Source organism: Pleurodeles waltl, chromosome 9, assembly GCF_031143425.1.
Source record: "Pleurodeles waltl isolate 20211129_DDA chromosome 9, aPleWal1.hap1.20221129, whole genome shotgun sequence".
Classification (NCBI taxonomy): Eukaryota; Metazoa; Chordata; class Amphibia; order Caudata; family Salamandridae; genus Pleurodeles; species Pleurodeles waltl.
In genome coordinates this window covers 409,874,755-409,926,113 of record NC_090448.1, presented here as the reverse complement: position 1 = coordinate 409,926,113, position 51,359 = coordinate 409,874,755, and the positions used below count along the sequence as shown (strand labels likewise).

Here is a 51,359-nt window from a genome sequence, read left to right as displayed (position 1 = left end):
GCTTGTTTCTCTTGGAACTATGGGTTTTGTACTTTAATTCAATTTTAGTGCCTGCTTCAGTGGCCAATGAGTGGTTCCCTTTTTTCGAATTGTATTTTTTTTTTAAATAACCGTACAGTAAAGATTTGATTTACCATTTGCCTATATATATTGTTACACGGTGTATTTGTTATCTAATTGAACATTATCCAACTTCCTATTCTCGAATCTCCAGTAAGCGCTCATAATTAAAACCCATTTAGTTATTCTTTAGATATTGGTTGCACTTATTGTGAGGGTCCGGGGTCTTTTTAAAGCTGTGCCAATTTTGGATAAAGTAAATCTATAAGGAAAGAAGTAGCAATAACCACAGCAAGTACCCGAAGCGGCAGAGTAGTAATGGAGTCAGCGTCGGGGGAACAGTGTCTACAGCAGTAGAGATGATTATTGATATATCATCAGATATGAGTGCGATAACGGAACCAAGATTTAACGATTAAGGAATCAGCCCATTTTCACAAGCAGTTTCCCTTTGCATTAAATTGGCAGAGAGTGTTTTGTAAAATGCAAGCTGCACATGCGCTCTACAAAGCATTACCCCCGTGGCGGATATGACGTAACCAAACAGGAAGCGCTTCTGACCTGGATCCAGCCGTACCGTGAAGGCGAATAGGATGGCTGACCCGGCGCGATGGAACCACGTGTGGGTAGGAACCGAGACTGGCATCTTAAAGGGTAAGAGGAGCAGAAGTTAGGTCCACCGTTAGCGATGTATGTTGTGGCTGCGACCATTCTCCTACGCTTGGAAAGTCACAGCTGGTGTATACGCAGTTCAGCTTGTGTAGTTGCATTTGTATGAAGCTTACTCCAACTGACAAGTGTTTGAAGCATCTTTTTCGGCGAACTCTCTGTTTTTGTTACTCTGTTATTTCATGAACGCCATCACACGTGGTTGATAGTTCTGCGATTAGTGAGAGTTGTTGCATAGGTCGCTGGTGCTTTAAAGGTGTACTTGAGCGTAGGTTACAGATAAACTGTGTGTAGTGAAGTAGTGTATATGATGCAGCATGAGCAAGTTCTAGAATGTCGCGTGTGGATGCTGTTGGAACATGACGATTCATGGCACCTGCGTTCTGAGGGATGTCTGAAAGTTGATTCCAGTTGGAGCGAGAATGTATTCTTTACTGGACCGTTCGTGCTCTAACTATCCTACTATCCTAGCACGACACCAGACTTGTGTGAAGACCCTGCCGAAAAGTACACACTTTTGGTGACGTTGTTAAAAGTTCCCACGCTGGTTTGCAGTAGGACTTTGGCAATAGTTGGGTGCTGGTCCTCACAGAGGAGGAGGGCTGTATAGTGGCGGAGAGATACCCCGTGAGCGTGGAGGAGTCATGTGGGATCGCCCACTCCCAGATCCGCCCCAAGTGGGTGTCAATGCTGGCTACTGGGTAGGATGAGTCCAGTGAGGAAGGTGAGCACAACAGGATATCGGCTTAACAAAGTGATCACAGAGGTTCAGTGTGCAGAGGATAGCGAGCACGTGTTAAGAACTAGGAGCAAAAGACATGCTCTGTCAGCACAGTGTCTTCATCAGCACACAGCCCTCATAGAAGCAATTGTAGCGAGAAAAGAAGCCACGAACTTGTTTTGACAATCGGCATTGAAGCAAAAGGAAGGGGCTACCGGTCTGTATTTCAATTAATTTTAACTTATAGCGGAAATATGTATGTGCCAGTGAAGTAAGCGTTCATATTTGGATGCCTCAGCTGTGGTGGAACAGCATTTGATTCTATATGTGGGAATCATGTCTGCCCTGCATGTTAGGGGCGGTATATAATGAGCCGAGCAGTTATTGTTTGGGGAACATGAAAGGCACAGTAAGGTTTTACACGAGAAACCAACGCCCTTATTTACAGTGGGCCAAACAAGGTTAGTATTGCCCTGATATATATTATTATAATTTTATTATATTTGCAACGATTTCTGGGCAATTGTTATCCTTCACAATAAGAATGCCATTTGCCCTGTGTTTTCTGCTGCAGTGAATTGTACTAATAACTAGTCTGTATTAAGCGCATCCCTTCCCTAATGTCGGGGAGTTTCGTGACAATTGGGGCGGGTCAGATATTCTACTAAAAGGCAGCAGCGCTTTGTGTATATGTATCGAGCGACGTCTCTCCAAACAAATGTGCATTTTACCATGTAAAGAAAACGTTACAATCTCTGTTGTTTAATTTGCCAGTGGTAAAGTTAAGTATCACTGTTCGAGATCCATCCAGGCTCATATCTCAGTATTTTAGAAGCAGAGAAGCCAACTGCGGATGTGCCTCCCTGCTGTCTTACTCCTAATTATATACAGTTTTTTGTTCTAGGTAAGTTGTACTTTCGATGCACGTGCTGTTGCATCAGGCTAACAAACCAGAGTATAAATACTTTTCAACCAAAATGGCAACATACAAGCCTAAAACTAGTATTTTTACTGGGTAGTGATGATGTGATGTGAACTTATAAACAAGCATCTTGTTAGCTGACATTCACCTGTAATGTCACTACCGAAAGACCAGCAAAATGTGGCTCCTACCCAGGCCCAGAAGTTTCTTAGCTGAATCAACTCCGCTCGTGCTCTGTGTGCTTTACAAATAAGGAAAAAAAAACAATATGACGTGGCCAACGTTGACCGCTTCATAGCCATTTTCTTTTTTAAAACTCATGTTGGACAGTTAAAAATAATAATACAAAAAACAAAGCAGTAGGATTCAAGAATAATAGTACCTCCATTTTATGAGCCCAGCTTTCCCTCCACTCTAATACAGCCCAGTGAGCAAGAGTCCAAGAAGGCCACATACTTTGTGTATTCTGATATATATTTTTTTTTTTTAAAGTGTTTTCGCCTACCCGTGCCTGTTTACATTAGGCTCCCTGTGTTTCTGCAAACTTGGACCCATATTTATACTTTTTTTGCGCTGCATTTGTGTAGTTGTTTTGACGCAAAAGCGGTGCAAACTCACAAAATACAATTATATTTTGTAAGTTTGACCCGTGTTTGCATCAAAAAATTAAGTAAATGTGGCGATAAAAAACTATAAATATGGGCCTTGGTGCTTCTAAACTGCTGTGTTTTTTGTTTTTTAACCCGTGACTGTTTGGATTTTCCCTCCAAGTTTTTCATCTAGACTGCATAAAAGCTGCACCCCCCCCACCCCCTTTTTTGTTTTAACCAAAGGCTACCTACTCCTCAGTGGCTAACCAGTGTATTTAGGAGACTGCTTACTCTGCTCTGTGTTTGGAAAGTGTATGCACCACTTGTTTTTGCTTTGAAATTGCCATATATTTAAGTATGTGACAAGCAGTATTTCAGTGGTTTCAATTATGTCCCTTACCTGAAAAGTAGAATCTGCTAGTTTGGAAGTATGTATTGTGCCTATCTATATCCAAGGATATTCTGAATAGAGGAGCACCTCCCTTCCACAGGGGCTTGGGTGTAAGGCAACATGACCTTTATATAAGTTTCTATTGGTTGTTGCAAGTGGTTGTGGGGCTAGTATTTCTGGCTTAAGGGTCAGGGTTTGTGTTCTGATTGGCTTTAGGGCCAGGATTTCCTATTGGAGTAATAGTCTAGGGTTTGTATTCCGATTAGTACTAGGGCTAGGGTTCCTGTTGGTCTAAAGGTCTAGGGTTAGTGTTCTGATTGGCAGCTACGGTTACTGTTTTGACTAGCTGTCAGGGTTAGAGTTCTGATTGGTACGAGGGCTAAGGTTCCTATGGGTCTAGGGTTAATATTTTGCTTGGCTGCCAGGGCTAGGGTTCTGATTGGTTAATAGGGCCAGGTCTCCCATTGGCTCTTGAGTTTAGGGATAGGCATCTGATTGGCTAAGGTTCCATTGGGAAATAGAGCTCTTTAAGCCTAGGGCTCAGGGTTTCTCAGCCTTGAGCATCAAGGCCCCGGGTGGAGAGGACAAGTTCAGCTGCCTGTTTAGGACTGGTCGAGTCTAGGGCCAGAAATACTGCACATCTGTACATCTGTAAGCAACCAGCTCAATCCCACCACATCCTCCAACATCAAAACATAATATCAGCAAAGGATCCAACTCATACACAACAAACCTCATACAGACTTCCATACCTCTACAAAAACCACAAAACCCCACATACCACACCTATACACACATCCACTACAACATTGTGACACCTTAATTCGCACATCAAGCACAACTCTGTCCGTTACTACTAACACATCCGCACAACACAAAACCACATTATACCTAACTTTATTCTATCCAGACACAGACTCACTTTTCATACAAAACCGATACTCGGCCTTCCATCCACCAACACCATCCTCATCTTTTTACCAATTACACACAACAACACTTTCCTTACATTCCGCTTCACCACACACACATTAACTTTACCAGCGATCAAATTTAACACATTCACTCTTAACTCTTGTCCGTCCTTCACTGAAAACCACTACGTCAATATCTCCTCTCACTACTCCACAAAAACAAAACAAACCACACACACCAGCACAACAAAATAACACAAACTTTTATAATACTTTCCATCACACCCACACCCACCCTCATGACTGACAAAAAATGTAAATCCTGACTAAACTTTACTCCAATTCTCACTCTTCACAAACATTTACCTCATAAACCCCAAAGCAGCAACATTCATTCACTCTCCTCTCAGCTATTGCACAATTTAGAGCCTTCGATTTTGATCCACATGCTCCTCCACCACCCCTCACCCATGCTCCTCCCACCCTAAATATACAAAAACAAAATAAACCACATGCCACTCTTGACAACTTTGCATTCCCCTGTCTGTTACACAAGGCTACTCTACAAAAAGAACAAAACGTACTATGTCACGCTCAGCCACGAAGTCCAACACACACAGATCCAGCAAAATTCCTCCTATGCCTGCTGGACGAGGAACCAAAATATAGAAAAACAACACTATTTTGATCCTTGTACTGTTATCACTTCTAATAACACACCTGCTACAAGCTCCCGAAATACTCCTCACCATTCTCCAAAACAAAATAACACCACCACCAAAACACAAGTTCTAAACTGCTTATTCATAAATGCTCGATCACTCTCTCTCAAAAAAACAAGCACCACATCCACAACCTACTCACCGACGCACAACCTGACTTACTATTCATAACAGACTCATGGTTGGGAGACGACATTGTCCAGTGTTGCATGAAGCCGTCCTTCCAGGATATCAAACCATCACACAAAACCATGTGGGCAAAATAGGGGGTGGACTAGCTATTATATTCAAACAAGCAATAAATCTCAGCAAAATAGACATTTCCATACAAGGTTGTAAGGCCCACATCACCAGATGAAACCGTACACAAACTTCCTCCTCCTTTACAGACCACCGCCTAACAATTCAGCATTCCCAGAAACATTTCTATACACAGTATCAAACCTTATAACCTTATACTCCAACTTATGCATTCTTGGGACCTAAACATTTGGTTTGACAAACCCAATATGCCCCATCAAAAAACTATCTCCACTGGCCTAGTCACATTGAACCTATATCAGATTGTCCACAATACCACACACATCACCGGACAGATCCTAGCTGTCATTTTTGTAAACCCAGAACTAGTTACCATTCAAAGCATCACGCCAGTCACATGGTCAGACCACCATTTGGTAACTTTGCAACATAAAAAACCACAAATCAACACACCCAACACCACCTTACATACCATGGAAAAAAACTGAATTTTGAGGACTTGGAAAACACCTAACAGCCAACCCAGATCTAGACGAAATAAATTCTATTCAAAAACTTTGAGTGGCTACAGTAAGCTTTCGATATCCTAATACCACTAAAAAAACTAAACGGGATAAAAGAAAAACAACGCCTTGAAGAAATACAGAACTTAAAAAAGATAAAATAACAAATCAGAAGGCTGCAACAAACCTGACTCAAAACAAACAACATTCAAGACTAACCTCAACTACGCAAACAGAATATACAAATCATCAATCAACCTAAATGCATGGAAGGAACTCATACCATTACTCAAGAATTCCCAGACAAACTGGCAAAACGTCACACAACCAAGGCAGACACATTGCACTCCTATTTAAAACACAGGAAAACCACCAGCACTAGCCCATTTCCTCAGATCCCCTCCAAAAGTAAACCAACCCTGCCTCTGCACTCCTTTAAACAAATATCCTAAATTGAATTTATGGATTTGGTCAAAGCAAGCAGGCCTTCCGGCTGTCCTGGCCCTTGTCCAGCACACATCTTCAAGAACACTCTTTATTATCTGTATCTGCTGCCACATCAGTAAGAAGAATCCTTAAGTCTTTAATTATTGGAACCTTAAAAAGCCATACATGTGCCCATTATTAAAGAAAACAAACTTGGACCCACATAATCCCAACAACTACAGACCAATTACAAATGGACCTTTCCTGTGCAAATTAATAGAAAGAGCAGCATTCCCCCAGATGTCACAATTCATTGAAGATAACTGCATACTTTCAGACTACCAAACTCCGCCCAGGAAGAGGCACTGAATCTGCCCTCATCACCATCTGGGATGATCTCAAAAACATTTGACCGCAGTGGAGTTGCTGCACTACCTCTCTTGGATATCTCAGCTGCCTTTGACATTGTTCACCATGGCATCCTAATTCAAAGACTCCATGAAGCTGACGTGGAAAGGACTGCTCTCGCTTTGATCACATCCGACCTTTAAAATAGAACTACTGCCATCTTTTACCCCCGTTCTTGTCCAAACCCTGCTTCACAAAAGCAGGGGTCCCTCAAGGCTCAATCATCTCACCTATGCTTTTCAGTATCTACATGATGTCAATACCAGAATTGATCAATGTATTTCAACTCACGTGCTACAACTATGCAGATGACACACAATGCTCCTCAAACTGGAATGCCGACAAGACACTGGAAACTCACAAATCTTCAGATGCCTTAGAGCCGTTGATCAACAGATGACTTGAAGCCATCTCAAACTGAATGCTTCCAAAACGGATATATTTGCATGTGGTGACTGGAAAATAATGACCCAGTCTGTGCCTGGCCTAATAATCTATGGCGACTGGAAAAATTGTGTCCTTTTTTTCCAACATCCTAGGGATTCTAAAGGTACCCAGAGTTTGTGGATTCCCCTGGAGGGGACCAAGAAATTAGTGACGGGAATAGATCACACTATGGTCAATGTTGGTCCTTACATGAGGGCAACTGTTGACCCTGGGGTAATCCATTCCTGACACAGGTACTAGGTACAGGCACTCAAATGGGGTAGTGTTTTTATCAGGACAGGTGGGGAAACACTGGGTGGTGGGAATTTTGTGGATCCCAGCATATTCCTGTAGATTGTGTGACAGAAATACAAGAAAAAATAGTTTGTATTCAACATTTCAGCTTTGCAGGGTATTCTGGATGAGAAAACTTTGGGGAATCCACACAAGTAACACCTCTGTGGACTCCCCGGATGTCTAGTTTCCAGAAATGTCCGGGTTTCATATGTTTCCCTATATGGCCGCCAAGCCCAGCACCAAAAACACAGGTGCCTGCCTTACAAAACCAGTTTTTTGTTTTTGTAATAGATAATTTTGATGTCTCCACAATACAATTTGGATGGTAGTATTTGGGGCTGAACTAAATAGGGGAGCTCCCAAGAGAGCACTATACCTCTGTGCGTGCCGCCGCATGCACCTGCTCTCTGGGTTGGGCTAACCCGCTATTGTCCCGTTGCACTGACTGTGCTTGCGAAGGGACAGCAGGACTGTCCTCATCACCTCCCCCATAATTATTGGAAGAGGAGTTATCGAATGGATCGGTTTCCCCATCTGAGCAGGAAGGGGCAGTAAGGCCGCTTCCTGTTATGATGGGGAAAACAAAACATTGAAATGGGCAGGGGGAGACACAGAATATCTTCTGTGTCTCCCGGGGTGTGTTTGGGGGGGTGGGGAGTAATCACCAGGTGCAATGCACCAGATGATTTTTTTTAACCTCTTCCCTGGTGTCAGCCACTGGCTCCGACTGAAAAATCACTAAATCGCTCAGAGTCTGCGCCATTGTCCTATCCCTCAGATGCTGTCCCAGTCTCTGGTCCTACGTCAGATTTGTTCTCTATAACCCAAGTGAGCTCTTGAGCAGCAGTTATCCAACAAGATGCCATCTCTGCTACTGGCTAAACTGTTGCTTCTAAACACTACCCTACGTGCTGGTGTGTGTGTGAGAGATACGTGCAACAGTAGAGGTCACCTTACCATCGCTTTTTCCCACAATCAGCATGATCTTTCAAGACACTCAACACCTTGCCACATACCAATCTTCACAGTATTTAGCACCTCTAGTGCCCAGTCCAACAGTCATTATTGGTGCTCCCACTCCTATGTCCTCCTCGGATTCCCTCACTACCACCCAGCAAAAGTGCCCTTCATCTCTCCATTACTGCCCCCGCACATACATTTCATTTGTATTATAGCGCAGGTAATGGCTGAATTTACTAATGTACTCAGCTATTTATATCAAATACAGATTTACTCTTTGCAGTAGGCATATAAACCTTCTGCGCTACTTTATGGCATCAGAACTGCAACTAGACAAAAGTCTGATCCTTTTCTAGCAGAAACATAATCACACGACTTACTTGACTTTTTTATTGCTGCCTAAAAAGTACAGTTGAAACGTGTCAGTTGAAGTATGTGCATTGCTTTGAAGACGCAAGCTGCAACTGCACGACAGCTGGTGGCAAATACATATATATCACTTTTCTATGTGGGTTCGGTTTTACTGGGGAGCGATCGCGGCCACCAGGGAAACCACACATGCATTGACAAAAGTGACATATATATATATATTTTTTTTTTTTCAAAGAACGGTGCAACATATTTTGGCACCAAAAGGCTGCACAATATCCAAGAGATCGTGGAAGGTAGATAATGAGCACAATTCAAAAATAATTCATGTAAAAAATCGTCAGCTCCATTTATTAGAAAAGTTCATGCAGGCAAACCAAAATAGACTTCCAAAAAATCACACCAAATTGGTGCCCAAAAAGAACAAATAACACACGCTGTCCCGGCCAAATGTTGACGCGTTTCGTCAAAAGCCTTCAACTGGACATATATATATAAAGCCATACAACTACTAAAATAATTATTGCCCCCACAGGGGGTCCACCTGCCTTTAAAAAAAAAAAATGTCTGGGGCGGCGATCTACCTTTAAAAAAAAAAAATATATATATATATACATGCCCCTCTGTGTGTGTGGTGGTGGTGGGGGGGAGACGTTTGCTGAGGTGTTTCCATCAGGAAGGCCGTTAGGGACATTTTCCCCATCGAGCAGGGGCCGCTTCCTGCTCCGATGGGGGAAAAAAAACAGTGAAGGGGGGGGGCGGGAGACACAGAAGATCTTCTGTGTCTCCCGGGGTGTTTTTTTGGGGAAAAAAAATCCTCTCCCTGGTGTCGGCTACTGGTCGTGACCTGCACCAGGGAGGTAGTGTGGGTGTCGGCCGGTGGCTCACGCCCGCACTCAAGGGGTTAACCCACCACCATACAAATCTTTGGTAAAATTCTGGGGGGGGTGAGGGGGGCAGCAGTCAGTCCCAGGGGTTTTCCCCGTCGCCAGAGCTCTGGTAGCCGATGGCACCTCTTGCACATCCACCGGTGCCCCAGTTGGTCACTATCCTGTGCCGAACGTGTTCTCAAGTGTAGGCCCTCCAGGTAGTCGTGGAGTGTACCCTCTTCCGCCGGTGGCAGCTTGCTATATAGGGTCATGTAGTAAGATCTAAACTCATAATTATTACTTTATATTGGTGAGTACAACATAGCCCCATCCCTAGAAGTCAGGTGAGTGATTGGTGTGCCCCTGCTTTCCGGTTTAATCAGTCAGGCCAGCAGCCTCCCTACCCTCCTCTCCTCTTCGTATATCCAGTTTGTGCGTGTTTTGTAGTTATGGCATCTACAGCGTACTGTTGCCTCATTGTGTGCTTCCTGTATTTCTAAGAGCTGTTGGGGAGCCTCCGGATTGGTTCCTAACTCCAATTCCCACCTGTGTAAGGCTTTTTCTATACGAAGGATGTCAGCCTTCACCTCCTGACTGATCCCCACCGTTTTGTCCCGTGCAGTAGCCTCGTGTTCCATGGCTCCAGGCTACAGACGACATGTCAGGATTGGTGGAAGTTTCTTAAGTGTCTGCATGGTTATTAGTAACGGACTGTGATCGGACACTGTGGCCTAAATATTCTGATTGTATGAAGGTACTGCTGATGCTAGCTGTGCAAAACATATGGTTAATCCTCGTGTATTTGATAGGTGTGGTAGTTGTGGGAGAATTCCCTATAGAGGAGGTGCTGAATCCGCCAAATGTCCCACCTAGATCTCCACACCGTCAAGCCCTTTGCCACTCTAATTGCCGCCACCCCTTGGACAGGAGGTGTAGAGCGGTCCAAGTCTGGGTCAGATACGCTTCTGAAGTCTCCCCCCGCCCCCCCAACCCCCCAAAAGAGGTATGGGCCATCTGGGCATCTAGTCAGCTGTTCTGACAGTGTGTGGAGGAAGGCGACCTGGTCTTGATTGGGGATATATATGCTCCCTAGCACTATTAATCTTCCGTACAGGCGGCCCTCTCCTAATACATACTGGGCCTCCTTGTCTGTGTCTACCGAGATAGGCTCAAAGGGTACTCCTTCCCGCACCCACCCTCACAAGTGCTCCCCGTGCGTATGCGGAGCTAGTAGTGGCAAACAGTTGTCCCCGCCAGCGTTTATGGAGGTGATCAACTTCTACCTTAGTGAGATGTGACTCCTGTAACATAGCAATGTGGACTCCTTTCCTCTTCATGTATGTCAGTATGCTATGGTGCTTTGACTCGGTACCAACCCCCACACACCAATCACATATTTAGGCATCAACAATAACAACAGGACTATTCCATCCCCAACTCCCCGTCCCCAGGGCAGTGCGGCAAGGGCCAACAGCCCAAACCTGTGATGTCAGTCTGTGACAAGCCATCTACTTCACTCTGCTTGAGTAATCCAAGGACAAATGGTGGTGGTGGGGGGGGGGGGGGTTTGCTCACTGTGTGACGTCTCAATAGCGTCGATTTTCGATGGTGTCCAGACCAGGTCTGTCTGTGGGTTGCCTCTCCTGTAGTAGGAGGTCTTTACAATGTTATAAGATAACATCTGCTAAAGAAGGTCTTCTGCTGTCTGAGGTATCACATGTGGGAGATCGTCAAGTAAGCTTGCAACTGATTTATGATCAGAGTCGTCCTCTGTCTCATGGACACCTGTGTGGGCATTTTTGTCTTTGTCTGATGTGGGCGACTCTGTCGAATACACAGCTGCCCTGATCGCCGCACATTTTCCCTGACTTGCTTGCATTTGTGTCGGCCGAATCACTCTGTTGTTTCTGGGCTGATCCCTGGACCAGTGTCTCTTTCTCTGTCATCGAGGTGTGGTGGATTCATGCGGTCCCAGGTTATCCTCTCTGGCTTTGTTTCGGTCCAGGCTTCTTCTGGGCCCAGGCAGAAATGGGTGTGGCCGTCCCATATTATCTTTAATTTAGACTGAAATAACAGGGTGTACCGAATTCCTTCTCTTCTTAAGGCTTTCTTCACTTCCATGTAGGACGCCCTTTGGCCTGCACTGCTGCCATACAGTCCGGGAACATATTGACTCTGCTGTTCTCCACCTCAAAGGGGCCGGTTTTGCGCACCTTCTCTGAAGTAGTAAGGCCCGATCCTTGTAGTGCAGCAGCTTGGCCACAACTGATCTGGGAGGTCTTCCTGGCGTGAGAGGTCTGGCTGGGACTCTGTTTGCTGCGATTGGTGTGAATTGTTGCTTATCCATAAGCTCTTTCATCCAGTGCTCCAGGTAGGCTACCATGTCAGTGCTCTCTATACCTTCTGGAGGGCCTGTGATATGTATGTTATTACGTCAGCTTCGGCCCTCTGCGTCTGTTGCCCTGTGCTCCAGTCTCTGTATTCTGTCTGTGAGGTGGGCGAGTTGAGCTTGCTCCGCCCGATGCGATGTGCCCAGCTTCGTCGGTTCTTCCTCTGTGTTTTCTACCCTATCTGTCAATTTCTGGTGATCAGTTCTCAGTAGGCCCAACTCAGCAGACACTTTTCCTGCCGTAGGGTGGTGTTAGAGTCCTCAATCGTCTCTAAGATCTTCTGTACGGTGTCTTGCATTTTTGGGGGGGGGGAGGGGGGCTGGGTTGCCTTCTGTGGCGTCATTGTTCTGCCACTTTGCCCATATTCTGGGCTAACTGCATGCAACTACTGCGGTTTAGGGCATTGTGTCCCCATTAGGATCCCTCTACAGCATTTGACTGGGTCCAGCCTACGTATTCCCACTCATGTTGGGTGAGGGACCTCTTGCCACCAATGTGTGTCCCCTCTCTGCTGTTAGGGACTCCTGGCATCCCAGCGGTTCTTTCAGTTCCCCTACAGCGTGGGGCCTCTGGGGCTTCCAACCGTCCGCTCGCACGTCTTCACATCTGCCTCTAGTTGCTATTGCTAGCCTCGCAGTTTCCCGGTCAGGTGGGAAGCCCCTGCATGCCTGAATGCCCTTGCCACTCTGTCTCACTTGGGTCCACAATGGGGGGGAGGGGGTTTATGCCAGTACTAGCCCTGTCCGTCGCTCACTTTGAAGCTCTGCCCAGCATCCAGTTGCACCCTGGTGAGGTAGGGCCCATCATCTTTCTCATACCATCTCAGGGTGTTTGAATGGCCACAAATGTACAGGCGCAGGAGTGGCAGCACAGAGCAGTACCCCTTTGTGAGGTATCAGAAGCTTCATGCCCCTTAAATTGAGCAGTTGAGGCACAGCAGTGCAGTGGTTTCGGTGGGTAGGTGCGTCTGCCAGCCCCTGTCTTCACAGTGAGTAGGGTACTTTCTCAGCATGCAGCACCCTTGGACTAGTGTCACCCTCCGCTGTCTCTCCCCTACCTCCCAGATCTGAGGGGTGAGCTCGCCACCATCAACCGCGCTGCTCAATAAGGCCATTTCCAGAGAGCTACATTGATCGTGCACCACTCCCGACACGCCTCACCTTCGGCTTGGCTTCTGCTGGGGATGAGGTGGGGAGTGGGCAGTAGGGCTGGTGTTCCGTAGGTCCGCTCCACTCCCTTTAGTGCACGTCGTCGCATGTCTCCTTCGTGGGGGGGAAGGGTCTCAGGAGCCTGATACTTTCTTACCTTCCTGGGGTGCAAGCGTTGGGGCGCCAGCAAAGCAGCCACATCCTACGCTTGTAGCTGGCACCAGCGGCTGTTGATTTAGTGCTCCCTTGCGTCCGCCATCTTGGGCAGTGGCGTTTACCCTGCTCACCGTGACTTTAGCGTGGCTGTACGACCAGCGGGGGCCACCACCAACCATCCGCCGTCGGCTCGGGCCTCTAGCATCTGCCTTTGCTCCGGTTGCATTGTTCTACTGTGAGCGCACTGGAGTTTGCAGGATTCTTAGAGGGACGGTCCGGAGCTACTCCTCTATGCTGCCGCCATCTTCAGCGGTTAGCTCCGCCCCTACTCTCTAAGCCTGTTTAACAAATGTATGTTTTACTCACGATTAAATATATATGTGTGTGTATATATAAGTATTATATAATAATGTTTATATACATATATATGTGTATATTAGTCTATTCTTAACATGTTCATAGGTCATTGCATAGTTCCTAGATAAGTTATTACTTATCAATCTTTTCATTTTGTCTATCACAATGAGCAAATGTTATCTTAACTATTTACCTGCAAGCATATAGCTATTGAAATATTGAGGAAAGATAAAATGTTAGAAAAGTACACAAATTAACTTCAAATATTGCACATCTTGAAAGTCTATGGGAAATAAGAACACATTTTCCCATAGACATAAATTGGGTAAAAACCTTCGATACATCTGGCCATATGTTTACACAATACAACTTTAAATCTCAAAATATTATATCCATTATTATATACCTTACACATATATTCCCTTACTATGTATTTACGTATCTATGTATTCATTACTTTTGTCCTAGTTTACAAGAGGGGAAAAATGTTTTACCCGCTCCATAAGTTTTACTCCGTCTCCCCATCACCTTATACCTCTATCAATCTATCCTCCATCCCCACTCTGACTCCTTCCAAACCCATTCTACCGCTATAATCTCCAAAATAACCCTACCTAAGCTCTTCCCTCCTCTACCGCTCCTGGCTGACCCCAAACCTGAGCTTACTACTATGATCTCCCAAACAGCCCTACTAAATTCTCCCTCATTTATCTCACCGTTGACTCATCCTCCCTAACTCATTTCTACACACTCTCTCTCCTCCATCTCTCTTTTACTCATCCCAAGTCTCATCCTATTACCATAAACTCCCAATTAACACTTCTGGATTCTGCCTCTATCCCGCCATTATTCTATTCAATCCAACTAACAAACTCGTACATCCTCTGCTCAAATTAACTCATTCTAATACTGTACTCATATTTCTTTATACTGATCCACCACTAATCCTTTTGGGTTCCAGAATAGTGTGCTACTTGCCGAAAAGAGCTTTGACGCCTCATCTGGGGTAATAAGCGCTATATAAATACAATTACAATTAGTATACTTGCGAGTCAGATACAGTGCACTAGCAAAGACAACTGTTTTTGTTGGAATGGTTGGTGCTTTGAAGGTGTGGGCCATGACGGGTGTGTTGTCAATGTGTGTTTTGAAGTGTCATAGTGTAGCAGGTGCTCAAGGTACAGGAGCGAGTACTATACTTCTTAGCATTATATGTGGTGTGCGAGGGCATGTTCTTGGAGCAAGTGCCTGTACTCAGAGGGAACCTGTTCAATGTGTGTCTTGGAATTGCAGTGAGATAAGGAGCAATGACGGAGAACCATCATTCTTTCATCACTATTTCTACATTGTTAATAGCAAGAGAAAAGGGACTTAAAAATGTCTAGCATTTGTGACAATTTTTTTATATTTTTCAACAGCCAATCAAAGAAACTTTTTTCAAACACTATCTCCCATTAACACCCCACAGTCATATGTATGCCGATAGCCCTATTTAACCACTGTACTGTAACAAAGCTTCCTGTTTCTTTGCTCCGGAACAGTTAAACAGTCTGGGATCTTAAAATGTTAATCTTTTGAGCACTCTGAAAAAAAACAACCATTGTTTCTAACAGGAACTCTGCTGAAAGATATGGATTCAAGAATCAAAGTATTCCCCTCAACAGAGTGTTGATCCTCACACAATGTGCCTAGGTCATGCACATGAGCCATTCTCAAAAAGCTCGTAATAATGGTGTGAACCTATTAATTTCTCGTCGTTTCCTGAAAAGGAGTAACATATCAAAGCCGTAAACACTGGTCTAATACAGTTAAACATCATAAACAACTTCTTCAGATTGGAAACAATCATATATCATGCACAAATCTTTGTCTTATATCAACTGTATGTTATTATGTACATATGGGTGGGAAAACCCTTGCCTCTGTGTCCTTAATAGATTTGAAAATTCTTGTCACAAATGCTAGAAATGTGTATTTTCTAAGTCAGGACCAGAGGCGCTTGTTTAAAGCGGAGTCATCACCACATAAGCAACATCTACAATGGCTTTGTAATAAAAAGACTTAAACGTAGACTCGGATGACTAGTCTCCTGCTTTTAAAATATCTAAACAAGACTCCAGGGCTGAAGATTTTGAAGCCATTGGCTCTCATTTTGCCAGAGGAGCAAGCACAATAATGTCAATACCTGGGAGCCAGCACATCCATCTTGCTAAAGTAGCAAGTGTGACAGGGTGAAATAGTTTCTGTAGCACAATCAACAAATGGTATTTCATATCTCTACGATATTCAGCTGTACTTGCATAATACGCTTTCAAGACATTGCACTACACAAAGTTTAGGATTATCTGGAAAGACTGGTAAAATACTGACATAAAATTACATTTAGTTCATCTGGAAATAGTAAATGAAACTCCTTCGGGCAAGAAAATTTGTCCCGCCACTGCTCTCACATTCGACACTCGTTTACAGGAAGTGAGGAATAATAACATGGTCAATTGGGCCGATAACTCTTTTCTAGGAAGATATATCTATTGTCCAGCCAAGAATCCAAGAATCACAAAACTATATTAACATCCCATAAAGCTGAATATTTCGGCTGAGGAGGTTTCACCATCCGACTACTTCTTCATAGTTTCAACATCACCGGGTGTTCTCCCACCAGTCTGCCCTCTATTGGAGAATGACCCGCTGATATAGCTGACCTAATATTGTTCACCGACCAATATACCGTGCCTGAAGTGGCTAGCGAGGAAAAGAATTTAAAAACTACACTGCAAACCGCTCCAAAGAGATCCACACTCATTTCATTAAGCCAATTACACCAGCGCCTCCATGCAGAAGCTTGTCTTTTGTGTGTTTCTGAACACCAGGCTTGGCTAGTGTAGCCATTCGCTTCTCACGAAAGACCAGTGAGACTCCATCTTTCCCTGAAACCCTCGAGGCCAATAGTGAGAGGTGACCTGATTAGATCAGTGGATGTGGACGGCCTCCTGGGTCCAACAGGACGCTCTACCGCCACAGTAGTAATATTGCATAGTTCCAGAAGCACTGGAAACCACACTTGCGCTCTCCACACACCAATTCTGCCTTCTGTCGTCTCAACTGTGCCATCACTGTCATCTCAACTGTGCCATCACTCTGGGAATCATCATGAGACTAAAAGGCAAAACCCTAGAAGGGGGTCCAGTCCTAGGGAAATGCATCTGTGGCTCATGCACCCAGATCTTGACGCCAGCTGAAATATATCGTAATCTGACAATTGAGTCGCAATGCAAATACATCTGTCTCGCATGGACCCCAATGTGGGTGAAGCGCATGGAAGATTTTTGGGTGAAGTCTCCAGTCGCTGAAGTCTCGAAGATGTTGTGAATGCCAATCTGCAATTAAATTGTGTTGGCCTGGGAGTTCTTCCATTGTTACAGATATATCATTCTGAAGACAAAAGTGCCAAAAATCTTTGGCTATCTCCGCTTGCAGTCGTGATTTGGTCCCACCTAACTTGTTCTCATGGCGGACTCTGGAAATGTCTATGCGAATAAGTATGCAACACTTTGCCTTCCCTGGAGAAAAACTCCAAATCGCAAAGGACCCCTGCTAAGAGTTCCAGGCAATTGATGTGGAGACTCAGCTCTTCTTTGGACCAGCAGCCCTCTGTGGAGATCAGATACAGCAGGCTCCCCCAACCCCAACAGCTGGCATCTGACTCTAGTATCATCTCTGGAGTCAGCCAAATATTGCTCTGCCATTCCAAGCTTCTATGTGGCCGAACCACCAAGAGATTTCCGTCTTGGCTTCCTCCAACATAAAGATCTGTTCTGAGCAGGAAAGATCCTTGCACGGATGCTGTTTTTTAGGTGTTGAAGAGCACCATAATGAAGGGGGCCTGGGAAAATTGCTTGTATCAGTGAGGCCAACAGTCTCACCAGAAGAGCTATGGACCTCAGAGGTACAGCCTGCCTGCTCAACACTGCTCTCAGCAACTTCTTGATATTCCTGACTCTTTGTGACGGAAGGAGCAATTAGCCCACCTGGGAGTCCACCTGAAATCCTAGGAATTCCAAGCATTGAGTTGGACTCGGGATCAATTTCTGAGCGTTGATTATGAATCCAAGGTCTTAAAGGAGGAGAATTGTCCACTCAAGGTGTGTTATGGTTAGCAGGGGGCATTGGGCTATGATGATGATGATGATAATGTCCAGATAAATTATTAGATGGAGCCTGATCGTGGAGGGCTGAGGCAGGAGATGGATAACGTGTCTCATTGCACGTTTAGATCACCCACATTGGCCAAGGATGGGAATTGGCGGAGTTCGCATGCATGCGGACTGCCCTTCATGTAAAATAGACAGAGGACAGTTCAGCAGAAGCATAATCGGAGCCTCCAGTCCTGACATGGAATTTAATTGTATTGTCTTGTTCAGTAAGGCCAGCAAGAGGGAAGATGGCTATCGACTTGCTTCACATGCCTCATTCAGGTTAAAAACGGTCCTACAATTTGCTGAAGAGAGTTTTACTTAGTAAGAAACTGGGAGGTGGCAATTGTACAGAATCATTTGGGATTCCTCCTTATTTTCTATGGTCCTCTGATCGATTGTCTTAAAGCATAGGTGAGTTGTGGCCTTCAAGTGGTTCTTAATATTTTAGGTGCTGACATTTCCAGACAGTGAGCTTATTAGCAAACACATGCCAGGAAACTTTATTGTGGAGAGGCTGCTGCTATGCACAAGTTAAAAATGTTCAGTGCGATGTGAATGACATGCATGAGTGCAATTACCATACATATTTGAGGTTATTTCTATTCGTTATCCATAAAAACAATATTTTGAGTACATTCTTTATTTTGATTGCATTTTAGAAAAACCTGAGTGATCATATGGTGCTTATGGTTTTATTTTATTTTTTGCAAATTAGTGTTGTTGCAGCTGTCCCTTAGCCATGGAGGAGGGTGTGCAGCTATATGAATGCAGTGATGTTAAGTGGTGTGACATTATTTTGTAAATGACTGCAGGTGCGTAGTTATGTACAATTCACTGGAGATTGTGTTGTTATGGGATGAGTGTGGAGTACCCTGTTGCAAACTTTCAGAAGTGCAATGTACCATTTGTGGTCCTAGCAAGATGGGGGAAGATGGGTCCCCATCCTGATACGAGAGACAAAAGTATAGTACATTTGTATGTGATGATATAGATAGAAGACTTTTACCCAGTTCCATGATGATGTATGGGGGGTACCTCTTAGTTTGTGAAATTGGGTAAAAGTAGTACCCTCTCAGACAAGGTTGCATGAAGTAGTACCCAGTGGTGAACCAAAGTGGAGAAGAGTTGTATTCTATAACAAGAGGAAATGTGGGCAAGTGTGCCATGTGTTGTGGCCTCAGACTACAAGTTCTACCTCAAGATGCTCTAGGACCAGTCATCGCTGTGTACAAGTGGGAAGTTTTGATAGGTACATGGTAACAGGTGCAGAGTACATCAATGCAAGGTATAGTTTCTTTATTTTCATTGGTTTCTTTACCTATATGTGGTCTGGGACCGGTCACCTTTTGTACATATGGGAGGATTTGACACTGCAAGCTATAGGAGGCAGTACCTATTATTGGTTGCCTTGTTTAAAGTGTGAAAATACACATACTGGATTCTAACTGTTGTCTGAATTTTGTATTCAACCGTTTTAACATGCGCCTCCTGAAGGCTGTCAACGCTGTGTTCAGGAGAAATTCTTTTTGATGGTTGCACAGCTTCCAGTGAGCAGGCACTGATTGAAGTGCTTTCTTCTGTCTGGCACATGATCATGTTGGTTTGGCAAGCTGGTTTTACTTGGTGTTTCAGTGCTGACTTTCACTTTTGTATGTGCGTGCAAGAGTGTGATGAAGTGTATTGTCCTTGTGGTCATGTGTGCTTTGCAGGTGGAAGATGGAGAAAGCGTGTGAGCTTGTTTTGTTGTATCTGGGCCTTTGTTGAATTGGTTTGCTTGTGTCCTGTGTGTAAGAAGAGAGGATAATGTGCGTGTCTGGTTTTTCCTTTTTGTAAGAGAAAAAGATGACCCCGTGACTTGATGTATAACTGTGTGCATCCGGTTGTCCTGTGCGTGAGGAAAGGGAATGATGTAATGGCATGGTACATCCATGGTACATGGGCTGCATGGGTATAATGTGGAATGTTGAGTGTGGATGCAGTGAGAATGTCATGATTCTTTGAATATTGGTGTCTGTGCTGGGTGAAGCTTGTGAGTAGTTTGCATTGAAGCAACCATAAAGCCCTAACAGGACCTACCTGGCTGTGACTGTTTCCTAAGGGCCTAACATGAAATAATAAGCTTCAACAACTACCAGAATCTCTCAGACTCTTTGTGTGAAAAGCCTGCTGTCAACTACAATACTATGGTGACTGTTTGTTTAAGGTCTCGTTTCACTCCATGCAGTATGCATTGGAACTGCTGTACAATTTTAGAGGGCATGCCAGGTATTACAAAAATAAAGTGCAACTGTCCCTTCCCCTATTCAGAAGATCTTCATACCTCTGTGAGACCTGAAAAAACTGGGCAAGTTGCCTCTTTAGACAATCAAGTAATCTAAAGTTACCAACCATCTATCCCCCTAGACCATGGGTACTCACAAACTTTTTCTCGGGGGCCAAAATTGCAGTATGGTTTGCGGCCGAGGGCCGCACTGAAGTGACTGGGGGGGTGGGCTTATGGGGGGGGCACAACCACCCCGCCCCCTTTTTAAAAACATTGCTAAACACACACAGCGCCATACACACACAGCGCCATCCACTCTCGCCCCTACCCCAGTATCACACACAGCGCCATCTGCTCTCACCCCTACCCCAGTAACACACACAGCGCCATCTGCTCTCACCCCTACCCCAGTAACACACACACACAGCGCATACACACAGCGCAATCTGCTCTCACCCCTACCCCAGTAACACACACACAGCGCCATCAGCTCTCACCCCTACCCTAGTAACACACACAGCGCCATCTGCTCTCACCCCTACCCCATTATCACACACACAGCGCACAAACACAGCGCCATCTGCTCTCACCCCTACCCCAGTAACACACACACAGCGCACACACACAGCGCCATCAGCTCTCACCCCTACCCCAGTAACACACACACACACACAGCGCCATCTGCTCTCACCCCTACCCCAGTAACACACACACAGCGCCATCTGCTCTCAACCCTTCCCCAGTAACACACACAGCCCACACGCAGCGCCATCTGCTCTCACCCCTACCCCAGTAACACACACAGCGCACACACACAGCGCCATCTGCTCTCACCCCTACCCCAGTAACACACACAGCGCACACACAGCGCCATCTGCTCTCACCCTACCCCAGTAACACACACACACAGCGCCATCTGCTCTCACCCCTACCCCAGTAACACACACAGCGCACACACACAGTGCCATCTGCTCTCACCCCTACCCCAGTAACACACACACAGCGCCATCTGCTCCCACCCCTACCACAGTAACACACACAGCGCAATCTGCTCTCACCCCTACCCCAGTAACACATACACACAGCGCAATCTGCTCTCACCCCTACCCTAGTAACACAAACACTACATTAAAAACAAATAAATAACCAAAGAGCCTTACCTGCCTCAATAAAGCACTGTAAAGATGCCACAAATGTAGAACGGCGGGCAGCAGACGTGGAGCCGGTGACAGGAAGCAGACAAAAAAGCCCCGTAAAAGTTAGCTGCAAGCGCTAACTTTTATGGGGCTTTGGCTTCCAGGATCATCATGGAAACGCCATAAATAATGGCCGCCATAGGTAAACATAGAGGAGGGCCGCGGGAGCATGCGCAAAGAAGCCACGATTGTGCATGCTCCCGTGGCCCTCTTCTATGTTTATATACTGCTGCCATTATTATATGGCATTTCCTGTACGTGTCCGCGGGCCACCAAGGAAGGTCCGTGGGGCCGCTGGCGGTCCGCGGGGCGTACTTTGAGTAACGTCGCCCTAGACCTTTCTCACAGAGATAAACTGAAGAGATTTTTAACTTCCTATCTATGGTGATCATGGTATAGCGTGAATCAGGATTGTCAGGCTTAAGCTACAACAATACCTAGGTGTAGCAGCATAGCGTGAGAATGCTCTGGTCATTGTAATGCAGTTTTTAAAGTAATTCCTGCTTCCATGCTGTGTATTGAGATGCATGAGGACATGTATTATCAACTTATTTTTCCCATTCCCCAACTTGCAGTTTCTGATCCTCCTATTTTGGTCTTGATGGTGACAATTCAAAACATACTGGCTACTGTGATCAAACTGCAGACAAAGCAGCTCACTCGCAAGGTCACTTTCCTGAATTGTTAACATCCATATTTAGTACGCCAAATTCTAACAAAGTGGCCTTTACGGCCAAATCCACACAAATTTTAGAAAACCTTTTTGGACCAACGTTTATTGTCTTCACATGGAGCGTCTTAGCCAGTTTTGTTAAGCTTCCCCAATCTTCAGAGAACTCAGTTCATCATCCAGCGTGGGATTCGTTGTTTGAAAATGTTGGCACGTCATTCCCTGATGTAAAGTACACTGCACAATCTCCAAATTTATTTTCTCAAGAATAGAAAAATAAGAAGGGAAAAGTCCCTGGTAATTAAAAAAATACACAGCAGAATTTATGGGAGTTGAATGCCTCTAAGCAGATTAAAAAAAGAGAAGAATAACAGAAAGTGGCTTTCGTAAAGATGAGATTCCCCTCGACGACTGTTGTGCATGAAATCTTCCAAACATCTTCTACAACCACAGTAGTTACAAGTGCAGAACCTAACTATTTAGCAGATGCTTTTTGTTCCTGACTTGGTTCACTCTCAGATATGTGCATTAAAGTTATCATGTGGTAACATAGTTAATGTGGCCCCTATTTACTCCAATTTTCAGCCATTTGTCGATGTTGAACATTTTGAGACTTGCCTACACATCTCGGCTCATGCCACTAGCCTCCTATTTGAAAATGTATTCCCAGATGTGTACCCTGTACAGCCCATAAATTATACTCACATATTGAATATTCTACACCTATTTCCCAATCTTAGGTCATATTGTCACTTGATATTTCGCTTGTTGAATTTTTGTCACACTATCTATTTAGACTGTGCCAGAGTCCCTTTTTGTGTGGCCACAGTCTGCCAGGATCTAGATACACACTGGGGATATTCAGCATTACAGCACTGGAAATAGTGACTCAATATCAGCATTCGAGGATCTCAATCTGAAGCAGTCATTCACAAAAGAATTATGAAAAAATCAAATCGGCCACAGGCGTGGCTGTTGGTTTACTTTGATTCTGTAGCTTTGTGAACAGACACAAAAATTTTAAACTCTCTTTAAAGTTTGCACTACAAATGTCACCAGAATTTTACTTCATGCCTTTGAATGTTATAAAATATCCAAATACATCACTATTTCTAAAATTAGAACATTGGGATGTCGAGAGCTCCATTGAAGACGGTGCAGCTCCAGATATCTGTATTCACTGGTAGAGGCCCTCTCAGCGGAGTGTTCCAAACTCTGCAAACTGACACTAGCAATCCATTCTACTGTTTAAAGTGCAGTTAACTCAACAGTCAGAACCAGGTAAAGAACTGAGCAGTAGCTATGGCAAATCCCCCAAGGAATGTTCAGTTTTTGGAAAAGCCTCAACATTGATGAATGGGTAAATAAATTAGCTGGAATACAAAGAGATGCCTGAAAAACACTGCCAAAACTTTGCTGCACATGAACTGGAATATACTTGATGTGCAGAGGGCTGAAATCAAGACTAGAACAGCAACAAAATGGGCAACTCAAATATTCAGAGACTGGTTGGTAGAAAATAGGCAACCACTGCCTGAACATTGCAGCCTTCTGAGACATTTTTATGCAGTGGTAAGAAATGCTAAAGGGGTAAGCTATAGTAATCAAAACTTTATATCGATAAGGGCGGGACTAAATAGACAAATTAATAATCCACACTTTGGCAGAGCTGTTAATATCATGCATGATGTTTGCACCCGCTAACAATGTATTAGTATCAATTGTTAATAAAACAACGTAGAGAAGGCAAAGATGTCAGTATTAGAAAATAATTTATATCCGCACAGGACTTGTTCATAAAACACTGTGGTATCTTAACTGTGATGAACCTATTTCACTGCAGCACAAAGTTTTTTTTGATGCCCAACTTCACCTGGCAAGACGTGGCAGGGAAGGATTACGAGAGTTGCCTAAAAATGCTTACACAGTCCTAGTAGATGAAAACAAACGAGTATACAACATTAACCTTTTAATGAACAAAAAAATAAATCAGAAGGAATTAATGAGAAATATAGATATCAAAACAGAGAGTGCATTTATGACTGTTCGCGCGTCTGACCTTAATAAGTAAACTTACAAGGGGACATGAATAGGTCGATGAACCTTTTAACTCGTTTAAGATGTTCTCGCCATAGCTCCAATATAATAAAAAATAGTCAATAATCTATACACAATAATCAATAATTATTAGTCAAAATCAATAATCAGTGGAGTCCGTAAATATCACGCACCATGACCTTTCAGCTATGAATAACCACACCTTTTAATAAGGTTTAGTAATGGTATTTCCCTTATATTAACAATACTGAAGTCATGTAGATTAATCTCAATATCAAATGAAACACATATTAGAACAATACTGGTTCAAAGCTTGAATCACAACACCTTCTAAGGCAATAGTGCAAATCAAAAGCAGAGTCAGCTGCAACAAGGATATGGCATACATAGGACTTAGCAAGATGACTTGTCAAAACATTAGTCCCTATAATACGCCAGTCGTCATGTGAATACCCTCATCTAACCGAGATTAGTATGAGCATGTTGGGCTTCGTGCTAAACAATTTAGAACACAAATTTAGAAAACATCTAGCTATGGATCTATCAAAACAGTGCAGTTGGTACTTAGAAAGAAAAGACATAAAAATGCAATTCAGTCACATTGTCATATCTACCTAGCCACAGTAAAGGTCAGCAAACAAAATCAGTCTTTGTCCTCAGGTCATCAATCGATCAGGCTCTCAGTCAGTGAGTATGAGTCCAATGACAGAATCTCAAATCTCTTCTCTCTAATTGCCTCTCATAACTGGGTAAGATCTGAAGTCTTTTCCCTCTGTTGCATTGTTATATCAAAGTCACCTAAACTATCCCCTAATTCACTATTGGTCAGTCAATCGTACGTTATTACTTTATCCAATAATATTTCTATACCAAATCTATGAATCCTAATATTTCGCTCTTCACACAAAGTTGATTGGTCCACTTTATGATGTCCTCATCATCCGGCTCGTCCGGTAACAAATTTGTTGCATCTTCTTCTCCAGTCAGTGTCTTCATTGTTCGCGTCCTGGGAAAGTACATCTCACACACATTACACACAAGTCGATACATTACTAAGGGACTTAATCTCCTGTCTGTCGATTCCCACAGAAAGCTTCGGTTAAGCACTTTTAATAAGACAATGGACTTTTCACAGTTTAATTCACTCCATCAGCATTTTACTAAACCGCTAACAAATGGAGCTTCTGCATGAGGCCTGGCAAAACTAGGCCAAGACACTCGCTAAGTTAAGGCCTACAATTAATACAATTAATAAGTTAAAGCATAATTTCGCAACCCTAAATATGACATATTACTACATTAATCTAATACATTTTCAATATTTCATCAGTATTAATCATAAATTAATACATTTCATGAACACTGGTGGCCATTCTTTGAGGTCCACATAACATAACGTGTGCATTATTTTTCTACGTTATTTCATGTTCTACATAATTTATTATTCAAAATACACACTCATTAATAAATTCTTATTAAGACACCTGCTTCAGCATGCCCAACCAGACAGTGCAATGTGTTCTGTGAAATCTTTGAAATTGTATATTTCCAAATTGCCGAGAGAATGCAGTTACTTCTATATACAACCAATGAAATTTACTGTGGTGGATGCTACAAGTGCCTCTGTGTGGTATTTCAATAAGCCTCTTGGGGAAAAATAAACTTTTAACTAATAAAAGAAATCAGCGGGAAAGCAGGATAAAGCTGCGTTTACACAAACCATTGTCTGCTCACTACTGCTGTGCAATTGCTTGCAGATAATGGTTTTGAAGCACATCAGATAATGGCAGTCACTGGCCACAAAAGGGACATCAGTGTGCAAAGTTACTGGAAAGCATCATCTGAAGATAGAACTGTTTGGTCCACTGTACTAGCAAATGCTGGTGACAGTATCTAGAAAGCTGGATCTGGAAAATACGTAAATGAGCACAAACCTGTGTAGCAATAGAAGACAGTTCTTCATTTAGGATACCAGGGAGCAGCACAGCTCACAATATAAAAAGATTTGTTTCCGATACGTTCTCCCACTGTAACATCACATTTAACAAATGTACAATTTTTACTGAAATGAAATCTTACTGGTACCGAAGTTTTTTGATGGTTTTGATGCATTGTAATGCTTGTTTTTCCTCAAACACTTTAGTGTGCATGTTGAACTTGTAAAAGATTTTAGTACTTTAATTGTAGAATAAAGCTCATGGTGATGTGAGTAATATAGTAAATATAGTGTTGTCATGCACATAATTGCCTTTTGTTTCTATTTGTATTCTCTGTGTATGTGTACATTTTCCTGTCATGATATGTGTTTTAGAAATTGTTTTCAGGATTACAAATAGCTATCTTATCAACAGCTGCTTTAATGTCTCTGTAGTACCACTTTAAAAAAAAAACTTAGGAGAAAATCAATTCAACATTTAGGGCCTCATTACAAGTTGGCGAATGGGATTACTTCGTCCCAAACTTGACGAATATCCTGCCCGCTGTATTACAACTTCCATTATGTACTAAGGAACTTATAAAATGGCGGACGGGATATCCGTCACGTTTGGGACTGCCCCTCCACCAAGGTCGAAATCAGGCCCATGTTTTACAGCTGTTGCATATGTTCTGACTGCTAATTTAAGAAAACAAGGACAAAAAACGCTAAAGTAACATACATTTTTACGATGTTAATTTAATTTCCATTAAATTTATGTTTCCAGTTGGTGGCTGAAATGTAAGATATGTTAAAAATGCAGACCTTTTCACCATGCTTATTTCAATTTTTTCCAATCATTTAGTTTCCAAAATGAAACTGACACTTTATAAGCCTTGTTCTTCTTTGACGAAGCGTGCCTCACATACCTAATTTCTGTTAAAAACAGTACGCTTTCTAGCTTGCGTAGGTAATCAACATGGTGGATGGGCTCTTTATGTACAAAATCTTCACTTCCCTTCTCAAAAGCGTATGCCCAGCAAAACTATCCAATCTCTCTGCAGAAATGTATAACACATGCTTGTCATCCCAGTAAGGTCAGATGAACCCTGGAAAATATTTTAAGCAAAGTGAAATATGCCCTCTGCAACACCTTCGTATTTAAGTTAGAGTGCGTGAAAAGAGCTGTTACACTTAACTGCAGCCGCCATTTTCTGAAAGAAATTAAGGTATGTGTATGAAAGCATTTATTTATTTAATAAATGTATCTTCCAAGGTCCTTAAAAGGCGTGTTTGCTTCACCAAAAAAGTAAACAGAAGCATGTCCAAATATATTGTGTTGCCCAGTAACTGGTTGCCCAACGTGTGCAGCCCGAGCTGTAATGGTATTCTTTACTGTACAGTTTGAAAAGCCTTGGAGCTTTTTCAAAACATAAAGCAATTGAGTCTGTTTGTGCCAGAGATTGACCCACATTTCTCAGTCCCAGAGCCATTCATTCTTTTTTTAAATTATTTTAACATGAGTTCTGTCCTTTTTTTCAACGTGAGGATTTTGTTTTTTTTCCTGAAACATAATACTGTGGAATTTTACTGTATCTAATGCACAGCAGTAGAAGTTGAAACTGAATGACCTCATAAAAAAAGGTGGGTGAGCAGGGCCCAGTAAATAATGAGGAGGAGGAAGAATGTGAAAGAACTTTGCCAGATTTTTCAGACCTGATTAGATATGATATGTTAGGGGAAATCAGTTAGATTCTGTTGGGGCGTGAGGAAAAGCTAAATGTGCTAGCCCATCAAAATAGCAGCTTTAAGGTGCGGTAGGAAAGTAGGGTGTTGGAGTGTGTCAAATCTTATTCTAATAGATACAAAGGAATTTTGTTGTTGTCTATGAGTTAAAATAATATCTCCTATTTAAAGATGACTCCTCACTCCAGGAGTGTGGCAAGCCGAAATTGAAGAGCTAATGACATCATAACTCAAACAGTGTTGTTACACAAGGTTGAGCTAATCTCTGTAGCTTATGGTGGGTCGACGCCCAAAAGGTGCTCTTAGCCTGTAAGGCTGCTTCAATATGCTCTTTTGTGTTTAGTAAGTTATCTCGAGGCACATACAGGTTTTAAACATCACTTCTTATTTTGTAGGCTGCCTTGGGGCCTTTATTGTATTGCATACTTTTTTTTTTTGATCCACAAGCGTTTCTTAAATGTTGATTGAAGGCACACTCGTGTGAGGTGTTATCTTGTTTTTTTTTCTTTTTATTTCTTTTGTGAATCCCTATTAAGACAGCTATTCTTTGGAAGATCACTTCAGAGAGGTGTGGTGGTTGGGATCTAACTGAAAGGTGTGTTCTCTTTATTCCTTTAAATACAGCCTTATGATTATCGTTTCCTTTAATAGCTTTTTTTGGCTTTCTTCCTTTTTTTAGAGGCCTCTTTAAGGTTCGTTTTCCTTTGGTATGTTTTCACTTGGTACTTTATTATTTGTAAAGCTGTCTCAAAATGTTATTTTGTTCACGTTGCTGTTTCAAGATTCTTCTTTATTTGGGATTCTGCCTTGAGTCAATCTTCTTTTTTTTTTTTTTTTTTTTTTTTTTTGGTAAGGTTCCCTTGACCTGCAGCTGTTTTAGTGTACGCATTGAGGCACGTTATGTTCAAATGCTGCTCTAAAGTTTTTCTCGTTCAGGAAGCAGCCTCAAGTTGCTTTCCTGTTCATGGTACTGACTTTTCAAAATGCTGCTTCAAGTTTTTCCTTGCTCTTTAGTCTGAGATGGTGCTTTGAGGCTTTCTTGTTCGTGTTAATGCAAGCACAAACTCTTTGGCAGCCGGTTTGCAGTACCACATTATGGATCAGGGAAGGGAATTGCCTGCAATTAAGCTAATGTTCATGTCCATATGTTAATGCTGTTTGAACTTGTATTTATGGTTCACTAATGCAAAGCCTGTACTATGAGCACTCTAAGAAAATGTTGTAAGCTCGTACTGCACTGCTGACAGTGCTCCCAATATACAAATGTGTACACACATTTGAAAGGAAACAATATGAGGCTGCGTATAATGCTTCCAGAATGCTCTCTGATAAAATGCAAATATTTGCAAAAGCTTTAAAGCAAGATTGCTGATTCTTTGGTTTCAAAATAAAATGTTAACAAAAACTTAAACTGTGTAATTTTAGGTGCCATTTCTTTGAAGCATCATTTAGTAAAATGTGTTGATGCATGCTAGTATTTCCAAACATAATTTATATTGCAAACATCAATGTAACCAATTTCAGCAAGATTAGGGAAACATGAAAATAAACAAGCATTGGCAAAGCCAATAGGTCTAACATTGGTGGTCAGCCTTTTGGTTTTGTCAATCCGTATCGTTTTGACATGGGTTTTGTAAAACTTTTATTGCTGTGGAACCATTATAACAAACATTGGCAAAAAACGAAAATATTTTTTGTCCTCAAAAAGCACACATTGCCACCGTAGTTCCAGGCACCAACAAAACTACTTTGTGCCAATATGCTCCTGGTGAAGGTGCAGAATGCTGTCACTTACGGTGAAGCCAGCCAATAAATAGATATAGAATTTTAATAAACACAAATGGTCTCAGATAACCAATTAGGGGCACAATTCTTAAAGGAAATTACAAAGCACACCCATGGTATATGCCCTTGCATTAGTGCAGATTTACAGCTTTCGTGAATTCACAAGAATTTACAGAAATAGACCAGCAAATTGTACTCCTAGAAAATATTTGTAAACGCCATTTTAGCAGGAGAAAATATGCATGTGTAGATTTGTTGACCTTCTACAACTTCAGTTTCGCTCCAACCATGTATACCCAACCCTGGAAGAAGTTCTACTTCTGCCCTTGTCGGGAGTACATTTCCAACCTTTCTCAGTATGGGTAAAGATTAGAGATGAGCTGATGAAAAGCCCTAAAACATGCAAGTTAGTGGATTTGCACAGACTCAAAAGGGCTTTACAACTCTCGAACTATTGCTTGCCCCTATCTCCAGCCCCAGTATGTAGATCTGCTGAAAGGTGGCAAAATAAGGAAATTACAAGTTTTCAAATTCTACAGTGCACAAGCCCTGGAATAATCAGAGAGGCTGTTATCTGAGCTCTTGTATAATGAGACTGCTGCCATAATTTGTTGCCACACTACATGGCACCAAAGGGACAAGTAGATTTATGACGCAACCTGCTCCATGGACAAGGAGATATTTTATACAATTCCCCACCCATGGGGATGTCGCTTTGTTTCCAATGGTGTCAAAAAACACACTGTTGGATGCGAAGCGTCCTTAAATGGTGCTCATTAAGGAAACGTCTTTTGTAGCACAAGAATTAGAGTTAAATGGACTATGCAAGTGAAGTATGAGGTGGTATAGAGTGCAAATTAAGGGGATTTTTCAAAGTTGATGCATCTGACCCATCTGGACATAACATCCCCCACAGGAGCACACACTGTAGCAGTAACAGGCTAAACCCTTGTTGCCAATCAGTATATACCTATATAAACATGAATGCACCCTGCTTTGAGCAGAAGGTATCTATTAGCTATCACTTACTCCAAGCCTGCCTTTCTTTTTCAGGTGTAAATCTGCATAGGAAGCAAGCCACCAACTACACGGAGGTGAGCAGTCTGTCCCGTGACCAGGAGATCTGTGCAATGTGTTGGGGAGACGAGCAGGAATCTGAGGTAAGGGTTCCCTCCATTCTAGTGCCTGGCTATTGTAGAAAAATGTGCATTACCAAACCGATTAGTCACGCCAAATCTTTGAGTTAGAACGTTGCCATTGGTGTCCACTGCGTATCAAAAAAGCTAGCTGAAAATACCTAACCCTTATTGATTGTTTTCAAATGTGGAATGAACATCAATTCTTTTCTTTTTTTTTTTTTCTTTTCTCATCTTACATCAGACGATCACTGATTTTGTCTGCCTGTGTAAGTTTATTGATTTCTTTCAGCTTGCCAGTGCTTGCCAGTCCCCTCTCTACCTATTAGTGTTTGCAGGTCCCGTTTATGTGTCTTCATATACGTTGGTCCATTCTGTGCTCGCCTCTCAAGTACTCGCCATCCCCCTCTTTGCACTGGAATATTTTTGGTCCCCTATCTCAAATGGCTGCCGGTCCCTCTGTGTAGCTTTTGGTACCAGATGCACTTCAGCATCCTCTCTGCCAGAGGAATGCTTGCCTGTTCCCACTCTGCCAAAGGGACGTTCACCAGTCCCCTCTATGCTTATCAGTTTTTTTTTTTTTTTCCATCATGCTTTGTGACAATGACTACTTCTGTGTCTTGAAACTCTTGTGGTGCCAGTCTGTCACTTGCCTGCACCATATTTTACTTGGTGTGGTAATCAGTACCTCTTGACCCCTGCTTATTAACTCTTGATGATCTCTTTCTGCCTCTGAGTGTTTGGTAATATTGTAGGTCTTGAAGCAGTTGACAATCTGTCGACAACACGAATGACTACCCATTCTGAGACGCATTAGTTGGCTGCAGAATGTCTCGCCCCTTTTAGGTCTTGCCTAGGCAGCATGTGCAATGCTGTCTCTGCGAGACATGCAGTAATCTATCTACATTTGTGCTTCAAGTACCACCCCGTTCTTTTAATTGGGCCTTTTTTGTTATTCGTAAATGCCTGTTTTCCTTTGGTTTATATGCTTAGTAGTCCCCTCTTTACTGCTTTTGTAGCCTACCATGAGGATTACCCCCGTTACATTTGCTCTTACTCTTCATGTTATTTACGATGCTTTGTTTGCACTATTTTTTTCTTTGGGTGTCTGTTCAAGCCACAACAACGCACTTCCTCAAGTACAATTGACTTTTCATGATTTGTGCATTTAAGTTGTTCATTCTTAATCTCCTGTGAAGAACGGGATTAGGCACTTCCCCAAGCACAAGGCTGAACTAAGGGGGCAGTACCTTTATATGGCTAATAGGGGTCCCCTTTGAAACTCCTTAAGGACACCTAGTAACAACCTATGGTACTACACCCTTTCCTTGCTTGTTTTTAGTTCTGGTTGTTGCAGTGTTTGCTTTCTGAGCAGTGAACCTGATGGTGGTGACATTACTGGCTGCAGCCGGGGTAAAGATAAATTACAGTGAGATGAGATTGACATAGTTCCTGATGCTTTTCCAGCCACAGTAACATAGGCTTTTGATGCACATGTTAAGCAACATGCACAGCGTCTTAACTTGAACATAGTTAAACAAGTCGCACAAGGCTGGTGTATTAAAAACTTCCATACAGATGTATTCCATTTTACACAATGTAACTGACAAAAATGGGAGCGTGATCTTTGCGCTTGATAATCCTTATCATTCAATTTACTCGCTGTGTAATGTAACTTAGCTCCATTAAAGTTTATTGTGTAAACAGATAGAATGTGGTGAACGTGTATGCATAGGCATTATCTCTTTACCCACAAAGCCATGGATTTTCAAAAAGTAGCAGTTGTAACGCCAAATGCTCATGAGTGATGTCATAAAAGAAAATATAGTTTGATTAAAACTACATATGTATATTGCTGGCATTCTGCACTTTATGGAGTGACAGCTTCAAATAATGAGTGAGTTCAGTTCTCACCACGCCTGTGATACTGCATTCAACAGAAAATAGTGGACAAAAACATCCTTGAGGAAGCTGCATTAAGGGTGCAGTACCTAGTGGCTAATAGAGGTCCATTTAAAACGCAATAGGGACACCCTTTCCTTGTTCGGTGGATATTTTTTTATTTTACAGGAGACTAGCAGCTACTGCTGCGTTTTCAAGTGTGCCATGATCTCATTATGTGCCCCAGACTTTCTCCGAAAGCTAGTCCATGATTATCGCACCACTTTTATTTAATTATTTTAGGTTTTATGACGCATTGGGTTGTCTGATATATGGGTAGTCTGATAATGTGCTGCATGGCTAAACACTTTTAAGGTCCCATAGGCGAGACCTATTGGCTATGCCAGTGCTTGCTTATAGTAGACTGTCTCCGTGTTTGCCCCCTCCCAGATTTAATGTAGTAGTACTGCAGCCTCCTCTGATCAGTTTGTTCAGCTTACCACTTCAGACAGGTTTTTCATCTTCCATTGTAGGTGCTCCTGGGTTGTCGGAATGGAACAGTAAAGGTTTTCAGCACAGAAAAAGGCAAATACACAGAGTTCCGGGATTGTGCTGGAGGTGAGGGACCCTTCAGAGGATTGGCAGTCTATAACAGGTGGGTCTGGCAGGAGCAGCCACGACTTTACCACAACAACCTGCACATATTTGCTCCTAGCACAAGAGATCCTGGCGTCTCTCTTAACCTAAGTCGTGTCCTTGTTATTCTGTTACAACACATGGAAATTTTACGTTTGACCTTAATTTTTTCTCTTTATATCAGTGCTCTTATCACATGTATGGAGTCTGGTCTTCTCAAGGTATGGCGAGAAGCAGCCTCAGAAAATGTAAGTATGGCAACAGAAATCAAATTTGATTTGTTACACTTTCTGTAAATACAGCACTGCAAATTTGCAACTGAACCAACATTTTTTTCATGCAGCGTTCTCTTATAATTCCATATACCAGCCCACATGCAGCTGTGCCAGTTCACATCAGACCTGACATATTTCACCCACCGGCATTCTGGAAAAAAAAGAACCCAACACATTTACGAATGCACCTTGATTCTGCCCTGCACCACCCTTTGGCATTCAAGCAATCAGAACCACACACCCCTAATTGTGTCCCTAAGTCTCTGTTTGGACCAGCGGTGCTGTCTAGAGCCCACCCAAGGATCTTTCAATGTACCATATTAATTCCTTCTAAGACTCTCTGGGATTGTAGGCCTGAGGCACCCAAACTGTTCTGCTAGTGCATCTCGGTCATTTCCTAGGGTACTCCTTCCATACTAGTACTGCACACTTTACGCTGAGCTGTAACAGTGCACACCAGTCCTGACATTCATCCCCCTGTTCATAACACACTGGGAACACACCCATTTTTTGTGGTAAACTTGTATTTGTTAATGCATCCTGTCATGTTTCCTGCTGCAGGTAGAGGTAAATGTTGGTCCAGGAATCTATAAGATGCGTCAGAACCCAGGCAAGCCTCACTGTGTGTCTACGGGAGGAAAAGAGAACTGCCTAAAAGTCTGGGACCTGGAGAATCCACAGAACCCTGTATTCAAAGCTAAGAACGTGAGTCCTGCACCCCTGAGGGCTGCTGTCTAACCATTCCAGAGCACTGCGGTGTACCCTTGAGCTCAAGAGACCTGCTACACAGATCGAAGACCTGTCCTTCACCTCTGAACTAACAAGCTGAAGGCTTTGAGAGGTGCCATTTAATCTGCTACAGCTCCATTTATACTCCTGGTGCCTCTACTAATCTTGGGTGCTTTCTCACTTTCACTTTATTCTTCGTTTGTCTTTCTTCTTCGTTTGTCTTTCTTGTGCATTTTATACTGCCTCTCTTTCTTGTCCCTGTGTCTCCCTATCTTCTTTGTCCTTTAGCCAGCATCTAAAAAGGCAGCTTTAGCCGTTTGTTTGCCAGAAAAGTCATTTTCAGTATACAAAGGGTGGGCTTTGGGTCAGGTCCTTGCTCGTGATTGGTTGGCTTTATCTGTTTCACTTGTCTCCTCTTGATTTTATGGCTCTCCTCCCTTTTTTTCTGTTTGCTCTGCCTAGGAGCATTTTGTCCCAGTGTTCCATTAGTTGGCCTGTATCCTTTCACTGCTGACATGCTTGGATTCAGGGACCTGCTTTTTTTCTAATTTTTCTTTTATTCCCGCGATGGGAAGTGCATGTGTTTTCTTGCTCTTTACTCTGTGATGCTTCCCCGTTCACTTTGCTCCACCCCTCTTGCCCTCCATGTTGCATTTCCTCTTGCTTTTTTTTCTCTAATTAGCCCCATCCTTACTCCACCCCCGCTCCTTCGTTGCGCCCTCTCCCATCTTCTGTTTTTTAAAGACATTCGTCCCCGTCCCCCCCCCCTCCCAAAAATAGCTATAGGCAGTCATCCGTTTTAAAATTAGGTTTTACCCATTTCAGGATGGCCGCCCGAGAATGTATGTTGATGGCAGGTGCAAAGAAATGGATCTGTATTATTTGAACAAAGTTGTTCAGAAATGGCTACTGCAAATGCGCTCTTATCCTCTATGGCTAACTTTCAATGGGTTTCTTAAATATTACAGATGCATTTAAAGATGGCTTCTATGAAGTTTAATCTACCTATTTCAAAGTGGCTAATGCAAGCTCATCCCCGGTGGTGGCTAACAAAAAAAGCACTTGCAAAGCCATTATAAACTATAAGCTTAACCAACGCTTGGTTTTCAAATGCAGCCATGATGAACAGTTAGCTGGAATTAGAACTACAGTAGAATGAATTTCCTTATTGGAAAAATCAGAGGCATGTTTCTCAACAAAAATGTTACTGTACAGTTCTCATTTTAGCAATATGTGCATTTTAAAAGCAGCAATACGGCACCATGTATTTTTTTTATGAAGGCCTGGTAGCTCCAAAGTTCTATCGGGCTACTTATTTAATCTTTTTCCACCGGCTAACACTTTTTTCACTATTTTGCTTTTAATTTATCATTGTACCATGGAAATATACTGTGTTTAAACGCTAAATAAAAAACGGCCTCTGCACTTCATGGTGCATAGATGCACATTAGTGGCCATCTTGGAAACAGCTACCTTTACTACAGAACCCTTTGCAAGATTGCTGGCCAGGCATGCATGTGCATCACGACTCATGCATTTGCATCCAACTGCTGGTCAAAAAGAATTGGCCAAGCAAACAAGTGAGCCTTTTAGAGCCTAGACCCATTGGCTTTGCACAATGCCTGTTTCTCACTCCTGTACCATCTCTCTCTTCTTCATTAGCCATTTTGCCTCTTCCTTCTGTCTCTTTGCCTTTTCTCTCACAGACTGTCCTCCCTCAACTTCTCAGCCTCTTCTCTTACTGCCTCTTGTTTCTCCTTCCCTGTCTCCTCTGCTACTTCTCCCTGCACCCATGCACTCTTCTCCATGCGCTCCCCCTCAATTAGATATACCAAGCATCCTTTTGCCCTTGAGCACAGATTTGGAACTAGTGGTGCAGCAACACACTTAAAAGGAAGATCGTGAGTGTTAAAGCACACTCCCGATCAGCCCAGGGTGACTTCATCTTTGAGTCATTTCATTTATAGATTACGTATTCAAAAATCTATAAAAACTAGTGTGACAGAATCGACAAACCAAAAGTTATTCACACATTGATGCTGCTACTAGGCTCATGTCCATTTAACATGATGGTACAGTTTTCATATGCAGTGTATTGCCCACAGGGACTACAACATGGGAGCATGGATGCTTGCTATCATTGTAATTTATCATACCAATGTAAATCAACAAAACTAGGCTCTAATCCATCACCTCTTACCTTTACAGACTATAACAGCTTATAGAAAGGTCGGAGTACATTAACTCGCTTTGGTTAAACACAGCCCTTCAAAAATATAACATATACGAACCACAAGAGGCACCTCTGAACCAAACTTGCATCAAGGAAAGGACTACTGTCACGGACATGGCAAGCCCAAACTCCCACTGCAAAACGGCATAGTGGGGCAACCTATGACACACTCCACATTCAATCTGGCTAGGTTGAACGGTCACAAAACCCCACATCCCATATACTCTTAGAAACAACTGCAGAAAGATAACCAACACCCTAAACCACTAAGTGCACAATATATGGTTCAAGATAGAATTTTCTACAGCAGGAAACTTGCACTCCAGACTGAAGTCTGCACCAAGCGCCAAGACGATAAGTAATTTGACAGACCTTGCAGTATACACATACCAAACAACACATTAGAGGAACATCACACGGCTGTTTCTAGGTTTGTTTTATGTGGACAAACCAATGTTACTAATCTTAAAATGTATAAGAGCCTCTGCCTTTCTACCCAATGATGGGATCTGACATCTGTGAGTGTGTGCCCTCAGAAGTGAGAGTGGTTTCTCTGGATTGGAGAATAGGTTTGCATTGATAAACTCCTTTTTCTAATTCTTCTGTCCTGTGCATGGCAACACAAAACGGAGGGACTACTGGGCAAAAGAAAGAAAACAGCACTTTGTAACTTAACTCCATCAACAAGGCTCTTCGAGCCCTAGAAATGACCCTGGTAGAGTATTGATGCTGCTGCTTTATTGTATATAAGCTAGTTTTCTGCAGCTTAGGGATGCCACCAACTTGCCGTTTTTACCAGGAGCCCTTTAACGTTAATGATTTCAGCCCTCTACCTCCATAATTTTGGCTTTTTGTTAGGGAGCTAAACTCCGAGGGCTTGGAGACTCCTTTTCTTGTCTTCAGATACGATTTGTAGAGTTTTTATTTGTGCCCTGACTTCTTGATTATTGAAATGCACCACTGTTATGCTGATTGGACAACTTGTTGATTTACTATTGGTATTCAAATAGCTTCTTAAATAAATAGGAATGCTCATCTGACAGGATTTTAGCCACTAACCTCCATACATAGGCCAGCTTTTAGTAAGCCTGGCCAGCATGTAGCACCATAGCTTCTCATCTTTGTTTGTGTCTCGCTAATTAGGCATTCATTTTCTTTCGTGCCTCCCCTGACATTTATTTTGATCATGGAGAAATGTGTCCCGCTGACCAGAATCAACACCAGGTTTTACCAGTTCAGACAATTACCTCATCTAGTAATGTTCCCTAAAATTCACCCTGCTCCTGACTCCAACTCACTGCATGCATCTTACAATGAAGAAAGCCTTTCCTCTGCTCGCCCGTATCTCAGAGCACCTCCATAAGTTTCTTAACAGTTAGGCTTGGTTTCTGTGACATTAGCTCTGCCCCCAAAGCCGATATATTAAATTTATTTTTACCACCATTGCACCTTCTTCCACCACCATTTGGCGAGTTAGTTAGCCTAGCCTTTTCTCACATTCTGAAAATCTTCTGTCACTGTTTCCGGTGTTGCAGCCCTATAATCCGACTAAAGCCAGGCTATACCCCTTGCCAACCCACCTGATTTAGCTCCTCTAATATCCTCCATTAGAGGCATTCCTGGCATATTCTATTCTTTCTAGTCCTGCTCTCCTGATGTTTTCGATGGTCACAGATTGTTGCATCACTGTCCTCTGATTTTATATAGCTGCTATCAACAAATCCTTGCCAGTCTCCCTCCTCATCCCACCATCTTCATTTTATGTAACTTCTTACGCTAGCTTAGAGCCTTTTATAACCGATCTTGTCCCTCCCTAGCAGGGTCAGAAAATGTGCCGCAGAGCACGAGATTATTGATGCCCAGAAGTCAGAGCCAATATACAGGCTTGAACAATAAAGTATATGTCATAGTAGTGCTAATAAGTTCTCTGCCATGTGACCTGTCACGTAATGCATGTCCTAAAATATTATAGGCAATGCCAGGTAAGTCTAACACACCACCAGTGCTTATAACTAGTTTACTTCCAGGTGTTAAAAGAATACAACCCCAACCTGAAATATGTAACAGACCAGTAAGTCAAAAGACTACGTAATCAAAAGCTTGTATGCGCTGTAAACATGTCACCCATCTCAATTATTTGAGCTCCCTCATGTTTAGTCACCCTTCTCCCTGCCAATTTAACCATCCCATGCTTTGTTCTCCCTTGTTTGTCTCCAGCTGCAGTCCCAAAGTTTAAAATGAATCAGGGCAAGCACTCTTTTGCACAGTAGCTTATTGCTCAACATAGTGAACGACGTGAATGTAATTGATCAGCAAAGCAGTAACAGTGGGATTCTGGTTGCCTTAGACAATGGTAAAGCTCATGAAACATTCTCCAGCATTATGAATTTTGATGGACATATTCTTTGCAGGGTTAGAATAATATTTCTCCTGACTATCAATATTTATTCTGTGATATTTTTCAGATACGCATGATTTCTCTGGTACCAACACCTGTCCTGCTGTGCATTGTAGCAGAATGTGACTTTGTACATGTGTGTATCAGAATATCCCAACATCGTCTGCGGAGGAGTGATGTTTTTTAGAACTTTTGCAGTCTTGAAGTATAGAACAGTTTAACCAAACAAGCTTTCTGACTTTAAAACATGAGGCTTTCAATAGGTTATTTATGTTGGGACGTCTGGTAAAGCACCAAATACATGACTAAAGTGGTATTTTGAAGCCAATATAGAGTTGGTAAAATAGGCACTAAAATACATAATGCAGTACCACATTTACAAAATAATTCACGGACCGTGATCCTTCCCAGTGTCTCATTGGACCCTGTTCTGTAGTGTGCCACCATTCATTTAGCTGTGCACACAAGTATTCCACTACCTCACAAAGACACACACGAGTGGAAAAAGCTGAGGCATAGCATCACCAATTATGTTCCAGGACTTTAGAAAGGGTATATACTACACACATTCCAGTCTGCCTCTACAAGACTGTCCTCATACCGATCCTACCTATGCTTCGAGATGTTTGGATGGTTAAAGGGAAGGGTTCTCTAGTGCAAATTAAGCATATCGACAGACTAATGATTATCCTCACACCCTCCCTACATCGCTGCCCTTGTCCCGGGGGCATAAGGCTGTACATGAAGTTGGTTTTCTTTCCATGTGGAGGACTAGCCCTAAATCATCCGCTTTCTACTTATAAGTGAGGAACTTAATCTGGGCCATGGTATTGGACTGTATTCACAGCACTAATAATATATATGTATGGCTTGATAAAACAGTAGTTATTTGTAGCTAGGAGGACCATCCATCTATTAAAAGATGCAACAGTGATTAGTATGGTTGTGTGAGGAGAGATATTAAACAATACAGTAACCAAATTCATGGATTCTCTAAGTCCTCTGCCTTCAATTCCCAGGTGAGCAATGACTGGCTAGACTTGCGGGTTCCAGTGTGGGTTCGAGATATGCAGTTCCTACCGGGATCAGAGAAAATTGTGACCTGCACCGGCTACCACCAGGTAGGTAGGTGGACAGGAGGGTTAGGTGTGTGAAAGTGATATCTTGCAGAAACAGCTGAAAAGCAGGGGAATGTGTTGCACCTTTCATGGGGAGAACCCAGGGTGGGAATAGCCTGGGGCGTGGATCCTATCCACAAATGCTTTGAAAGAGCGTTCATCAAGCAGACCTACCCTGCTCACTTCATGCACACACTCTTTACAGGTCCGTCTGTACGACCCCAGCTGCCCAAAACGCCGGCCTGTGCTGGAGACATCCTTCGATGAGCACCCATTAACTGCCCTGTCACTGACTGCAGATGCCAGGTGAGTCGCTGAGGGTCTCTCTCTGTCATTGGTCAGTCCATGCTGCTGTCAAGATGAATCGATATCTTGAAGAAAGAAAACAGGGTTTGGGGCTTTGTGAAAGTCCACAGATAACATAGCCTTGGATTAATGATAGTTCTGGAGCTTGCCCTTGTATCAGTCGCTGGGATTTCAATTCAAGGGTATGTTCAGAGGCATGGCACAGGTGGCTTATTAAAGTAGGCATCAGTTTTTTTTTTTTTTTTTTTTAAATAAATTGTATTGTTTATTAAACTGGAAAATCATCCCTGCTAATTCTTGGGTAATTTGAAATAACAACACGTGGCTGTACCTAAGCTCATACTGCAAGAGAGCCTTTTGGAATTCAAATCTGCACCAAAATCCTTTCCAGCTTTTACTACCTCATACTTTCTGCAACTGAGCCAGACCTTGTTGAGTGGACCACATCCCACTTTCTTTTCTCTTGGCTCCTTTGCCCCCCCCCCCCCCCCCCTCCCCCCCTCCCCATAGCCAGCGGGTTTTCAACATTATGCTCATTCAGTAACTTTTATATTTAACAGCAGAAAACAACACGAAGTGCTAGTATCTACTTCATTAGTTCACAATTAAAGGGCTCTGAAGTAATACATCCAAGCTTTCATAATGTGCCAGGACACTTGGCTGACACCTTCCACTTGTAGGGCTTCCCAGTACATCTAAAAGTACATGAGTTATTAACAGTTAATCGCTTTGTTTTACATAGTCTCTAATCCCTTACCCATCACAGTATAGCAGATAAATGTATAATCTTGAGCAGTTGAATGCTTCTACCAATCCATTTTACCCAGGGGCGGCCTCTCCACAAGAGCGGAGGAGCGTTGCCCAACTAAAAAAAAATCCTCCAAAATGCCCCAGAGCTCAAAAATAAAATGGTTATAAACTTTCTTTGTTACAATTTTATTTTGTAGCACCCCGTCCTGAATGGAGTGTCATGGTGAGGCGACTTCTGCTCTCCTTCTGCACATGTCCTTTTGGCCGGCCATCTTGCGAGGGCTAGCCTGACATGTGCACCTTAAAGTTCTCTAACCCAGCTGGGTTAGAGAAAGCACAGGCCTCCACCGCTCTGAGTGCTGAGAGGCCACTCCCACCAATCCTGACACTAGTGTCATGCTGGTTACCAGCATTAATCCAGCGTCAGGATTTGGTAGTGCTGTTTTCTGGTCCCCGCGCCAGATCCAAGACGAGGACGCCGTAAAAGAGAGGGAGACCTGTTGCTTCAGGTAGGTGCCCTTAAAAAAAAAAAAATATATATATATATATATATATATATATATAATTATTGTATCCCTGCCGTAATACAAACTAGCCGCCACAGATTTTAGCCACCTTTTCTCTATAGACAGGTCCTTTACTTGAGACCGCCCAACAAAAAAAATATTGACACTTAAGTTTTTGACACACGGTTATTCTGTTGATTTCTCTTCCTGATGATGATTCTTATGTTTTTTTTTCTTCTTTTTTTGTCATAAATTGCTTGGTAGTTTCCATGGTGGGGAAAATCCCTACCCTCCTACAGCCCAGCAGCCATAAACTAGCCTTGTTTAATGCTGTGTATCACCCTATCTTTTTTCAGTGCGGTTGTGGTAGGAAACACACATGGGAATATGGCTGTCATCGACCTGCGACAAGGTGAGCTTTAATGGTTATGTTTGAAATTTGTGTTTGTCACATTCCTTTTATAAATTGCTCTAAGCATGTTTGGCTATGTGTGCATAAAGAATAAAAAGGTGGGTTCACTTGATTGAGGGAAGATGTGACGTTTGTGTGCATGCAGATGACGGTAATAGCTCTGAAGAAAATTGAAACCAAAGTGTGAAAACATTCTTATTGTAAGCAGGTATTGTGAATAGAACAGTTAGAAATCCATGAAAGCTGGATACTTGTTCTTGATAAATTTACAGGTGAGTAAAGGGGTGGGGGGGGGGGGTCAGAGGGTTGTTGGAGTGGTTTGTCATGCCCCAGCTCAGTACACCGTGGTCCCTCGGCACTAATTCTTGCTAACATTTCTTGGGGAAAATACCTACTTCCCTCTGATCTCTTTACTACTACCTCTCCCACAGGTCGTTTGCTGAAGACCTTGAAGGGTTTTGCAGGCAGCATCCGCAGCATACAGTGTCACCCCACATTACCACTGGTGGCCTCCTGTGGCCTTGACCGATTTCTGCGGTTGCACAGCATTGAGGACAAAAAGCTGTTGTACAAGGTGATAAGGGGAGGTTGGGGGGTTGATTCGACACTTCATGGCAGCTGGGGTTTACGCTCCACAGACACTCAACAGTCACTCCCACACTGTTGCCACAGTCATCACTCCTACGTCAACACCACATCCAGGTCTCTCACACCATGCCCTACTACCCACCTTCCTACATATACAATCCTCAACACCAACCAGCCATATAGTATACCTATACCCTGCTCTCTCTTGGCCTGCATTACACCCTCGGACTCACCAGTGCACATAGTCCCCCAACCAGGTCTTCTGCAGGCCCCTTCCAGAGCTCATACACTGCCCCAGCAGCGTGTACACATACTCCCTCTCTCTCTCACCCAACACACCTATCCATCCACCACATTTGGTTATCCTAACATAATCCCGTGTGATTTTTTTTCACCATTGCATAGTCTCTGGTTTTTACGTCTCTTGTCTCTCTCAGGTCTATCTGAAATCTCGCCTCAATTGCCTTCTCATGACACGACGTGAAAAGTGGGAGGTGAGTGTTTACTTAGACACATTTGCCTGTCAGTAGGAAGTCTCTGAGGTTGCAGGAGGCTTTCAAGAAAGTCTTCCTTTGATGTGGGCTGCTGAACTATTGTGTTGTCTTTTTTTTGTTTTTTTGTTTTTGTGTTTGAGTTGAACCTACCAGACAGCGCAAGCTCTTTTTTCAAAAGACCTATTTTTAACTTACGATGGGCATAAAGCTTGCCCGATGCTTACCAAAGGTTGAGATTGTTTCTCTAATATGCTTCATTCTCATTCCATGGCTCATCTTTACGGAACTCTTTTTCTTTTTGCCTAAGCACTCACAAGTGCATATGTTTTCCAGCTGCCTCCCTTGTGTTTCTCTGCCCCACTGCGCTCCTTGTTGCTTTCTCGCCTGTATGCTTCTTTTCCTCCCTGACGCTCCCTCCCTTGTGTGCATCTCCACCTACCTTCCTTGTTTGGGCCAAGCAGGAAATTACTGCTAGTCCTTATGCTTTATAAAAAACAAGCGCTTTCGAGCTATTTCATTTTTAACAACTTTTTTTCCTATTTACTGATCTCAGATCGGTTTAGAAAAATAAAAATCACCCTCGTCCTGTGCAGGCATCATTCTGTATGCACTTACCTACACAATAAAACAACTACCAGCAGCCATTTGTTCTCCCTTATGTTCATATTGTACAGCATCAGTATGTTTGCTGATGCCATTGCGCATGAACAAAAAGGCATTGGCAAAGCCCATTGGTCTCAAAGGAGAAACCTGACTTGTCGGCTTTTCCAATGCTTGGTCTCCTCTGACAGCCTCTCTTAACCATGTGCAGTCTATGTTTCTCTTCCAGTGGTCAGCAAATTCACACACAAGTGTACATCATCTTGACAAACACTACGTTGCCTCAATTTCTAATCTGCACTTTGTGTTTTACACATGATTCAGATTCCTTTGCTGTCTTCTAATCTGCAGTGTTCTTTTTTTAAGTTTGACAGCTATAAAAGATACAGTTCTGCCTCAGCTGCAATTGTATTTTTAATAGTTCTTTGCTCAAATTGAAGCTTGGCTGATAACTCCCGGTCACAAATTTGCTCCCATGAGAAGTCCAATGCCTTATACATATGATAAAGATCACACTCCTCCAACGTCCCCTGAATCTAATACCATCCTGCTATTTGTCTAAGGATATACCAAGTTCCCCGGGTTCCCTGGCCTGTCCTCAAACCTCCTCCCCCCCCCCCCCCCCAACCCCCCAAACAAAAAGCAGCCTTAAGAAGGGCCACGCTGTAGATCTTAGGTGGGATTTCAGCTCATAGTGGCACGCCTCTGGGCCCCATGGAGCCGCAGGGGTCTACAGCAGTACTTTGACTAGCGGATCTGCCCCAACGCTGTCTGCCTCTGACGAGCACGCTACCATGCCAACCACAGCACTCACTTTCACTCCAGCACCAAGATCCATGCCGGTTCCTTCTGTATCGACACCACCAGCATCGATCGATGACCATGTCTTGAAGAAGTTCGCTGACCATGAACTGTCATCAGCCTGATCCATGCATTAGAAATACTGTTGCTCAGTGTAGAGATAACAAATATATTGACTGAGATTCTTCAACAAGGGCAGTCTTCCTCTGAGCCATTACTACCATTTAATGCAGCCCTTACGGATGCCCTTCTGGTGGCATGGTCTAAGTTATGTTCATGCCCGGCAAGCAATCGACCAGTGAAAGTGACAAAGACCAGCTTCTGGTTACCTGGATTTCCTCACAGAGCATCCTACATCGGAGAGGCTGATGGTTCAAACTTGTCGAAAATAATGCTTTCGGAAAGGAAATGTTTTCATCAGCCAGTTTGGCCCTCAGATCCATTAATAAAGTTTGCCTTCTAGTGGAGAGGTACACCTCTACACTATGGGACATGGCCAGTGGGATCTTGCTGGTCATCCCGGAAGACCTCAAGGGCTATTTAGCGCTGATGATACATGATGACCAGGAAGAAGCCAAAAATGTGCTCTGAGCTGGCCTGAACATTACAAATGGCATCAATAGAACTACAGCACCAGTGTTGTGCTCAGAAGGCTTGCCTGGATGGGATCCACTGGGTTTTCTGAAAACATGCAAGCGTCCTAAATGAAGATGCCCTATGATTGTTCCAGGCTATTTAGAGAAAAGGGTAACTTGGAGCAATAACTATTCAATGACCGATGCACCAAATCACAATCTTTGTGGCTATTAAGGACAGCTAAACAATTTCCCCCACCAAGACAGAAAATTCACAGCTTTTCCAGGGAGTTAGTTTACAGCCAGTGGCAGCCTGCTCCAGCTGTACAACTGCAGCCAGCACAGTCCTTTTGAGGCCAGAGCTTTAGCACCAGCAGAAATCACTTCAACCTACAGGGACGGCAGTCCACCAGTTACTTTACTCCCCTGCTGCAGTGGCTACCTTATCTGCTTTAGTTTGCCCTCTCAAGCTCCTCCCCAGACAACCTTTCTCCCACAAGGGAGTGACTTTCAGAAGAGCATTCTGCAATCCTGATGCAGGATGTCCATTTTCTGTTGTCTAAGAGTGCAATGGAGCAGGTACCGGAATTGTAAAAGGGGGAACAATACTGTTTGCATTACGTTCTCGTCCCAAAGAAGGACAATGGCCTATTTGGGTCCTCCAGCCACTGAACACCTTTTCTTTTTGAGGAAGGGCATGTTCAAAATGCTCTCTCTGGCTCCAAACCTGGCAGCTCTAGACCTAGAAGACTAGATGGTGCGTTTAGACTTTGATGCATATTTCCATTTACCCATCCCGCAGTCCCACAACTGTTACCTGTGATTCATTGTGTCCAGGAACACTTCCGATTACCATGCTCGCTTTCGTCGTTACCTTGGCCCTTCAGGTATCAATGAAAAAGACAGAGGTTGCCGCTGCCCGTCTTTGGAGGTCACAAGTACACATATTCTTGTAACTTGCCACCAAAGGCAGACTTGCCACAAATAGTTATGGACTACTTTCAGAACACAGCCAAACTCCTGACATCATTGGGTTTCACAATCAACGAGTCGAAGTCTTACCTGAATCCCTCACAGAGACTTCATTTTCGTTTGGGACACAGTGGCGTTTAAGGCCTTTCTTCTGCCAAAGCGTGTCCAGGATATTCAAGATATGATCCTGATGTTTTGTGGCCAATCCTGGTATTTGGTGAGGACTGCTCTGAAGCTTTGTGCTTTCCCGGCCTCATGCATCCTTCTCTTCCCGAATGCCAGGTGGCACATGCAGCCCTGCAGTGGAATCTCAAGATTCCAGTGGGCTCACTATCAGGAATGTTTGCCAACTCATCCAGTCTTTGAGGGAGATGGAGCAGAATCTGAAGTGGCAGCTGGCAGACACTGACCTATCTTGGTCAGCAAGAGTTCACTGTGGTGACAGATGTGTCACTGCTACCTTGGAAAGGAGGCTTCAGAGAGGTGGAGACCAGAGACCTCTGGTCTTCAGCAGAAAGCCAGCTTCATTTCAGTCTCCTAGAGCTTCGTTACCCTGCCTGCCCTAAAAGCCTTTGTGCCATCCAAAAAAGTGAGGCTGGTACAATTCCTCATGGATAACACAACCACCATGTGGTACTTCAACAAACCAGTTACATAAGACACTACACCTCTGCAGGCGGCTGGTGCAGCAGAACGCCTTCCTTGTTCAAAACACCTGGCAGAGTCTTTGAATGCCAGAGAAGACAAACCAAGTACACATCGCCTGGCAGGCCATGAGTGGAGTCTTCATCCAGAGATTGCGCAGGGAATCTTCAAGCAATTGGGTACAGCCTGAGTTAGACACAGTGTTTTTGGTTGGCTAGGCTATGCATCTAAGCCAGGCAGAACCCACCACTCTAGTAATGGTGACGGAGTTACCCACCCAAGATAACCCCCCCTTTGGTAGCTTGGCACGAGCAGTCAGGCTTATCCCAGAGGTCATGTGTAAAGCGTCTGCACAATCCACACAACACATGTGATGCAATAAATACACCACAAAGTAAACAACAAGTTATATAAAAATAAACTGTATTGCACATAAATCCTTAGATCAAAAACAACATGCATCAGTAAATACCCTGCTACACAAGCAGTTGTTAGAACATCACATAGGTTACTAGTACTCTGCGAAAGCAAGCAGTAGTCTGGTAAATACCAAAAAGCCACACGTCGGGATAAACATTCTCAGATCTCAAGGCCAAAATGACATGAACCCATAATTATATTGCCTGGCTGGCAATGATCAAGTCTCACAATAAGAGCAATATACGAACCAGCAACTTACATATTTGTAAACATCATGCAAACCATAACTGTGCGCACCATGTCCCACCTGAAAGGGTATGTATTATCCTAACAACGTCAGACAATCTGAACGATATAATAAAAAAGAAACATCATAATTGGGGCACACAGGGCATGAAATACCACTGTTTGGTTGTGACAGGAACGTGCAGGAGTCACCACGTAAATCACTGAGTATTACCTTGCAAAAAAGAGAGCTTTAGCGTTCCTATTAAGCTAAATGCAGTGATCAGTCATGGGAACATGGGAGCACGGAATGTCGGTGAACCCACTATGAAAAATATGGTAATTATAGCCGTCTTCTGAATGTGGCTGCGTTCCCTGGTAACACTCGGGGGCCTCCGTCGAGGTCCCATCCCGAATTGTGAAGTTTAAATGAATGCCTCCAAGGTAGGTGCAGATGCCGGTGCACACATGTAGGAGCGTTGAGTGGGCCACATGTGGGAATTTGCAAATGGCTGCTCACGAGCGTGAGGGGTAGGTACTACCACCCAATGGGCCTGCCTCGCCTTCGCGGTTCACCGGGTAGTGGGCCCACAACCAGGACTCAAAGCATCTCCCTCGGTCTCCGCAGCAACCCTTGAGTAGTCTGGTGTGCCACACTTAGTCCCTCAGAGTGGGTGCGCTTCAGGCAACATGTCTTCCTTCAGGGGTAGGAGCAGAAAAGCCCGATTTTTTTCTTTATTTTTATTTTTGGGGGGGAGGGGGGGAGAGAGGCTGGGGGTGTGGAATCCTCTACATCCGATGTCCTTACTCCTGGCAGTCTCAGGAATGTTGCAGTAGGCAATTCAATACCTTAGTGTTGGAAATGCCTCCTATTTTTCTGACCTGTTTTTGTTGGCTTTAGGACTCTGGGTACCTTAAGTTAACCAGTGCTCTTTATGGAGTTCTCTGGTGCAAAGAAAGAAAATCGTGCAGAAGAGGACTGCACGTTCTCTGCATCAACATTTTTTATGCACTAGCCAAGAAACAGCCTGCAGGCTCATTCTTCTAGGGCCAAAGCCACTACAGTGGCATTGATGCGAGGGATGTGTTTTCTAGACACCTGCCAGGCTGCAATATGGGCATTGGTGCATATGTTAACAAAGTACTAGCATCTTGACAGTCTGGTCCACTCGGAAGGTCACTGTGCCTGCTCGATTCCACAAGTCTTTATTAACTGAGTCTACTTCCCAGACACTGCTTCTTTGGGAGGTAAAAATGGTATCTATTCTATAGGCAAGTCGTGGTTATAAGTATCTCTCAGGGGAACAAGTTTCTAACCTTTAGTAATGCTCCTTCTGGTGGACACTTTATCTAACACAGATTCTTGACTGCCTCCCCAATAGCATGTTTAACATCTAAAAAGATCCCAAGTTAGTAAATGTGCATGCTGTATGACAATTTGTTTTTCAATTCTCATCTGAGGGTGTCAAAGGATAAAGATACAAAATAGTAGCATCCATGTGCAAGTATGGTGATTTTATGGAGCTCCCTTTCGTCACTTACAGGGTGGTATGGAACCACCAGTTGCCACATACTGGCGCATTGGAGTATTGCTGACGAATTCCCTGGAGCCAGTCTGGTTCATGGGGCTATTCTTAAGGTGAAGTATATGTAATTAGAGTATCCACCGGAAAGAGATTTACTGAAGGGCAAGTTCTTTTTGACATTTCTGTTCCATCTTTGTCACCTTGGCTACTTCTTTATCCGCTTCAGTATTTGTGATTAGGGAATCTGTTTTGCATATTGGTGTGCGCCTTGAGTACAGTCTCACATAATTTCCAACTGTCTTCATTCTGCCGTTGGCGCTAAAGCTAGTCCAGATTAGCACCGCTGTGTCTTCCTGTGGTTCAAGTGTATTTTTGCAGTGGGTGTTCATCTGCATGGCGTCCATCCCCTTACTGTGCAATTTCTTGCTCGAATGGAATATGTTTATGGTTAGGTCTTTTTAAGTAGTCTAATTTCACAGCCTCTACTTCCACTTGTGGATTTTGAAGCATTGTGTAATTTTCAGAGGTTCTAGGCTGAAATGGTAAGAACTTTATTGGGTGTGTATGTAGATGGGTTATTCAGCTAAAGGCAAGCTATTGGTTGGTGTATTTGTCAGCGTCAGCGTCAGTAATGGTGCTGATGAGGCTTACCTGTTTGTTAGCCAGGATGGAGTTCACTGTGATGCACTATGCCAAGCTGAAAAAAACAATTATTTCCCCTCGCCTAGGGCTTAATAGTGGCAACCCCACCCCCTTTATATTGTCCTGCCCTTGTCACTAGGATATTCATACCAGCGTGGCCTGGATATTGTGATTCAAGGCAGGCAAAGCTGGTTCAACACCTTCAAACCATTCCTTTACCAGAGGAGCACTGTTCTCCATACAGACAAAGTAATCCTTTTCATCTGAACGATCAGAGAGACTGCTGTGACCTCTGTCTTTGCTCATAAAGTGCTGAGGGAGTCATTCAGGGCCGCCAGATTCGAGGTCTGTTAACTTGTCCAATCTGATTTCTGCTCTCTTCACAGGAGGAGGAGGTTCTTCTATCAGCTGCAGCTCAAGGCGAGGTGAAGGAGGAGGAAGATGAGGTCTGGACTTCGATGGAGACTGTGACAGAAATAACAAACACACAGAAGGCTAAGCTGACACCTGTGGTGGATGAAAAGACTGCAAAGGCCCAGAAGAGACTAAAGGTCCAAGGGACCAGGAAAGGAAAGAAAACAAAGAGGACACTGTGATCTTCATAGGCCACATTGCACACAAGACTGATCTTGGAATAAATAGAGACACACAGTCTCTACTGAGTAAGCACAAAGTTAGCTCACCTGGCATTCTTCCCATAACAACAGTAGTCCCAAACCATACAGAGCTGCAGTTGCTTCACCATAGAGCAAGGGCTCCTATTATTGTTTGTTCATGAGGCAACTTCTACTGAGTGGCGGTGCTCTGCTTCACCCCACAATAATACCCCTTAGTGAGCAGAAGCAAAACCACTTAACGTGCCACTATTGAGAATGGTCACCCCTCCATCTTAATAGTGACCATTGCTTGGAGCAAGAACACAGCTGTGTAACCTGTTAATAACAGCCAGAATAGAGCACTTGCTGAACAGCTTCACCTCACTGTAACAGCCATTTCTGAAAAAAAGGTGCAAATGAAAGACAAGGAGAGTTTGCAGATTTGTAAGCCTGTCCTGGAAACATTGGGACAGAGAAAATCCCACATTTGCTTTTCTGATTTAGACACCTCTGTGTTTGATTATACGGTTGCTGAATTATTATTGATATAATTTAAAAGCAACTATGTGGGCCTATCTCACAAGCACACTCAGCACCATTGACTTGAAGAACCCTCTCAGAACAATAGAGCGTACAAGTTTTTTAATGTATTTTTGTGCATACTGTTTTTCAGGAACTCTGATCAAATTTGCCGAAAACATAAAAAATAAATCAATAAAAACTTGATATCTCTTCCACAAAACATTATCAAAAACCTTTATTTCAGTGATCTCTATGCTGTGGCACTGCAACAGTAGTTAAGGACAGCATGAAAGGCATTGCTAAAACATTGTTTCATTTATTGCACACATAAGCTGTCTAACCCCCAAATTATATTTAGTTGTCTACCTTTATCTCTTATGCTTGTAAAGCGATGGTAGTCCTTTGTTGGCATTGTCTTCTCTCAATCCAAGTTAACCAAACCCCAAGTGAAGCCAGCTACTCGTCTGTGGCCGCGCAAGTTTCAGACATCAGTGTGGAAAGAGAAAATTATATTTTATAACCCAAGTCGGAAGGAAAGTGCTCCTGTGCTGTGCATTTTATGCTTGGTCAGTGTTTTTCCTCCAGTAGACTTGAAACCTGAGAGCTCTTTTCTGATGCTTCTCTTTCTGAATTTTTATTTCCTCCTGCAGACACATTATACACAGGGAAAAGGATTCTCCAACCTTAGGGTAGGGTGTTTAATGTCTCCTTGCTAGGCTTAGACTTCAGCAGATCTACTTTTGTTGGAGGCTGAATAAATAGTGCAGGTATCGTCTTCTGACCTTGGGATATATCTGCCTTGTCTCCTATAACCATGGCTTTTCACATATCTCACTGTGCATGTTATGGGTTGTCCTCAAATACATATCGCTGTGACAGTCTTTTTCATTTGCCTTTGTGTTGAGCCTGGAAACAGGAGAAACCCTAAGTTTCAGCTCTATTGTGTCTCTTAAACCCGAATCTTCATTGACCATTTGATACTACT

At 43.3% G+C, this 51,359-nt stretch overlaps 1 protein-coding gene across 1 annotated transcript; it reads left to right on the top strand.

Moving 5' to 3' along the window:
- The first annotated feature begins 573 nt into the window (after positions 1–573).
- On the top strand, positions 574–50,594 carry WDR74 (WD repeat domain 74). Its single transcript, XM_069207169.1, has 11 exons — positions 574–714; positions 30,442–30,548; positions 32,939–33,060; positions 33,226–33,289; positions 33,878–34,021; positions 39,696–39,797; positions 40,000–40,100; positions 41,713–41,768; positions 42,200–42,342; positions 42,794–42,850; positions 49,643–50,594. The coding sequence occupies exons 1-11, from the start codon at positions 654–656 to the stop codon at positions 49,850–49,852; spliced, it is 1,167 nt and encodes a 388-aa protein (XP_069063270.1). The 5' UTR covers positions 574–653; the 3' UTR covers positions 49,853–50,594.
- Positions 50,595–51,359: the final 765 nt, after the last annotated feature.

Bases quoted from the DNA above. Each gene is read 5' to 3' on its own strand.
- WDR74 (XM_069207169.1), top strand. From the start codon at position 654: ATGGCTGACCCGGCGCGATGGAACCACGTGTGGGTAGGAACCGAGACT. The intron at 33,061-33,225 runs GTGGGTCTGGCA...TCTTTATATCAG, and splicing joins GGATTGGCAGTCTATAACAG to TGCTCTTATCACATGTATGG. The intron at 33,290-33,877 runs GTAAGTATGGCA...TTCCTGCTGCAG, and splicing joins GAGAAGCAGCCTCAGAAAAT to GTAGAGGTAAATGTTGGTCC.